This window comes from Nyctereutes procyonoides, unplaced genomic scaffold, assembly GCF_905146905.1.
Source record: "Nyctereutes procyonoides isolate TBG_1078 unplaced genomic scaffold, NYPRO_anot_genome, whole genome shotgun sequence".
Classification (NCBI taxonomy): domain Eukaryota; kingdom Metazoa; phylum Chordata; class Mammalia; order Carnivora; family Canidae; genus Nyctereutes; species Nyctereutes procyonoides.
In genome coordinates, this window is record NW_026575146.1 from 67851374 (window position 1) to 67923462 (window position 72089).

Here is a 72089-nt window from a genome sequence, read left to right on the forward strand (position 1 = left end):
TATGGTTTCACTCATACATGGAATATAAGAAATAGTGAAAGGGATTATAAGGGAAATGAGAGAAACTGAGTGGGAAAAATTAGAGAGGGAGATAAAGGCAAATTGAATTTAAATTTTAAAAATATAAAAAAAAACTAAACTTCATTCAGACAGGCTAAGTGGATTTAATATCTTTCAGATAACAATTCTCAAAACTGCAAGATCTTCAGACTGATCTGGTTTGCATTTAAAGTATGTATTTCTGTAGAATGAGTTCCAGAAATCTGTATTTGTGATAAGCTTCTAGGTAATTTTTACATTCACCCAAGCTTGAGAGCCTAGCACCTTTAAAAGATGCCTCTTTACTGTGGAGATTAATTTATAAATCAAGTTACATCCAAACTATGTTAAGAAGTCCAGGGAGATGTGCTTGTCTCAACACTAATAAGTAAGTCATTTCTCAACAAATAAAAAATAATAAATAATAAAAAATTTAAAACCCTATTATTTCTGAGTGTGTCTGTGGGGTGTTTCAAGAAAAGATTAGCATTTGAGTTGATGGAACAAGTAAACCAATGGCTCTCCCCAATATAGGGGGCATCAGCCAATGTGCAGGCAGCATTCAAATTTCCCAAATGTCAGTTTCTTGAATAAATCTTCTAATAAAACCTAGCTATTGCATTTGGCATATTTGTCTCCTAAATCTATTTATTTTTTATATGTATTTTTTTATTGGAGTTCGATTTGCCAACATATAGTATAACACCCAGTGCTCATCCCATCAAGTGCCCCGCTCAATGCCTGTAACCCAGTCACCCCATCCCCCCACCCACCACCCCTTCCACTACCCCTTGTTCATTTTCCAGAGTTAGGAGTTTCTCATGTTTTGTCACCCTCTCTGATTTTTCCCACTCGTTTTCTCTCCTTTCCCCTATAATATCTTTCACTATTTTTTATATTCCTCATGTGAGTCAAACCATATAATGATTGTCTTCCGATGGACTTACTTCACTCAGTATGATACCCTCCAGTTCCATCCACACCAAAGCAAATGGTGAGTATTAGTTCTAATGGCTGACTAATATTCCATTCGCATCTTCTTTATCCATTCACCTTTCAATGGACGCCGAGGCTCCTTCCACCATGTGACTATTGTGGACATTGCTTCTATAAACACTGGGGTGCAGGTGTCTCGGCTTTTCACTGCATCCTAAATTTATTTTAATCTATGAAGATTTCCCTCTAAAGTATTCCTCACATTTTGTTTGTTGAAGAAGTGAGAGTCACTTGCTATCTTGACAGCATAGTGCTTTAGGGCATAAGTTCTCAAATCAGGTAGCCTGGTTCTTTTTAAAAATTTTCCAATTGAAGTATAATTAACATACAGTGTTATATGCATGTCATAATATTATCCAGCCATAAAAAGAATAAGACCTTGCCATTTGCAACAACATGGATGGACCTAGTTATTTTTTTTTTAACAAACATTTTATTCAGGTGTTACCTACATACAGAAAAGTACATGAGTCATAATTGTGAAATGAACTAGGGGTGGTGGAAGGGGAGGAGGGCGGGGGGTGGGGGTGAATGGGTGATAGGCACTGAGGGGGGCACTTGACGGGATGAGCACTGGGTGTTATTCTGTATGTTGGTAAACTGAACACCAATAAAAAATAAATTTATTTAAAAAAAAATAATTGTGAAGCTTGATGAGTTTTCAGAAACAAACACACCCTTGCAACCAGCAAGCTCATTGGGAAACAAATATTATTGGCACCCTAGAAATTCCCTTACCTGCTACTAGACTCTACTATCCCACAGAGGTAACCACAGTTCTGCATTTATAACATCATTGGTCAATTTTGCCCATTTAAAAATTTTACAAAGTTTTGAAACATACAAAATGTCTTCTGGCTTCTTTTGCTCAAATTAGGCTTGTAGATTTATCCATATTGTTGCTCATGGCTGGTTTGTTCACTCTCGTTGCTGTATAGTATTCCATTGTATGGATATACCACAATTTATTTAGTATTCTGTTGTTGAGAATGGCAGTTTCTTATAAAGTCAACCATCCACCTACCCTGTGAACCAGACACTCCACTTCTTGTGGGGAGTGGGGTGATGGTACTAGTCTGTATCTCAAAAGGAATTTGTGTTACACAAGCACATGCTTGAAACTTACCAAAAATTATCTGGGCATTTTGCTGTAGGTAAATTTTACCCTGGCAAAAACCATATAAAGGATTCAAGAGACTTCATGACTGCAGACTTTAGATCTAATCAGGCTGAAATTAAAAATCAATTAAATGAGATGCAATCCAAACTGGAGGTCCTAATGACGAGGATTAATGAGGTAGAAGAAAGAGTGAGTGACATAGAAGACAAGTTGATGGCAAGGAAGGAAGCTGAGGAAAAAAGAGAAAAACAATTAAAAGACCACAAGGAAAGGTTAAGGGAAATAAATGACAGCCTCAGAAGGAAAAATCTACGTTTAATTGGGGTTCTAGAGGGCGCCGAAAGGGACAGAGGACCAGAAAGCATATTTGAACAAATCATAGCTGAGAACTTCCCTAACTTGGGGAGGGGAATAGGCATTCAGATCCAGGAGATAGAGAGTACCCCCCCTAAAATCAATAAAAACCACTCAACACCTTGACATTTAATAGTGAAACTTGCAAATTCCAAAGATAAAGAGAAGATCCTTAAAGCAGCAAGAAACAAGAGATCCCTAAACTTTATAGGGAGAAGTATTAGGTTAACAGAAGACCTCTCTACAAAGACATGGCAGGCCAGAAAGGGCTGGCAGGATATAGTCAGGGTCCTAAATGAGAAGAACCTGCAGCCAAGAATACTCTATCCAGCAAGGCTCTCATTCAGAATAGAAGGAGAGATAAAGAGCTTCCAAAATAGGCAGAAGCTGAAAGAATATATGACCACCAAGCCGGCTCTGAAAGAAAGATTAAGGGAGACTCTGTAAAAGAAAGAGGAAGCCCAAGGAAACAATCCACAAAAACAGGGACTGAATAGGTATCATGATGACACTAAATTCATCTTTCAATAGTAACTCTGAACGTGAATGGGCTTAATGACCCCATCAAAAGGTGCAGGGTTTCAGACTAGATAAAAAAGCAAGACCCATCTATTTGCTGTCTACAAGAGACTCATTTTAGACCTAAGGACACCTACAGCCTGAAAATAAAAGGTTGAAGAACCATGTACCATTCAAATGGTCCTCAAAAGAAAGCAGGGGTAGCCATCCTCATATCAGATTAATTAAGTTTATCCCAAAGACTGTAGTAAGAGATGAAGAGGGACACAATATCATACTTAAAGGATCTATCCAACAAGAGGACCTAACAATCATGAATATTTATGCCCCTAATGCGGGAGCTGCCAAGTATATCAATCAGTTAATAATCAAAGTAAAGACATACTTAGATAATAATACACTTATACTGGGAGACTTCAACACAGTGCTTTCTACAAATGACAGATCTTCTAAGCACACATCTCCAAAGAAACAAGGGCTTTAAATGATACACTGGACCAGATGGATTTCACAGATATTTACAGAACTTTACATCGAAACGCACTGAATACACATTCTTCTCAAGTGCACATGGAACTTTCTCCAGAATAGACCACATACTGGGTCACAAATCAGGTCTTAACTGATACCAAAAGATTTGGATCATACCCTGAATATTTTCAGACCATAATGCTTTGAAACTACAACCAAACCACAAGAAGAAGTTTGGAAGGATTTCAAACACATGGAGGTTAAGGACCATCCTGCTAAAAGATGAAAGAGTCAACCAGGAAATTAGAGAAGACTTAAAAAGATTCGTGGAAACTAATGAGAATGAAGATACAACTGTTCAAAATCTTTGGGATACAGCAAAAGCAGTCCTGAGGGGGAAATACATGCAATACAAGCATCCATCCAAAATCTGGAAAGAACTCAAATACAAATGCTAACCTTGCACCTAAAGGAGCTGGAGAAGGAACAGCAAATGAAACTTTCACCCAGCAAAAGAAGACAATTAATAAAGATTCAAGCAGAACTCAATGAAATAGAGACCAGAAGAACTGTGGAACAGATCAACAAAACCAGGAGTTGGTTCTTTGAAAGAATTAATAAGATAAACCATTAGCCAGCCTTATTAAAAAGAAGAGAGAAAAGACTCAAATTAATAAAATCATGAACGGGGATCCCTGGGTGGCGCAGCGGTTTGGCACCTGCCTTTGGCCCAGGGCGCGATCCTGGAGACCCGGGATCGAATCCCACGTCGGGGTCCCGGTGCATGGAGCCTGCTTCTCCCTCTGCCTGTGTCTCTGCCTCTCTCTCTCTCTCTCTCTCTCTCTCTCTCTCTCTCTCTGTGACTATCATAAATAAATAAAAAAATAAAAAAAAATAAAATCATGAACGAAAAAGGAGATATCACCACCAATACCAAGGAAATACAAACGATTTTAAAAACTTACTATGAGCAACTATACGCCAATAAATCAGGCAATCTAGAAGAAATGGACACATTTCTAGAAAACCACAAACTACCAAAACTGGAACAGGAAGAAACAGAAAACCCGAACAGGCCAATAACCAGGGAGAAAACTTAAAAAAAAATTTTTTTATTGGAGTTCAATTTGCCAACATATAGCATAACACCCAGTGCTCATCCTGCCAAGTGCCCTCCTCAGTGCCCATCACCCAGCCACCCTAACCCCCCACCTACCTCCCCTTTACTACCCCTTGCTCATTTCTCAATTAGATGTCTCTCATGTTTTCTCACCCTCACTAATATTTTCACTCATTTTCTCTCCTTTCCCTTTATTCACTTTCACTAATTTTTATATTCCCCAAATGAATGAGACCATATAATGTTTGTCCTTTTCCAATTGACTTATTTCACTTAGCATAATACCACCCCCCCAGTTCCATCCAGGTCGAAGCAAATGGTGGGTATTTGTCATTTCTAATGGCTGACTAATATTCCATGGTATACATAGACCACATCTTCTTTATCCATTCATCTTTAATGGACACTGAGGCTCCTTCCACAATTTAGCTATTGTGGACATTGCTGCTATAAACATTGGGGTGCAGGTGTCCTGGCAATTCATTGCATCTGCATCTTTGGGGTAAATCCCCAACAGTGCAATTGCTGGGTCGTAGAGCAGATCTATTTTTAACTCTTTGAGAAACCACACAGTTTTCCAGAATGGCCGTACCAGTTCACATTCCCACCAACAGTGCAAGAGGGCTCCCCTTTCTCCACATCCTCTCCAACATTTCTTGGTTCCTGTCTTGTTAATTTTCCCCATTCTCACTGGTGTGAGGTGGTATCTCATTGTGGTTTTGATTTGGATTTCCCTGATGGCCAGTGATGTGGAGCATTTTCTCATGTGCCTGTTGGCCATGTCTATGTCTTCCTCTGTGAAATTTCTGTTCATGTCTTTTGCCCATTTCATGATTGGATTGTTTGTTTCTTTGCTGTTGAGTTTAATAAGTTCGGTTTTTTCTAAATTTTTTTTTATTGGAGTTCAATCTGCCAACATATAGCATAACACCCAGTGCTCATCCCGCCAAGTGCCCCACTCTCTTGGATACTAGCCCTTTATCTGATAGGTCATTTGCAAATATCTTCTCCCATTCTGTAGGTTGTCTTTTAGTTTTGTTGACTGTTTCTTTGCTGTGCAGAGGCTTTTTATCTTGACGAAGTCCCAATAATTCATTTTTGCTTTTGTTTCTCTTGCCTTCATGGATGTATCTTGCAAGAAGTTGCTGTGGCCAAGTTCAAAAAGGGTGTTGCCTGTGTTCTCCTCTAAGATTTTGATGGATTCTTGTCTCACATTTAGATCTTTCATCCATTTTGAGTTTATCTTTGTGTATGGTGTAAGAGAATGGTCTAATTTCATTTTTCTGCATGTGGCTGTCCAATTTTCCCAGCATCACTTATTGAAGAGACTTGTTTTTTTTTTTCCAGTGGATAATCTTTCCTGCTTTGTCAAATATTAGTTGACCATAAAGTTGAGGGTCCACTTCTGGATTCTCTATTCTGTTCCATTGATCTATGTGTCTGTTTTTGTGCCAGTACCACACTGTCTTGATTATCACAGCTTTGTAGTACAACCTGAAATCTGGCATTGTGATGCCCCCTATTATTGTTTTCTTTTTAATATTTCCCTGGCTATTCAGAGTCTTTTCTGATTCCGCACAAATCTTAAGATGATTTGTTCCAACTCTCTGAAGAAAGTCCATGGTATTTTGATAGGGATTGCATTAAATGTGTAAATTGCCCCAGGTAACATTGACATTTTCACAATATTAATTCTTCCAATCCATGACCATGGAATATTTTCCATCTCTTTGTGTCTTCCTCAATTTCTTTCAGAAGTGTTCTATAGTTTTTAGGGTATAGATCCTTTACCTCTTTGGTTAGGTTTATCCCTAGGTATCTTATGCTTTTTGGTGCAATTGTAAATGGGATTGACTCCTTAATTTCTCTTTCTTCAGCCTCTTTGTCAGTGTATAGAAATGCCACTGATTTCTGGGCATTGATTTTGTATCCTGCCACACTGCCGAATTGCTGTATGAATTCTTTTTTTTTTATGATAGTCACGGGGGGGGGGGCAGAGACATAGGCAGAGGGAGAAGCAGGCTCCATGCACCGGGAGCCCGACGTGGGATTCGATCCCGGGTCTCCAGGATCGCGCCCTGGGCCAAAGGCAGGCGCTAAACCTCTGCGCCACCCAGGGATCCCTGCTGTATGAATTCTAGCAATTTTGGGGTGGAGTCTTTTGGGTTTTCTATGTAGAGTATCATGTCATCTGCAAAGAGGGAGAGTTTGACTTCTTCTTTGCCAATTTGAATGCCTTTTATTTCTTTTTGTTGTCTGATTGCTGAGGCTAGGACTTCTAGTACTATGTTGAATAGCAGTGGTGAGAGTGGACATCCCTGTGGTGTTCCTGATCTTAGGGGAAAGGTTCCCAGTGTTTCCCCATTGAGAATGATATTTGCTGTGGGCTTTCCATATGGCTTTTAAGATGCTAAGGAATGTTCCCTCTATCCCTACACTCTGAAGAGTTTTGATCAGGAATGGAGGCTGTATTTTGTCAAATGCTTTCTCTGCATCTATTGAGAGAATCATATGGTTCTTGTTTTTTTCTCTTGTTGATATGATCTATCACGTTGATTGCTTTATGAATGTTGAACCAGCCTTGCATCCCAGGGATAAATCCCACTTGGTCATGGTGAATAATCGTCTTCGTGTACTGTTGGATCCTATTAGCTAGTATCTTGTTGAGAATTTTTGCATCTGTGTTCATCAGGGACATTGGTCTATAATTCTTCTTTTAGGTGGGGCCTTTGTCTGGTTTTGGAATTAAGGTGATGCTGGCCTCATAGAAGGAGTTTGGTAGTACACCAAATCTTTCTATCTTTCTGAACAGCATTAGTACAACAGGTATGGTTTCTTCTTTAAACGTTTGATAGAATTCCCCTGGGAAGCCATCTGGCCCTGGACTTTTGTGTCTTGGAGGTTTTTGATGACTGCTTCAATTTCTCCCTGGAAGAAAGACTATCCAGTGGAAAAAAGACAGTCTCTTCAATAAATGGTGCTGTGAAAATTGGACAGCCACATGCAGAAAAATGAAATTAGACCATTCTCTTACACCATACACAAAGATAAACTCAAAATGGATGAAAGATCTAGATATGAGACAAGAATCCATCAAAAACCTAGAGGAGAGCACAGGCAACACCCTTTTTGAACTTGGCCACAGCAACTTCTTGCAAGATACATCCATGAAGGCAAGAGAAACAAAAGCAAAAATGAATTATTGGGACTTTGTCAAGATAAAAAGCCTCTGCACAGCAAAGAAACAGTCAACAAAACTAAAAGACAACCTACAGAATGGGAGAAGATATTTGCAAATGACCTATCAGATAAAGGGCTAGTATCCAAGAGAGTGGGGCACTTGGCGGGATGAGCACTGGGTGTTATGCTATATGTTGGCAGATTGAACTCCAATAAAAAAAAATTTAGAAAAAACCGAACTTATTAAACTCAACAGCAAAGAAACAAACAATCCAATCATGAAATGGGCAAAAGACATGAACAGAAATTTCACAGAGGAAGACATAGACATGGCCAACAGGCACATGAGAAAATGCTCCACATCACTGGCCATCAGGGAAATCCAAATCAAAACCACAATGAGATACCACCTCACACCAGTGAGAATGGGGAAAATTAACAAGACAGGAACCAAGAAATGTTGGAGAGGATGTGGAGAAAGGGGAGCCCTCTTGCACTGTTGGTGGGAATGTGAACTGGTGCAGCCACTCTGGAAAACTGTGTGGTTTCTCAAAGAGTTAAAAATAGATCTGCTCTACGACCCAGCAATTGCACTGCTAGGGATTTACCCCAAAGATACAGATGCAGGGAAACGCCAGAACACCTGCACCCCAATGTTTATAGCAGCAATGTCCACAATAGCCACAGTGTGGAAGGAGCCTTGGTGTCTATTGAAAGATGAATGGATAAAGAAGATATGGTATATGTATACCATGGAATATTAGTCAGCCATTAGAAATGACAAATACCCACCATTTGCTTTGATGTGGATGGACCTGGAGGGTATTATGCTGAGTGAAGTAAGTCAATCAGAGAAGGAAAAACATTATATGGTCTCATTCATTTGGGGAATATAAAAAATAGTGAAAGGGAATAAAGGGGAAAGGAGAAAAAATGAGTGGGAAATATCAGAAAGGGAGACAGAACATGAGAGACTCCTAACTCTGGGAAACGAACTAGGGGTGGTGGAACGGGAGGTGGGCGGGGGGTGGGGGTGGCTGGGTGATGGGCACTGAGTGATATGCTATATGTTGGCAAATTGAACTCCAATAAAAATAAATAAGTAAATAAATAAATAAAAATTATTGCTTCCATCAACAGATCTTTGTTGAGTGTCTACTGTATGCTAAGCTCTGTTCTGAGCACTGGGGATACTGTAGTGAACAAAACAGATCAAAGCCCTATCCTCATGAAACTTGCTTTCCGGTGGGAGAGTCACACAATGTACAAAATGCATGAAGTCCATGGCAACAAGAACAATGGAGAGCATGTTGGCTTTAGGCATGGCAGCTTCAATGATATCATACTAGCTGGAAAGGGAATAAAGAATGCCTGGGTGTTTTGCCTTCTGCCCATAGATCTATAAGGGGATTTGACCCCAAAGAATAAGGAATGGCGCAAGAGACTTGACTTTCATGTTGAGTAAAAGGACCCCAAGGAGTTAAATCTTGATACTTTGAAGGCAGAAAGCAATGGGAATTTTGAAAGTGTTGGAGCAAAAATGGAGAGAAGGGGGAATTCCTACAAAGAGTATGCAAATTTTAGAGGAACCTCAAATCCTGCTGATAGAGACATGGAGGCCTGGGCTTCCTTTGTTCCCAACAGACTCAGTTTCTGTTGCTTGTAACCAAAGACTTCTAACATACATACATCTGTTCTGTGCCAGGCTTTGTGCTGGGCACTGAGGACACTGAGATAAATCAGACACAGACCCTGTCCCCAAGGAACACCCAGCCTAAAGCAGGAGCTAGCTGGTGACATGTCAACCACAGCTCACAGAGCACCCACTATGTGCCAGTCCCAGTGACATGTTTCATGTATGTCACTTACTAATTCTCATCCTAAACTTTGCAGAAGGCATTCAGAATGAACCTAAATGAGATCATATCCCTTGCTGTGTTAAAATTCTTCCATCACTTCCCACTGTAACAGAAATAAAATCCTCCCAAATATAGACACTTTGCCATGGCTTCTAACCTTATCTCCTGCAAATGCCCTCCTTCCTCAGGATCCTGGAAAAATAACAAAATCATGATAATTATCATCACCACCACCATCATCATTTCCATCATCACCATCATCACCACCATTATCATCCTCATCATCACCATCATCATCTCCATCATCACCACCATTACCATCACCACCATCACCATCATCATCAACACCACCATAATCACCACCATTACTATCAGGATCATCACCACCATCACTATCATCATCTCCATCACCACCACCACCATTACCATTATCATCTCCACATCTTCTCCAGCATCTGTTATCTCTTCTTTTTTCCCCTTCTTTTTAATGACAAACATCATAGCACTTGTGATATGATTCCCATTGTGGGTTTGATTTACATCAGAGAAGGCATATTTTCATCTTAACCTATCTGCTTGCCCCCCAACATGGCTGTGTCAGTTTCTGCACCCACCAGAGGAGTAGAAGAGGACCCATTTGTTCATACCCTTGCCAACATCAAGTACTCTTGCAATGGAACTGGGTTTTTGTACCATAGAGAAGTATATGCCTCTTCAGCTATGTCACAGAGAGAGAGGATGGATAGAATGGAAGGGCCGTGTCCCCACTACTCATTGGTTGGCACATAGGATAGATAATGAGCCCTGATTCTGAGGTCTTCAGGGAGAATGACAGCCTCAAGGTCCCTGGCCAGAAGTTTATATCTTGTTGAGCCTGCCTTCAGCCAAGCTTCTGAGCTGTAGATGCACTGGTTGCTCAGAGTCTTCTTTGGGAATAGAGCCTCTTTTGGCTATTTTTTTTTAAAGATTTTATTTATTTAATCATGGAGACAGAGGCAGAGACACAGGCAGAGGGAGAAGCAGGCATCATACAGAGAGCCCTACGTGGGACTTGATTCAGGGCCTCCAGGATCACGCCCTGGGCTGCAGGCGGCGCTAAACCGCTGCGCCACCGGGGCTGCCCCTCTTTTGGCTATTCAGGGAGAAAAGCATGGTTCCCTGAGGATCTGACAAGGGGCAAGAGGTGTGGACACTCCCACTTTGCTTTCTGAGTTGGTGAAGTTCTTTGAGCTTTTGTTTCCTGCTTAATCCATGACCCTACAGAACAGGATGATGCCAGAAGCATGGGGGGTGGGGGGGGAAGGGGACCACCAGGTCATGTAGGCAGACTGACTGAGCTTCACCTTTTCTGGTCCAAAAATGAAGAGCATTGGCTGATCTTCTATAAAACTTTACATCCTACAATTGCAAAATAATTCCTCCCTTCTCCCTTTCTCCCTTCCTTCTTTCCTTCTTTCCTTCTTTCCTTCCTTCCTTCCGTCTCTCCTGCCCTGTTTCCTCCTTCATCCCTCCACCCCTCCTTACTCCTTCAATTCTTTTTCGCCATAACTCATTTAAAAAAGATAAAACAAGCCCAACACTTACCCACAAAGATGTCCATTGTGGAATTCTCTAGAGTTCTAAAAAAAAAAAAAAAAGAATACAACTTGATCACAGAGTAATGCTAAAAATAAGACAGCACACACATCAAATGCTTGCCATATGCTGGGACTTATTAAGACTTTTAATGCATTAACTCCATTCATTCCCACCACAAGCCTATGAGGTAAGTACTTTTACTCACTTCATTTGGTGACGAAAATTTCCTCATTTCATTTATGTAACTTAGACTTGTTTGAATATCATTTGCCAATACCAAATGACAAGATATTGCACATTAATTAAAATCATGATCATTTTTATTAATATGGAAAATATTCCATGAATGAAACATGCTAAAATGTAAAATGTGATGAAAAACTAATTTTGTTTTCAAAATGAAATCTATAAAAAAAAGAAATCTATGTATGTAATGCATCGAACAGGGATGATCTCTGTGGAATTGCAGATAAATTTTCAGAAGCCTATTTTTTTCTGATTCTAAAGTGTTAAATAAAATTGGGGTAGGAGTCAAATCATATAAAACATTTTATGTACATAAAAATCTGAATGTCTGAATGATACAAGTCCAAACTATAAATCCTGATTATCACTTTGAAGTAGGCATTGGTTTCTGCGGAATGTTCTGTTTGTTTGGTACATTCTCGTGTTATCTCAAATATATTTAAATTTTTTATTTTATTAAATTGTGGTAGAATACAAATAACATAAAATTTACTATCTTAACCATTTTAAGTGTACACTTCAGTAGAGTTAAATACGTTCACATCGTTGTGCAACCAACTTCCAGAACTTTTTCATCTTGCAAATTAAAATTCTGTACCCATAATGAACACCCCATTTCTCCTTCCCTGCAGCCCCTAGCACCCACCATTATCCTTTTGGCCTCCATGAATTTGACTCCCCTATATACTTCATATGAGTGGATCAAATGTTTTTATAGCAAGTATGGCTTTCATTCTTTCTTCAGTGTCTAAAATTTCTGCAGAAGCAAAATACACACCCATGGTTAAAAGTAAACATGTTCCAAGGATGAATGATGACAAATATATCTTGCCTCTCTGACCTCCAGTGAAACTCTCCAGAGGCAGCCACTGTTAACAGAATCTTATATGTCTTTCCAGAAACATCCATTGCATATACATATGCAACTGCATGTTGTGGATACATGTATAGATAATACATATATAGAAATGATAGCGTATTCTCTACATGTTATGCCCCGTGCTTCTCACATATTAATACCATTATTGCAGGAGGAGCTGTAGACTTTTGCACTATAAGAATACAACACAATGCATTTCCCCAGTCCCATCAATGAACATTAGGTGTGTTCCAATCTTCTATTTTTAGAAATAATGCTCAGCTCTAACTAACCTCACACACAGACCTTTGAGTGCACATGCACATCTGTCAGTAGGACAAATTCCTAGAAGTAGAATTGCAGGGGCAAGAGATTTCTTGAGTGTTCATGTGGGCAGATATTGCCACAATGCCCTCCAAAGAATTTGTTTCAGTTTATGCTCCTGTCAACCATGTATGTGAATGCTGGTGGGAAGATCTTTGTAATCATTCTTAAAGTCTAGGGATGGAGGGGCTGCCATGAGAGGTGATAAGCTCCCTGTCATGAAAGGTATGTAAGCAGGGGCTTAACAACTACTTAGTGGGGATGTTGTCTTGATCATGGCTCCAGAATCACAGGAGAGAAGTGAGCGAGGTCACTTGAAGAACTAAAGATTCTGTAATTAGTGACTGCATCCATAGTCTAGGAAGTGTAGTTTACAACCCATCAAATGTTTACTGAGTTATCATCCTCAACATCTTTGTGCATAAAAGACCAGAGATAAGGTTCCATGCCTCTCACTGATTCCCCAGTGTTGAGAAAAATGGTAGGACTCATGTCTGACATGTGCCCAGATATCCCCAGGAAATAAATTTGCCCTCATAACATGGAGGGTTAGATCTTCTTAACTCCAACTTGCTTGTGTGGAAGCAGAGGCTCCGTGAGGGAACAGAACTGTCCCAAGGCCACACAGCTAGGAAGGGGCATCTAGGATTATCATTTGCAATAGTAACAACAATAACTATTATTGAGCTTTTACTAGGCATTGTATTGAGTAATCTCAGTTAAAACTACCATCATGAAGAAGGTATAATTATTGTCCCATTTCACAGGAGATGAAACTGAGTAATATATGAATAGTATAGGAACACATTTTCCTTGAAAAATATTAATTTTTTATAGTAAAACTAACATCTCATTTATCTACACTCACATGTGTCTTCTCTGTCACCCCCTGGCATTGTGTTCTTCTAGGCTAGGTTTCCCAGTGGTTATTGTTCAAAGTTTCTGACATGCAATTTCATTGGATTCTCATGGCCCTGAGATGGGTCTTTTTTCAACAATTTTTTTCTCCCAGTTTCTTTACTAGGGAATGGAAGTTCAGAGAGACAATGGAAGTTCAGACCATGATCACATGGTCAGGAAAAAGTAGAGCCTGGATTTGAACCCTGCTTTGTTTGAGCTCTGCTCACGATCTCATGGTTCCAAGGGAGTGGAGGACATAATTCTTACTGGGTGAGTGCAAATGGGACTACTACTCCATGGATAATTCCATCCTCCATGACTGAGAGAGGCAAGAGGAGGGGGCGTTCTGTGTGGACTTGGGGTATATAGGACAAACATGTGGGAGGAAATTAATGTGTTACTTTATAAACTATTATCTGCTATGTGTAGAGGCTGCATAGGATAGAGCTTATCCTGAAGCTGGACACTATGGGTTCAGATCAATGCTTTTCCATTTACTTGGGCAAACTTACTTAACATCTCTGGCCTCAGTTTCCCCATATGAGAAACAAGGAAGATACAATAACAAAACTTCACACAGTTGTAGTGAGTGCCCAGGTAAGGTGAGCAATTCTTATGCCATCCTCCTCTTACAGAGGAGAATATGGAAATTTGGAGAAGTTAACTCAACGTCTCTCTAAGTAAGCTCATTTGATCCATGACTTTGGAAATTCTCTCTGTCCTTACAACTCCCAAAAGTTTATCCCCGTGATGAAGCTCCCATCTAAACCCCAGGACTGCAAACCCAGTGGTCTCCATGACAACCCAACTATGATCTCTCACAGGGCTTCACACTCATGTCATGCACTGGGGTGTGGACCAGGTAGTTGGAAATGCTTGAGTGTGAATATCTGGTCCACTGCTTACCAGCTGTGTGACTTTGGAGAAGTTATTCAATGTAAGAGTGCTGGTTTCCTCTTGACTTTGAGCAAGACACATTCTCTGGACTTAGTTTTCTCCCTGCCCCCAATTTTGTTTTATTTAATTTTTTTCAGGTTTATTAAGATACAATTGATAAATAAGTTTGCATATATTTAAAGTGTACAAGGTGATAATTTGATATAGGTATATATTGTGAAATGATTTCCACAATTACCATCATCACCCACAGTTAAATTTCTGAGTGTGCAGTGTAAGGACACTTAAAGATTACTGTCTTAGCAAATTCCAAATAGACAATACAGTGTTATTAACTATAGTCACCATGCTGCACTTTAGATCCTCAGAAATTATTCATATCTAAGAGGAAATTTGTACCCTTGGCTGATACCTCTTTTATGCATGCTCCCACACCCTGACACCCACCATTCCACTCTGTTCCTATGAATTCACTTTTTTGAAAAAAAGATTCCATATCTAAGTGGGGTCATACAGTATTTGTATTCCTCTAACTTATGCACTCCAGCTTCATACATGTTGCTACAAATAGCAGATTTTCCAGCTTTTTATGGCTGAATAATATTGTATTGTATGATATATATATTCTATATATCACATTGTATATGTATATGTTATTTTATATATAATGTAGATTTTATACATGTAATTATATATATTTTTCTTTGTCCACTTATAAATCAGTAGATACTTAGGTTGCTTCCATGTCTTTGCCAGTGTGAATAATGCTGCAGTACTGGGCATTTTATGAGGGTATAGATGACTTTGAGATAGTGATCTCACTTACTTTGGGATACTTATATTCTCTGGGCTTAATTTTCCTCACCCAGAGTTCTGAGACATAGGTTTTTGACTAAGAAATCTACCTATAGACGAGATGAGGCTCAAGTCATCCTGCTGGAATTGCAAGGTTAATAAATGGCACATGTGGAGCTTCAACACGTACTCCCTAACTCCAGCTCCTTACCGTGCCATTTAGCCAGATGCCAGGTGGTCCAAGGTTGGCATGATTTTAGGGCCAGGTGGAGAAGTGTGGGTATAGCCAGAATGAGGTGGGAATGCCTGTGCAATGGGTGAGCACCTGGGGAAATTATAAGAATGTGTTTAAGTGGAGGGTGTGGTGAGTACTGAGAAGAGATTCTCTCCTTAGCTAATCAACAAATATTTTTGAGCTACTTCTGTTTGTAGCTCACTTATCTAGATTAGGATGTAGACACTAATCTAGGTCCTAGGGAGCTTCAACATGTGGAGATAGATGTCCTGCCATTCAATAAATATTTACTGAGCACCTACTATGAGCCAGGCTTTGTATTAGGTGCTGGGGAGAAAATCATGGGTAGACAGAGGTTCATGTGCACAATCAATTTTGATGGAATATCTAATGCAAGCTAGACATGACACCAAATGTTGAGATGCCAGTATAGAAAAGCTTTGCCCTGCTTCTGAGGAAGTTATCCTCTGTTCCCTCAAGGCAGCATGATGTCAGGGAACAGGTCTGATTCTCTTATTCACCCCCAAATCCCAGCCTGTCACGGCACCTAGTACAGTGAATTCTAATAAAAAAAAAAGGGGCCAAAAAAAAGGGGGCCATGCCTCAAGGGGCTTTGAATGCCATGATAACATATTTAAGCTTCATCTTGTATATAACAAGAGTGTAGAAACAACTTCATGATGCGGATTCACTTAACAAACACGGATGCCCCTGGACTTACTACGTGACGGCCCCAGTGCTCATAACTTGGGCGTATTGTCATTTATTCTTCACACACACACACACACACACACACACACACAAACCTCTTGTGAGAGAGGAGTTAGAGTACTGTATAATGGAGAGTAAGTTGAGCTGGGCATTAAATGGAAAGGTGTCTACTCCCATGATGCTCATAGTCCATAGAAGGAAACAGACAATTTAATTCCAAACTGAGTATAGTGGAAACTGTGGCTGGTTACATTCTCTCTGGCCATCAGGGGAGGAGATCCTGAAAAGGTGATATCTGAGTGGAGGCCTGGAGTATGGGAAAGGTCCAAACACACCCACAGGTAGGGGCATGCAATTGTGCAAGTGCAAAGCCCTGGAGAAAGAAGGAGGTCTCTGAAGCTGGACTTGGTAAGTGAGAAGAACAGAAGAAGATGGGGATGGAGACATAGCCAAGAACCAATCCTCACAGACCTTGGAAAGGGAACCAGGGACACAAACAGACAGGGAACAGCATCTCAAAGGACAGACATGGCAAACACAAAGGCCCTGAGGCAGGATCAGGCATGGTGGATGCAGCTCCATGGAGGAGAGATCAGAAGGTGGGTGGGCCAGGCCAGTCCGGGTTTGTGAACCTTGTAAGCCCCGGGATCTCCTACCAGGCTCATGGGGGCCCTCAGGGAGGGCCCTACACATGGCACGAGCTTATCTGCTCGGCGCAGCACCCACTGGGGAGACAGAGCCCCGGCAGGTGCAGCTCTGCTCTCCATAGCCTCAGCTCAACCCGTCCCCTCCCGCAGGCTTCCTGCCCGCCACGCCCCCGCCCCCGGGCCATGCCGACCGCCTGGGCCACCCCGGGCGCCCCCGAAGCCCCCCCCTGCGCCAACCAGAGCTGCGCTCCCAGTGAGCTGGTCCTGCTGGGCTTCGCGCACGTGCCCGCGCTGCGGCCGCTGCTCGCCACGCTCTTCCTGGCCATGTTCCTGCTCACGCTGCTGGGCAACGCGCTCATCGTGCTGCTGACCGCCCTGGACCCGGCCCTGCGCGCGCCCATGTACCTGTTCCTGCGCCACCTGGCCCTGGTGGAGATGTGCTTCTCGCTGGACATCGTGCCGCGGCTGCTTCTGACCCTGCTGCGGCCCGGGCGGGGCGTGTCTCCCGCCGGCTGCGCCCTGCAGCTGCTGCTGGTGTTGTCCTGCGTCACGTCCGAGTGCTTCCTCCTGACGACCATGGCCTGGGACCGCTACGTGGCCATCTGCAGGCCTCTGCGCTATGGCGCCATCGTGAGCCCGCGGCTCTGCCACCTGCTGGCTGCCACGTGCTGGCTGGCTGGCGTCCCTGTGTCTCTGGTCTTCACCATCTGGCTGTTCCGCTTCCCCTTCTGCGGGCCCCGAGGCATCCGCCACTTCTTCTGTGACATCGCGCCTCTGCTGAGCCTGGTGTGTGCAGACACCAGAGTCTTCGAGGCCCACGTGTTGGCGGCCACGGTGCTGGTTATCATGGTTCCCTTCTGCCTGATAGCCGCGTCCTACACCAAGATTCTGGCCACCGTGCTGCGGATGCCATCCGCCAGGGGGCGCCACAAGGCCCTGTCCACGTGCGCCTCTCACTTCGTCGTGGTGCTTCTGTTTTATGGCACCACGGGGGTCATCCACTTGCGACCCAAGGCCAGCTACTCCCCGGAGAGCAAGCAGGTGGTGTCCTTGTCCTACACCCTGGTAACCCCCATGCTCAACCCCCTCATCTACAGCCTTCGAAACAAGGAGGTGAGGGCTGCCCTGGGACGCGTGTGTTGCCATGGCCAGGAATCTGGACCCCATGAATGACTTCTTCAGGAATTGTTGATGGATGTTTGACACGGATCTATGTGCAGATATATCATACAGTGCTCTGACTTTTTTCTGGAAAACTCTATTGTTTTCCTCTTCCGGTCATGGTGGTGCTGGTTCCACCTTCCTGTCCAAGAAAAGGCTCATGGCAGAGCATTCAATCCCTGATTACTATTATTTGGTAGTGGTGGATAAATGAACCTAATTGGGCCAACTAGAGTGTATTAGTAAGTGCCACAAGAATGCTGCATGGAAAACCATCCTAGAATGTACTGTATTAAAACATGTCACTTATTGCTGTTAATCGTCAGTCAGCTGAGGGTTAGCTAATTTGGGTTGGTGTCATCTGGGTGGTTCTTCTGATCTTGGCTAGGGTTGCTCATGCCCATGAGTGCTCACCATCATAGGCTTGGTTTAGCTAGAAGACCCTCTGGTCCACACATTTCCCATTTTTCTCCTGGGAACAGAGCTCAGGCATGGTTTTTCTCATTACAATAGCTGAATGAGAAGGCTCCCTTGTTCAAATGATTTTCAAAGCTATGGTCATGTGCCACCCAATAAGATACCATTAGTCAATGCAAGTCACATGGCCATATCCAAAGTCATGGGGTAAGGAAATACACTCTGTGTCTTTGTAGGAGGAACTCAAAGATTATAAGACAAACGCTATCGATAAAGGGAGGACTAAGTAGTTAGGGGCTTTAGATCTTAACTTTGGAGAGCCAGACACTGAGATTTTTGTTCAAACTTCTCTTTGTTCATAGCTGTTAAGGATGTAAGCTTGTAGAGGCAATCAGCTATCTGGTCTTTAACAGAGGAGTTCCTGCTTGATAATGGAGTCACTGCAAAGAAAATCAGAACCAATGGTGGTGGGTGGGGGGAAAGATGTGGTTCTGATTTTGTCGAGTTCCTGGATCCAGCCATGCCCAAAGTGTGTCTTGCCCTTAGGAATTCCTCTTAGGTGAACGAATAAATTTGTCTTTTATTTAAGCCAATTTGGGTTGATGTCCTATCCTTCTCAGTGCCCTGATTTACTGATCTCTAATAACTAGCCTGGTACACGAATTACGTTATTTCTTCTCTAAAGCTCAGTAAGAATATTTTTTTGAATATGGGTAAATGCATCAGAGGAGAAGTTTTTTCCCTTCAGATTATGGGCTACCTTTGAAGGGATCTAGTTTTTCTAGAAGACAAACCTGGATCTGAATTGTCTCTCTTTATTTCTTGGTTGTACAAACTAGGATTTGACTTTCCTGAGCCTCAGTCTTCTCATCCGTGAAGTGGGAATAGTAGCCATACTTCCTACACTGAGTTGTTACCATTAAACAAAGAGATGTATGGAAGCATCTAGCACAGTGCTTGGAACACAGTTGGTGCTCAGTTAATGGTCTCCATTCATTATTCACATAGCTATCCTCATAGATTACAAACCCAGAAGCTCCACCCTTGGAAGGTAATGTACTATAGTACTCCCAGGATGCTGGATTTGGTGTTAAGGGACTTGGAGTTGGATGGACTAAAACCCTTCAATGTGGGTTGTTGAACTAGTCTCTCTGAGGCTCAGTTTCACCCTGTATAAACAGGAAAGGGTGTGAGGAATAACCCCTGCCCTGCCACCACTCAGGAATACGGTGGTAATCTAATATGACAAACAGTATAAAATTACAACTACTGCACCAGACTGAATGAGTTTCTGTTCTTTGTCATCAGACCAGTTCTGCCAATGCTTTCATCTTCCCAGGTGTCTTCTCCTTAATTTGGCATCAAACAACAAACAAGTCAGGCACTTCTCGAGGCTCTCAGGACACTGTGGTGAATAATGCAACATAGTCTGTGCCCTCATGACCTTTCAGGAATGCACAGCATTTTTTAAAGATGTGGTTCAGAAACACCTGGGGTGGTCGTTCAGCATGGAGATGTCAAACCCAGGCTGGGCCCCACCCCAATCTATCAAATCAGAAACTTTGTGCTCACAGTCCAGGAATATGTATTCATGAAAACATAAGTCCTGGGTGATTCCAATAGAAGGATATGGATCTACTAGTTTAGCAGATCCCTTGTTAGAAGGGAGAGGGCAAAGAAGGCCAACACATCAACCCCAATGCAAATACTAAAGGGAAAGTGGTCTACAATCTAACCAAACTCTTTTTCCTACTTTGAAACTCTGAGTCTTCACCACTGAAATCTGCTTGACCTACTTCTTTGGACAATTGTGACCAAGACTAGGAACTTCAGTACTACTATCCTTTGAAATATAGAAGTGGTCATGTTGTGCCCAAGATTGCGAATCCGGGAAACCACCAAGGAGCCGACACCGATGCAAACACACGAGGGTTTATTTACAAGCTCGAGCTTGGGTCCAAGTATACCCGACACAGCGGAGCAGGGACTTGGACCCCGAGGTGGGTTTCAGCTTAGTTTTAAGGGCTGGTCTAGGGGACCTCCAGAAGGGGTGGAGGAATTTCTCAAGTTCTGTTTACATTCTGATATGGGGCCTTCCAGGGCACTGGGCTCTGTTCTCATTCTAATATGGGGCTTCTTGCCCTTGGCTTGGGCTCTGTTCTTATTCTAATATGAGGCTTTCTAGGGCGTTAAGCTGTAAGCTGTTTTCTTCCTGGAACTGAGGTAATGTAAATTTCAGCTCTTATTCACAGGGGCCTGGGATGGCTGTACTTGTGCTAACGCTGAACTTAAAGTGGAATGGCCTTAAAATTTTCTCGGCCTCCACAGTCATTGAACCATCAACCCCATACCCAGTGCAGTTGTGGAGAGGAAGAGGTAAGAGGCTGAGCCTCCTGGCATCCGATAAGCCACCACTTTCCTCAGCCATAGGGCATCTCTCATGAGATCCGTTGATTCTCCTGCTGTGTACTCATTCCCCCTTCCTGATAACTGTATGTGGATTTGTCTTTGGGAAACTATATGGACCATATTCCCTACAGTCTTTTGTCTTTGGCAGTTTGATCAAAGTACTTCCCTCAAAAACAACAACAACAACAACAAAGACCCAAAGTGCTTCCCTCTGCCCTCACCGTATACAGGGTGTTGATTTGGTATCCCTAAACTAAACCATTCCAGCACTTTCTCCCTGGAATTGGATTACTGAGTGAAACAAGCACAGAATATGGAACTGACTTTTCTCTATGGTGGCCTAGTACTTCTTATCTGGTTTGCCAAAACTCTCCTGGTCCATGATCCTGGCAAAATATGGTTCTTCATCAACCCTGCAGTATCCAACCACTTTCTTGGCTTAAGTGATCCCGTTAGCTTCTTTTTTTAGCAACCAAAGGACTTAAAATGATACAGCTCGGGCTGTTTCCCTGCCTGACACTGCAGTTCTGTGTTTGGCCTGGACCCAGTGGTTGCCAAAGTCACTTTAAAAAGCTCTTTTCAAGGGATGCCTGGGTGGCTCAGTGGTGAGCATCTGTCTTCTGCTCAGGTTATGACCCTGGGGTCCTAGGATCGAGTCCCGCATCGAGCTCCCCAAAGGGAGCTTGCTTCTCCCTCTGCCTATGTCTCTCATGAATAAATTTTTAAAAATCTTTAAAACACTCTTCTCAAGGATGTGGAGAAAGGGGAAACCTCTTGCACTGTTGGTGGGGAATGTGAACTGGTGCAGCCACTCTGGAAAACTGTGTGGAAGTTCCTCAAAGAGTTAAAAATAGAGCTACCCTATGACCCAGCAATTGCACTGCTGGGGATTAACCCCAAAGATACAGATGCACTGAAATGCCGGAGCACCTGCACCCCGATGTTTATAGCAGCAATGTCCACAATAGGCACACTGTGGAAGAAGCCTCGGTGTCCATTGAAAGATGAATCGATAAAGAAGATGTGGTCTATGTATACAATGGAATATTACTCAGCCATTGGAAACGACAAATACTCACCATTTGTTTCAATGTGGATAGAACTGGAGGGTATTATGTGAGTGAAATAAGTCAATCGGAGAAGGACAAACATTATATGGTCTCATTCATTTGGGGAATATAAAAAAATAGTGAAAGGGAATAAAGGGGAAAGGAGAGAAAATGAGTGGGAAATATCAGAGAGGGTGACAGAACATGAGAGACTCCTAAATCTGGGAAACGAACAAGAGGTAGTAGAAGGGGAGGTGGGTGGGATGATGGAGTGACTGGGTGAAGGGCACTGAGGGGGGCACTTGACGGGATGAGCACTGAGTGTTACATTGTATGTAGGCAAATCGAACTCCAATAAAAAAATAGACAAACCCCCCCCCCACTCTTCTCAAGATGTTCTTGGGTTTTTTTGTCCTTCTCACCAATGTTTCATGTTCTTCCTGAAACATGACCCAGGGGCAATTGCATAGTTGAGTTGATTGGGCATCTGCCTTCAGCTCAGGTCATGATCTCAGGGTCTTGGGATCGAGCCCCACATTGGGCTTCCTGCTCAGCGGGGAGTCTGCTTCTCCCTCTCCCACTGCCCCTCTGCTCATGCTCTTTCTTTCTCTCAAATAAATAAATAAAATCTTAAAGAAAGAAAACATGACGCAATTGGTACTGGATTTAAGAGCCTCATGGCCTCATACACCCTGACTTTTGAGTTCTAGTCTCCAACTAAGACCCTCCAACAACCAAAGAGCACAAAAAACTTTTGGGACACTTGGTTCCAGGCCACCATTCTCCCAGATCCCTCCTCTTACCTCCTGTTTCCTCCATCCCTGGATGTATCATGAGAAAGCCTTCTGAAGTCAAGAATGAGACCCAGAACTTTCTAGGACGTGGAAAGCAGACCTCTAATTTTCTCCTACCCCGTCCCCATCATCAAACATCCCTGGAGTATGCACTGAGTTAAGACCTGTGCTTGCCTCTGTGGACACAGAAAGAAAAGGCAAATTTCTTCTTTTGAAATAACTCCTTGAGGACACATAAGATAAAAAGTTATAATTTAGTGTGAAGGACGTTGAAGTAGCAATGCACTAAGTCATTATTTTGAGCATTGGGATGGAGATGAACTAGTATGTATTGAATATCTACTAAGTGTCAATCACCACACTGGACATGTGACGCATATTTGCTAATATAATTTTCCAAAAGATGTTTTGGTTTAATACCTGTCTCATGGTATGAGCACTGGATGTTATTCTATATGTTGGCAAATTGAACACCAATAAGAAATAAATTTATAAAAAATAAAAAATAAAAAAATACCTGTCTCATGGCAATAACAAGAATATTGCTTCCAAATGTGGGGTATTTAATTTGCACTGAGCTCGGAGACTTATATGCATTAAATAATTTTATCCTCTCAATGACCCTGGGAAGAAGGAAGGGTTATCTTATAGGGAGATTCAGAATGGGAGTAAATCATGAAAATCCTGCAGCTATGAGATTTGAGTCAAGAACTAAATATCATCTGTCAGGCTTCAACTCTACAGAACATTTCCACAACCTCATTTGGAGGGTGTTTAACCAACACTGACCCATCACCCACGTGGTCCCAGAAGTGATTACATCACACCATCCTGTTTTATCAGAGAAGGGAACTAATTCTATGTGGCTAGAGACGAGAGAAGGTTAATATTTTTCAAAGACTGAAGTTTCATGTGAAATTTAAAGGGTTGAATTGAATTTCATTGTGAGAAAAGGTAATCTCTTGTCAGAAAGAATAGTTTGGGCAAAGTTCCTCAGGAGTCAATGTACTTTGGATCTCTGGATGTTTGTGTGAGCAAGGATAAAGGTGTGGAAAGAGTCACACAAATATCTTAAGGGCGGGTATAAAGGTTATAGTGATTCTAATTGTGGAAAGATGTATATAACATAAAATTTGCCCTTGTTAACCATCTTTAGGTGTATAGTTCTCTGGCATTAAGCACATTCACTCTCTTGTGCAACCATCACTGCAACCCATCTCCAGAACACTTCATCTGGGAAAATGGGAGCTCTGTAGCCATTGTACACTAACTCCCCATTTCTCTCTCCTCTGGCCCCTGGAATCCACCATTCTACTCTCTTTTTCTAGGAATTTGACTCCTCTAGGCACCTCATATAAGTGACATCACACAATATCTGTCCTTTTGTGACTGGCTTATTTCACTTAGCATAGTCTTCAAGATTCATCTGTGTAGTAGCAGCATGTGTCAGAATTTCCTTCCTTTTTATGGATAGTTGAATTCCATTCTCTGTATATATTACATTTTGCTTATCATTGCCTCCATCCATGTACACTTGGATTGTTTCCATCTTTTGGCTTTTGTGAGTATGCTGCTATGAACACAGAGATGCAGATACCCATTCCTGCCATTACTTTCAATGGGCAGCATTGTCTTAGCCTCCAATTTCTACTGGAGAGTCTTCTCCTGTAGTCCTCAGATGCATTAGCTCTTCTCAGAACAAGTTATGAACATGTGTTTCCATAACCAAACTTATCAACCAAAGGCAGGAACAATTTACCACTTATCTTTATACCCCAGGACCAAAACACAAGACAAGGCATTTGGGAAGGAATCAGCCTGAACTGAGAGTGGCTCCGAGGCTCCTCCTCCCCTTAAGCCTCCACAGAGTGTCAGTAGAAGTGTTTTTCTTCTTCTTCTTTTTAAAGATTTTATTCATCCATTCATGAAAGACACACACACACACACACACAGAGAGAGAGAGAGAGAGAAAGAGAGAGAGAGAGAGAGGCAGAGACACAGGCAGAGGGAGAAGCAGGCTCCATGCAGGGAGCCTTACGTGGGACTCAACCCCGGGTCTCCAGGATCATGCCCTGGGCCAAAGGCAGGCGTCAAACCGCTGAGCCACCCGGGCTGCCCAGAAGTGTTTTTCCCATCAACTATTCTCCAAGTCTGCAGAGACCAGGGGAGGTCTCTGAGGTCCAGAGCTCCAATTTAAGCTGGCATCCCTGCTTCCTTTTCACCATGAGGAGAGTCAACTCAGCCACTTAGAGCATTCAGAACTACGAAGAAGGTGAAACAAGGGTGGGGAAGTGGATGCCTCATTCAGGACCAGCAACAGCTTTCCAATGCAGACTGAAAAGTGACTCTACTCTTCAACATCTCCTCCTCCAGGTAGGAGCTGAATGCACCTGAGCATCTGAGCCTCTTCCAGGGGCAGCATCAGCAAGAACGGATCTGAAGCTGCTGTCCTTTGACCATCATATGGGGAGACCAAATGTTATTCTTTGGCGGTGAGGACAAGGAACAGCAGAAAGAAACTTTCTTTTATAGAATATCCAAAGTATACCAGGTACTGACTTTGAATGCTTTAGAAAAGTATTCAGTTACTTTTAACTGATGTAACCCCCAATTAGTACTTATCCATAATCGTGCATTAATTTATGAGGCAGATTTAAACAGATTGAGTGACTTTCTTGCTTGGAAGTTCTTGAACACTTTGAGGCTAATACCAGGTTGGTTCATGCCCATATAGCCATCACTTTTGGTGTAATGCTTCTTTGCACAAAGCCCCTTACTTAATAAATAACTATCGTTAAACACTTTACCAGCCAAGGGGCTGTCTTCTCATGAGAGGAATTCTGAGTTTCATTTAGAACAACAGATTGAAACCCACTTCTGTATAACTTTGAGCTCAAGCTTCAGCCACAACATTATGTTGTCTCTCTTTTGACAGTGAGGAAATGAAATAGCTCAGGAGGGAGATGGTTATCTATATTTTTAAGTAACACACAACAGAAATTAAGTAGAACGCTCAAGGAGCCAGATAGAGAAAGCTCCATGGCCCAGATTGCTGTGGGGACCAGGAATGTTCTCTTACTGACCACCATATCTCCTTCGAACCTAGCACACACAGTCTTAGCAAAGAATTCCTGGATAACAACTATTTTTGAGATGGTATATCTAGATATTTTTGAATATCTAGTTTTGGGATTTGGGATGCTAATGTGCCTTCAGGGGTGCACTCACTGGTTTTGCTGCAGGTTATCCAGGGATCTCTTGGTTCATCTGAAGTCCTAAGTTAGGAAAGGCAACTCAGAAAAGGATCTTTGGAGGAGGTATGTATTGAGTGGATACGGATAAGAGGATAATGAAGAACAGACGCAGAGCCAAAGAGAGGGGGAGCAAGAAATCTCAGTTGGGGGGAAGGACTGGGATGGAATGGGAAATGAAAGGTGAGTGGACTCCAATCCAGGGAGTGTTTACTGGGGTGCAAGTTCTGCTTGACAGCTCTAAAGCGAGTCCGTGCAGTCACACCCCTGATCCTTGGCTGCCCACCTACATTCGTGCAGTAATATACACAACACATGTATGTCCTCAGGGCGAAATTATCCTATGATCCTCATGCCTTTGCACAGAACCTTAGGATCTACAAATCCGGCCTCTGATGCTCTGAGTCTTACAGGTCTCTGCTAACATAATTTGAGAGACTCTCAGGTTACCTTTCATCCCTAACGTTGCTGTGTGCAGGGTAAACATCTTTCTTATGAACATTTGGCAGATACTGACCTCTGTCATTAGTTTATCCTCAATTACTTCTGCTTATGTAGCCGTGAACTGCTATCTAAGGGCCCCCTGTAACTTGGAATTGTTTTTGGTGGTGGTGGTGATGGTGGTGGTTTGTGTGTTCATCGACTCTTTCTCATAGGAAGTCAGTGGCCATAGACCCGGACTATCTTCTTTACCCATGCATTCCCAATAGCTAGCATACAAAGGGAGGTTCAATGAATGCCATTGAATGAATTCTGTGAATGATAGATAGCCTTATAGTCAGAAGAATTCTCCAGCTGGATCACTTGTCGGCTCTTTACTTCCCATGTCCCAGGTGCAGACTTTTCAGGCTTGACTGTAAAGATGAAATGGAATGGGACTAGACAGCATAAACGTCTGCCCAGCTGTGTTACCTTCTTTGTGTTATGTCCTGGCAGTGTGGTCTTGGGCAAGTGAATGTATCTGTTTGGGTTCCATACCTGTCTTATGGCATAAAACCAATGTATCTAAGTAGGATTGATGGCAAGTAAATAATGCATACAAGGCACTCAATGAGTTGTGGAAGTATCAATTATGAGATCATATATCCTCTTGTGTCTTAACAATTTGTTTTCCTGTCAGCTTCGATTTTCTGAAATGTATCAGTGTGAAAATAACACCTATGTGTATTTGCAGTCCCTCACATTGATACAATGAGTGTTATTTGCGACCTTCTGCTGAAAGACATGTCAGTCTTTTGGGGGATTCCTCCCTCTTTGCTCTTCTTGAACACCATCATTGGTGACCTACAGCCTAATACAATTATCAAAATAAATTTGCATTGAGAAGAGGAACATTTTCAAACAAGGGAGCTGGCAGTCTTGCTCTACTCCAGATTTTTAAAAATACTCCCAAATTCCTATGCAAAGTATACAAAGAGGGGAAAAAAGAACTTTTTTTGGAACAGAAATAACAATCCTAATTTCTTATTTGCTATACCAATTCTCATCTACTGCCTTATTTATTGTAACAACCTCATCGGAGGCCGGTGATTTTCTCCCAATTTTCAGGCAGTCTGATTATATAAAGATTCAGACTTAGTAAGACCAATCAGAGTAATGACGGTGATCTCATGCTCAGAGTTTGTCTATTCTCCAAAGTCTATTCAGCGTTTGTCTGTAAAAGTCAATTTCCAACAGAAGCTGGGCTAGCCCAGTCCTAGGGTTTCACTCACTGTGAACATACTCCCTATTTTTTTTCTAACTAAGCGTCTTTGAAGAGACCAGAATGTCAATACACTTTATTTGTCTCTCTGCAGATGGAGAGTTCTCTGGAGTTGGGCAACATGACCAGAGTCCAGGAGTTTGTCTTGCTGGGTTTGTCCACCAGGCCGGGCATAAGGAATGCCCTGTTTGCTGTCTTCCTGACCCTCTACCTGCTGACCCTCCTGGAAAACACCCTCATTATCTACCTCATCTGCAGTCACAGCGAGCTCCACAAGCCCATGTACTTCTTCTTGGGTAACCTGAGCTGCCTAGAGATGTGCTATGTGTCAGTGACCATGCCCAGCCTGCTCCTGGGGCTTTGGACTGGACCCTGCCATGTACCCTTCACAGCCTGCATGACCCAGCTATTCTTCTTTATAGTCCTCATCTGCACGGAGTGCACCCTCCTGGCCTCCATGGCCTATGACCGCTACGTGGCCATCTGCCGCCCACTCCACTACCCACTGCTCATGAGGCCCCAGGTCTGCCTGGGCTTGGCCTTGTCTTCATGGATTGGGGGGCTGCTGGTCTCAGTGGTCAAGACATCTTGCATTGCCAGCCTGTCCTACTGTGGCCCCAATGTCCTCAACCAATTTTTCTGTGATGTCTCCCCTCTGCTCAACCTGTCTTGCACCCACGTGGCCCTGACGGAGCTGGTCGACTTCATCTCTGCCATTGTCATCTTCTGTGGAACACTGTTGGTAGCATTAGCCTCCTACTCAGCAATCGTGGTGGCCGTGCTCCTCATGCCATCAGCCGCTGCCCGACGCAAGGCCTTTTCCACCTGTGCCTCCCACCTGATTGTGGTGGGCATCTTCTACTCAGCAGCCCTCTTCATCTACTGCCGTCCCAGCCGTATCAAATCCATGGACCTCAACAAGGTGCTGTCAGTCATCTACACGGTAGTCACGCCCATGTGCAACCCCATCATCTACTGCCTGAGGAACAAAGAGGTCCATGTGGTGCTTCGGAAAACTCTCCACTGGCCTTGAACATGGTCTTGAATAATTGGACCTCTCATCTCCTGATTGAAAAACTTCTATGGCCACAGAATTCCAAACATAATACTGAAAGGCCAAAGAGAAATTGCAGGAATATGTTTCCCATCTCACAAACAATGAGTTAATTTCAATCAGTAACAAAATCTGAATTACCCGTGGAAGAAGTGAACAATGTCTATGAGAAAGCAAGTCATCGATGATGAATGATGAGTGACTGGTAACTCACATGACAAGATGGTCAACTTTATTAGTAAACCTCGAAATCCAAATTTAACAACCCCATCATTTTATTCTTAGAATGACAAATACTTAACAAATGTTTCTATATGGTTCCCACAAGTAGGGATAGATGATATATAGGAAGATAGTCACAGCATCTTTGTATTGAAAAAAAATCAGAAACAACCTAATATCCACCAAGTAGATGGATTAGGTACATTTTATTCATTCTGAGGTAAACATTGGGGTGACTAAATAAAAGGAAATAGATTTATGTCTTTGACATGGCAATATGGCATATATATAATTAAGATAGGGCTTTTATCTCAATCTTTTCCCCATTCGTTTGTACTAGCTATTACCCATCTATACTATTTTTTAAGGTTTTAATTAATTAATTAATTAATTAGAGAGAGGGAGAAGGCACATGTGTGCATGAGCATGCAGAGGGACAGAGGGAAAGAGAGAGAATCTCGAACAGACTCTGTGCTGATCATGGAACTGAGCCTCGGGACCTTGAGATCATGACCTGAGTGGAAATCAAGAGTTGGGTACTTAACCAACTGAGCCACCCAGACACCTGCCCTACCTATATTCATTTTTTAAAAGATTTTATTTATTTGATAGAGAAATAGTAAGAGAGAGCATGAGCAGTGGGTAGGTGGAGAGGAAGAAGTAGACTCCCCATTCAGCAGGAAGCCCAATGCAGGGCTCGATCCCAGGCTCCTGGGATCATGATCTGAGCTGAAGGCCGATGCTTGACCGACTGAGCCACCCAGGCACCCCAATAGTGCCTTTTCGTAAATAGAAGCTTCCAATTTTGGTGAAATCTAAATTATCAGTACTTAAATTTATACCTCTTACTTTTTTAAAGAAGATTTTATTTATCTATTCATAAGAGACAGAGGGAGGGAGAGACAGAGAGAGAGAGAGAGAGAGAGAGAGAGAGAGAGGCAGAGACACAGGCAGAGACAGAAAGAGGCTCCATGCAGGAAGCCTGACGCGGGACTTGATCCCGGGTTTCCAGGATCACACCCTGGGCTGAAGGCGGCGCTAAACCTCTGAGACGTCTGGGCTGCCCTATAGTTATTACTTTTGACAGCTTAATAAAATTTACCTATTTCCCTGTCACATAAAACCATTTCCTACATGGTTTATAAATTTAGCTTTCTAATTTGTGTGTATAATGCCACTCAAAAAATGTGTGTGTGCATGTGTGAGGTGTAAGTTGAACTTTACTTTTTCCGCACATAATCCAGTTTTACGAAAATGGTTGTTGGAGAGACTCTCCCATTAAACTGCATTGCATCTTTGTCAAAAATCAGATTGAGTAGGGACGCCTGGGTGGCTCAGTGGTTGAACGTCTGCCTGTGGTTCAGGTCGTGATCCCGGGGTCCTGGGATCGAGTCCTGCATCGGGCTTCTTGCAGGGAGCCTGCTCCTCCCTCTTCTTGTGCCTCTGCCGCTGTCCGCGTCTCTCATGCATAAATAAATAAATAAAATCTTTTTTTAAAAATCAGATTGAGTATAAGAATGTGGCTCTATTTCAAGACTCTGTTTTACTCTCTATCAATCTATTTTTCTGTTAGCTCACCAATATGAGCTTGTCTGGATTACTGGGATGTAATTGTATGAATTAACATCAGGAATTCTAAGTCCTCCCATTTTGTTCTTTTGCAAGATAGCGGTGGCTTTTCTAGGCTCTTTACCTTACCATATAAATTTTAGATTCAGCTATGCATTTTTATAAAAATTACCTTTGAGATTATAATTATGATTGCACTGAATCTAGAGATAATTTTGGGGGGGAATTGATATTTTCCACAATGCTGAGTCTTTCAAATCATAAATATAGTATACTTTTCCCTTTATTTGGCACTTAAAATCTTTCGGGGTGTAGCTGACCCATGTTACACTAGTTTCAGGTGCATAACACAGTGAATCCACAAATTCAAACATTTTGCTGTGCTCACCACAAGTGTAGCTGCCATCTGTCACTATGCAACATATTCCAATACCACTGGCCATATTCCTTGTGCTGTACCTTTCATCCCCATGACTTATCCATCCATAACTGGAAGCCTGCGCCCTTCACCAATTTACCCCACCCCCCACCACCTCCCCTCTGGTAACCATCCATTTGTTCTCTGTGTTTGCAAGTCTGATTCTGCTTTTTGTTTGTTTATTTATTCCTTTTCATTTTTTTAGAATCCTCACAGGGGTGAAATCGAGTGGTATTTTGTCTTCCTCTGTCTGACTCATTTCACTTAGCATAATCCCCTCCAGGTCCATCTATGTTGCCTCAAATAACATGATCTCATCTTCTTTTTCTTTTAATGTCTGCATAATATTCGAGTGAGCATGTATGTGTGCACACCCAGGTGTGTATACTTACACACCACACCTATTCTTATCCATTCACATATGGATGGACTCTTAGACTGCTCCAGTAGTTAGCACTTTAATCTTTAACCTTCCTGTCAGCAGTGTTTCAGACCATTTACTGTGGAGGGCATGTGTATCGTTTGTTAAATTTATTTCCATGTATTTAGTGTTTTCAATACTTTTGTATGTTTAATTGTAAATTTTACTTTCCAATTGCCACATGTAGTATTCAGAAACAAAATCGGTTTCTGTGCATTTGTCCTATATCCTACAATCTTCACAATCTCATATATTAGCTACAAAACCTTTGCACATTCCATAGGATTTTCAGTATAAATACTCATGCTATCTGCAAATAACAATAATTTTTCTTCTTTTCTTTTTCCAACCTGTGTCCCTTTTATTTCTCTCTTCCAGCATCATGTGTATTTTATTCACTCAGTCCTATGAGCTGCAGATCCATGAGTGCTGAGTGGGTTCCTGTGGGTCTTCTGCTGGTCCTGTTGAAACAAACACTGGGCATAGACTGGACATGGTGTACTCTCCAGTTGCCTTCTGTAGAGCTCATCAAAGCCTGTAACAGTGGCTGGAGTAAGGGGTGAGTCTAAGAGGATCGTAAAGGACAGCACAATGCAATCTGCTGCTGTTACAGACGCCCCAAATCTCTGCACCTCAACATGCTGAGATTTATTTCTCGCCAGCGCCTTAATTTGGTGCAGCTTGCCAAGGGGTGCTCTCCTTCCTGCAGTTGCCCAGGGACCTAGGGTCTTTCCTGATAACACCTGTTATCCTCCAGAGCCTTGGGACTCACCACTTAAAATTTTATTTGTAGACAAGCAGGGAAAGACAGAAGGAGAGGAAGTGAGAACCATCATCCAAGGTTTGAAGGGCCAGGTCTGGCATTTATATGCATCACTCCTGTCCACACGTCAGGATTTAGTCAGATGGTCATACCAAGATTTAGCCACATGGTCATACCAGGGTGCAAAGGATGCTGGGAGATGTAGTTTAGCAGCATGCTCCTGATTCAGCCGCATCACTGATAAGCACACAAATATGCATGGTAACTGTAGTGTCACTTTTCAGCTATGGGCTCTAAAACAAGGAGACAATTTAAGCAAATGAGTATAATTAAAGGGGTATAAAACAAGCATTCTCAGATATCTTTGATGGGAATGTAAATCCATGCAATATTTTTAGATGGTAGTTTTGTAATATGTATAAACATTTTAAATGTATGTTGACCAATAATTCTACTTCCTTATATGTGTCGTATGGATATATTTCTATACATGGGCAAAAATAAGCATGCCAGTATATCTATGGAAGCAATGTTTGCACTAGCAAAAACTGGACAACTATAAAAATATCCATCAATAAAGGGCTTATAAATCACATTATGGTCCATTACAGGCCAATCCCATCCCAGACTTTTCTTCCTTCCTCTACCACTTCCCTCTTACCAGTTATCCTTACATAGTCCACGATCAAGTATTCCAAAGTTAAAACAATTTTCATTAAAGAAAACCTTTGTCCAGGTCAGAGTCCAGGTATTAATTAGGCTTTTCCTCACAAAATCAACGAACATTTCATTGTGAAGAATACAGACATAAATGACAGAGTACCGTCCCTGAATGAGGTCCCAGTTTAGTGGTGCAAGAAAAAAGTAAAGAGGGACTCATAATAAAGTTAATAAGAACTATATTAGTGTCAGAGCTAAGCCGTTTTTACTCTCAAGGGAAAGAATTGACATTCACTGATTGCTGTGTCCACTACTATGCTAGATCTGTACACATCTCTGTTAATTTATATTTACATCAGCTCCGAGAAGTGTATTTGATCTCCATTTCACAGGTTTCAATAATAGCGATCAATAGCTACCACTTACTGAGCTCCTAGTAAGTACCGGGGATTGGAGTAAGTGCTTTACATGCATTGATTAGCATGTAGTCTTCGTGAGAACTCGTGTGGGTGAGTATGATCGTCACCATTTTGCCTATGGGCAATCCGTAGCCTAGAGACGAAAAGACGTGTTTTATGCATAGGATGCTTAATGTTAAATGCTAAATCAGAGGGGGGGGGCAATATGGCGGAGGAGTAGGGCCCCCAAGTCACCTGTCCCCACCAACTTACCTAGAAAACTTTCAAATCATCCTGAAAACCTACGAATTCGACGTGAGATCTAAAAAGAGAACAGCTGGAACGCTACAGAGAGAAGAGTTTGCGCTTCTAACAAGGTAGGAAGATGGAAAAATAAATAAATAAAAAAGAATCAAGTGGGGGAGGGGCCCCGCGAGGAGCCGGGCTAAGGCCCCGCGGCAAAAGCCCCCTGGGACAGGAAAGCCCGTCCCGGAGAAGCAGGAACTTTAAAAATCCACACCGGATTCTACCCGGACAGAAAGGCGCTTAGCAGGGAACTTGGGCAGAACCGCAGGAGGGGCACTGGAGCCTCCAGGTTCCCGGGGTCACTACCAGAGGACGTGCGCCCGGGGGAGCGCGCCACAGACCGCGGGCCGAGCTCGGTAAAGGGCTGGAGCGCGCGCGCCCGGCGGGGCCTCGGGAAAAGCTCAGCTGGCGGCTCCGGACAGAGGGGGCTGCGCCCTGCTGCCTTCGGGAGCCACGGCCGCGGGAGCACGATTCCAGCAGCACAGGCCCTGATCCCAGGGCGCCGGGGGACACAGCCCAGGATCCTGCGTTTCCTCGGGACAGATGGAAGCAGGGAGGGCCCCGGACAGCAAGGAGGCTCCAGCCGCCGGGCGTCCCCCCGCCCCCGGGGAGCATCCAGGCCAGTGCGGACTGGGAGACTGCGGTAGTTACTGCGGGAGCTGACTCCAGAGCTGGAGAGCTGGCCGAGGCCAGTGTTGTTGTCCCTCCTGGTGTCACCCTGTGCCTGGGGCGGAGCGGGGCCGCCAGGGAACAGGGGCCTCACAGGATAAACAGCTCCCACTGAGCCGTGCACCTGGCAGGGGGCAGGGCAACGCCCCCAGGTGCACACACCTGAGAATCAGCACAGCAGGTCCCTCCCCCAGAAGACCAGGTGGAAGGACAGGGGAAGAGCAAGTTCTTGACCGAGCAGCGCTGGAAAGCTCCAGGGGAAGTCGAGGGATTTACAGTATATAGAACGAGAGGATTCCCCTCCTTATTTTGTTTTTGTTTTTTCTTCCTTTTTCCAGTACAACTTGTTTTTAGTCACTCTGCACTGAGCAAAATGACTAGAAAGAAGAACTCACCACAAAAGAAAGATTCAGAAATGGTATTCTCTGCCACAGAGTTACAAAATTTGGATTACAATTTTATGTCAGAAAGCCAATTCAGAAGCACAATTATAAAGCTACTGGTGGCTCTGGAGAAAAGCATATAAAGGATTCAAGAGACTTTGTGACTGCAGACTTTAGATCTAATCAGGCCGAAATTAAAAATCAATTAAATGAGATGCAATCCAAACTGGAGGTCCTAACGGTGAGGGTTAAAGAGGTAGAAGAAAGAGTGAGTGACATAGAAGACAAGTTGATGGCAAGGAAGGAAGCTGAGGAAAAAAAGAGAAAAACAATTAAAAGACCACAAGGAAAGGTTAAGGGAAATAAATGACAGCCTCAGAAGGAAAAATCTAATTTTCCTTTAATTGGGGTTCCAGAGGGCACCAAAAGGGACAGAGGACCAGAAAGCATATTTGAACAAATCATAGCTGAGAACTTCCCTAACGTAGGGAGGGAAATAGGCATTCGGATCCAGGAGATAGAGAGATTCCTCCCCCCCCCCCCAAGATCAGTAAAAACCACTCAACACCTTGACATTTAATAGTGAAACTTGCAAATTCCAAAGATAAAGAGAAGATCCTTAAAGCGGCAAGAAAGAAGAGATCCCTAACCTTTATGGGGAGAAATATTAGGTTAACAGCAGACCTCTCCACAGAGACCTGGCAGGCCAGAAAGGGCTGGCAGGATATAGTCAGGGTCCTAAATGAGAAGAACCTGCAGCCAAGAATACTCTATCCAGCAAGGCTCTCATTCAGAATAGAAGGAGAGATAAAGAGCTTCCAAGATAGGCAGAAGCTGAAAGAATATATGACCACCAAGCCGGCTCTGAAAGAAAGATTAAGGGAGACTCTGTAAAAGAAAGAGGAAGCCCAAGGAAACAATCCACAAAAACAGGGACTGAATAGGTATCATGATGACACTCAATTCATCTTTCAATAGTAACTCTGAACGTGAATGGGCTTAATGACCCCATCAAAAGGTGCAGGGTTTCAGACTGGATAAAAAAGCAAGACCCATCTATTTGCTGTCTACAAGAGACTCATTTTAGACCTAAGGACGCCTACAGCCTGAAAATAAAAGGTTGAAGAACCATGTACCATTCAAATGGTCCTCAAAAGAAAGCAGGGGTAGCCATCCTCATATCAGATTAATTAAGTTTATCCCAAAGACTGTAGTAAGAGATGAAGAGGGACACAATATCATACTTAAAGGATCTATCCAACAAGAGGACCTAACAATCATGAATATTTATGCCCCTAATGCGGGAGCTGCCAAGTATATCAATCAGTTAATAACCAAAGTAAAGACATACTTAGATAATAATACACTTATACTGGGAGACTTCAACACAGTGCTTTCTGCAAATGACAGATCTTCTAAGCACACATCTCCAAAGAAACAAGGGCTTTAAATGATACACTGGACCAGATGGATTTCACAGATATTTACAGAACTTTACATCGAAACGCACTGAATACACATTCTTCTCAAGTGCACATGGAACTTTCTCCAGAATAGACCACATACTGGGTCACAAATCAGGTCTTAACTGATACCAAAAGATTTGGATCATACCCTGAATATTTTCAGACCATAATGCTTTGAAACTACAACCAAACCACAAGAAGAAGTTTGGAAGGATTTCAAACACATGGAGGTTAAGGACCATCCTGCTAAAAGATGAAAGGGTCAACCAGGAAATTAGAAAAGACTTAAAAAGATTCGTGGAGACTAATGAGAATGAAGATACAACCGTTCAAAATCTTTGGGATACAGCAAAAGCAGTCCTGAGAGGGGAAATACATCGCAATACACGCATCCCTAAAAAAAATGGAAAAAAGCCTCGTTGTCCATCGAAAGATGAATGGATAAAGAAGATGTGATTTATGTATACGATGGAATATTACTCAGCCATTAGAAATGACAAATACCCACCATTTGCTTCCACGTGGATGGAACTGGAGGGTATTATGCTGAGTGAAATAAGTCAATCGGAGAAGGACAAACATTATATGGTCTCATTCATTTGGGGAATATAAAAAAATAGTGAAAGGGAATAAAGGGGAAAGGAGAAAAAATGAGTGGGAAACATCAGAAAGGGAGACAGAACATGAGAGACTCCTAACTCTGGGAAACGAACTAGGGGTGGTGGAAGGGGAGGTGGGTGAGGGGTGGGGGTGACTGGGTGAAGGGCACTGAGGGGGACACTTAATGGGATGAGCACTGGGTGCTATTCTATATGTTGGCAAATTGAACACCAATAAAATATAAATTTATAAAAAAAATAAATCGAAAAAAATAAAATCATGTCATATGTTACACAAGTTACCTATCAATTAAAAACTACATTTTGCCTGGTTCAAAAAAGAAACTGGAAAAAACTCAAATACACAAGCTACCCTTGCACCTAAAGGAACTGGAGAAAGAACAGCAATTAAAACCTACACCCAGCAGAAGAAGAGAGTTAATAAAGGTTCGAGCAGAACTCAATGAAATAGAGACCGGAAGAACTGTAGAACAGATCAACAAAACCAGGAGTTGGTTCTTTGAAAGAATTAATAAGATAGATTAAACCATTAGCCAGCTTTATTAAAAACAAAAGAGAAAAGACTCCAATTAATAAAATCATGAATGAAAAAGGAGAGATCACAACCAATACCAAGGAAATACAAATGATTTTAAAAACATTATGAGAAGCTATATGCCAATAAATTAGGCAATCTAGAAGAAATGGATGCATTTCTGGAAAACCACAAACTACCAAAACTGGAACAGGAAGAAATAGAAAACCTGAACAGGCCAATAACCAGGGAGGAAATTGAAGCAGTCATCAAAAACCTCCCCAAAACACAAAAGTCCAGGGCTAGATGGCTTCCCACGGGAATTCTATCAGACGTTTAAAGAAGAAACAATACCTATTCTACTAACACTGTTCTGAAAGATAGAAAGGGATGAAATACTTCCAAACTCATTCTATGAGGCCAGCATCACCTTAATTGCAAAACCAGACAAAGGCCCCACCTAAAAGGAGAATTATAGACCAATATCCATGATGAACACAGATGCAAAAATTCTCAACCAGATAGTAGCTAATAGGATCCAACAGTACATGAAGAAGATTATTCACCATGACCAAGTGGGATTTATTCCCGGGATGCAAGGCTGGTTCAACACTCATAAAGCAATCAACGTGATAGATCATATCAACAAGAGAAAAAAACAAGAACCATATGATTCTCTCAACAGATGCAGAGAAAGCATTTGACAAAATACAGCATCCATTCCTGATCAAAACTCTTCAGAGCGTAGGGATAGAGGGAACATTCCCCAGCATCTTAAAAGCCACCTACAGAAAGCCCACAGCAAATATCGTTCTCAATGGGGAAACACCGGGAGCCTTTCCCCTAAGATCAGGAACACCACAGGGATGTCCACTCTCACCACTGCTATTCAACATAGTACTAGAAGTCCTAGCCTCAGCAATCAGGCAACAAAAAGAAATAAAAGGCATTCAAATTGGCAAAGAAGAAGCCAAACTCTCCCTCTTTGCAGATGACATGATACTGTAGATAGAAAACCCAAAAGACTCCACCTCAAGATTGCTAGAACTCATACAGCAATTCGGCAGTGTGGCAGGATACAAAATCAATGCCCAGAAATCAGTGGCATTTATATACACTGACAAAGAGGCTGAAGAAAGAGAAATTAATGAGTCAATGCCATTTACAATTGCACCCAAAAGCATAAGACACCTAGGAATAAAGAACTTTTGAAACTCAACAGCAAAGAAACAAACAATCCAATCATGAAATGGGCAAAAGACTTGAACAGAAATCTCACAGAGGAAGACATAGACATGGCCAACAGGCACATGAGAAAATGCTCCGCATCACTGGCCATCAGGGAAATACAAATCAAAACCACAATGAGATACCACCTCACACCAGTGAGAATGGGGAAAATTAACAAGACAGGAACCAAGAAATGTTGGAGAGGATGTGGAGAAAGGGGAGCCCTCTTGCACTGTTGGTGGGAATGTGAACTGGTGCAGCGACTCTGGAAAACTGTGAAGGTTCCTCAAAGAGTTAAAAATAGAGCTACCCTATGACCCAGCAATTGCACTGCTGGGGATTTACCCCAAAGATACAGATGCAGTGAAATGCCAGGATACCTTCACCCTGATGTTTAAAGCAGCAACATCCACAATAGCCACACTGTGGGAGGAGCCTCGGTGTCCATCGAAAGATGAATGGATAAAGAAGATGTGGTATATGTACACAATGGAGTATTCCTCAGCCATTAGAAATGACAAATACCCACCATTTTCTTCGACGTGGATAGAACTGGAGGGTATTATGCTGAGTGAAGTAAGTCAATCTGAGAAGGACAAACATGTGGTCTCATTCATTTGGGCAATATAAAAAATAGTGAAAGGGAATAAAGGGGAAAGGAGAGAAAATGAGTGGGAAATATCAGAGAGGGTGACAGAACATGAGAGACACCTAACTCTGAGAAACAAACAAGGAGGAGTAGTGGAAAGGGAGGCGGGCGGGGGGTTGGGGTGACTGGGTGATGGGCACTGAGGGGGGCACTTGACGGGATGAGCACTGGGTGTTATGCTATATGTTGGCAAATTGAACTCCGATAAAAAATATACCAAAAGAAAAAAAAAAGAAAAAAGCTAAATCAGGCAGCTTACATATCCAGCAGGCAGCAGGGAAAGGATATTTACATTTTATCTATGCCCTGGAATGATGTTCTATCTACCTGTTTCTTGTCTCATTTCAAGCAGAGGTGATCTTGTAACACTTATGAGATACCCAGCTCAGACATCCCTCGTGCAATGTATTCTCAAATCTCCCCTTCTCTGAACACCCACGGGTTGCTCATCTCTCACCATAATATATGTAAATGTCTATTTCAGGGTCAATGTCCCTAAGACTCCTGGGAGCAGCTTGAGAGCAGGAATTATGTATCCTTCAGGGTTGCAATGTCAACGTCCCACACCAAGCCTCACAGCTATTATGGCTCCAAACTGCATAAGAATGGAACCGTAGCATCGAGTCGCTTTCCAAGCCCCAGTACAATTCATGAAAAGTTTTTTTTTTAAGATTCATTTATTTATTCATGAGACACACACACACACACACAAACACACACACACACAGAGGCAGAGACACAGGCAGAGGGAAAAGCAGGCTCCCCGCAGGGAGCCAGATGTGCGACTGATCCTGGATCCTGGGATCTCACCCTGAGCCAAAGGCAGATGCTCAAATGCTGAGCTACCCAGGCGTCCCAGTGAAAAGTTTTTACTTCAACCTTTCCTCTAAATCCACAGAGATTGGGACAGCCCCCTAAGGTCCATCTCTTGGATTTAAGCAGCACTTCTCTTGGCAGCTCCGGGAACACAGTGGTGCTGAAATGAAGAGAGGCAGGTGAACCCACTGCTCAGGACAAAGACAGCTTCTTCCAAACATCTGTGACATCCTTGAATTGACTGGCAAACTCTCCCAGTCACTGGCATCTTCAGTCGTGTCCAGGAGCAGAAGCTGAATATTTTTGGCCCCCAGGGTCTCCTTTAGAAAAGAAAAGCAGGACCTGCATCACTTTCGCTGAGAGGTAAGAAAACAAGATCATTTGATTTGGGAAGGGTAGAAAGAGAAGACCAAAACGTTCTTTCTCCTACAAGTCACCTGTGGGATGCCAGACACTACCTGGGTGCCATGGAGACTACATGGGATTTAATCCCCATGGCAGGCTGAGAGCATGAGGGCTCATCTCCCTACTGTAGGTGAAGACATGAGGGTCAGAAAACCAGAGCCCTGGTCTAGGTCAGGGGCAGAGCTTGGGCTAGAACCAGTTTCTGTTTGATTACAAAGCCCTTCTTCTCTTAACCTGAATGACAGTATATTTTAAATTGAAGCTTATAAAATAAATGTACTAGATCAATACTAGCATTAAAATTCCCACGTCATAGGGGCAGGTGGCTGGCTCAGTCAGTCCAGGGTGAACTCCTGGTTTCAGAGATATGAGTTCAAGCCCCATGATGGGTGCAGAGATGCCTTGAAAAAAAGAATCTCTTTAAAAAACCCCATGGCACAGAACATGAGAGAAGATATCAAAGGGAATCCCATAGAATAAAAGTAAGTGTTTTTTGTTAGATTTCTGTTTTATTTGTGTATGTGCTCTGTGTGTGTGTGTGTGTGTTCTATTGTGTTGGGTAATAGTGTGAATGTATTTCTTACTTGGGGCAATGGTAAAAATGCTTAAGAGCTACTGCACTCTATATTCCTGCATCTAGATTGCCTGTACATAGAAAGCAGGCAAAAAAATGAAAGCCACCTTACCGAATATCCCCTTCATTCCTGATGGAAATATTGATACCATCTTCCTTAATAATGAACTCAAGTTTTTAGAGATAAAGAATCTTGCTCATGGGGATATTTGGGTGGCTCAGCGGTTGAGTGTCTGCCTTCCGCTCAGTGATCCTGTGGTCTGGGATCGAGTCCTGCATTGGGCTCCTTGTGGGGAGCCTGCTTCTCTCTCTGCCTATGTCTCTGCCTCTCTCATGAATAAATAAATAAAATCTTTAAAAGAAAAAGAATCGGGCAGCCCGGGTGGCTCAGCGGTTTAGCGCCGCCTTCAGCCCAGGGCCTGATCCTGGAGACCCGGGATCGAGTCCCGCGTCAGGCTCCTTGCATGGAGCCTGCTTCTCCCTCTGCCTGTGTGTGTGTGTGTGTGTGTGTGTGTGTGTGTGATGAATAAATAAATAAAATCTTTTAAACGTTTTAAAAAAAAGAAAAAAAAAGAAAAAGAATCTTGCTCATGGTTACAGAGCGAGCAAGTTGCTGGTCATAACCGTCTCTGCAGGGGTGAAAACCAAGTCAACCATAACGACATCTCAAGCTCTTGGTGCAATTGAGGTGTGAGAATTGTTTGTGCAATGGGCTTGAGATGTCTGAATCATCCCCAGAGAGTCCAGTACCTTTTCAGGTACACTTCTGAGTTCTTCAGCAGATTAAAGAAGGACATTCTGGAGCACCTAACGTTATCATAGAGGCAAGATCACCTCAAGAAGCCTTCATGAAGAGGTGAAGACAAAAAGAGGGGCAGCTAGAAGGGAGAGGAGGTCAAATGCAGGACCAGGGGTAGATGAGAGCAGAGACAGAAAGAAGTCCATCTGAAAGGAGGATGTGCATGGCAAGAGGTTGTGGCAGCAATTCATTTGTAGAACCAAGGACAGGACCCTGCCAGTCCTATTAGCGGCTCAGCCCTCGTTCAGGACCAAGAACAACCCAACAGGCCAGTTGGCTTTGTTCAGAGCTAAGAACATCACTCCATCAGAAGTTGGCCTGGAAAGAGTGTTAAGCACCAACTTCGAGCCTCCTTGTGCTCATCTGAAAAAAGAGGTTTATGCCAAAATATCAAGTGGAATTTTCCACCAAAAACATATCTGCCTTCCTGTGCAAAACCGTGTCCCCATAATTATAAAATAACATCAACAGTGACAACAGATAATTCATTGCGTTCGTATTATTCAACAGTTTTTCTTCTGTTACTCTAAGGGAAATATCTTAATGATCTCATCTATCTTTGCCTAAACCAACAGTTTTGGAAGGAATTCTCCTTTTTCCTTAATTCGGACATGTTAAGAATTAAGCACTTTCAGGGGGGAAATTTTTACTAAAATTGAGGGAGAAGCCATTTAAAGAATTGGAGTAAGAACATAATATTTAGGTTCAAAGGAAGATTAGTACTCACACTTGATGTGCAATGTTGGTCCTGTTTTAAAGTGGGGGGAGAGTGCATTTGTACATTAAGTGCAAGAATATGCCATCAATATTTCTGAAAGGACCCTCAAGAAACTGGTGACTGTTGTTTCCTCAGAGAACGAAATGGAAGCACAAAATTTTATTTTTTATTAAAATTTTACTTAAAAAATTCACATACATAAAATTGACTTTTTGGTGTGCATTTATATTAATTTTTAACACATGTAGAAGCTATTTCTATAAATGGCTTTTATAAATACTGAGCAGATGCAAAAAAAAGGCAACCCAGAAATATGTATAAAGACAATGATGCATTTGTCTTTCTCTGACAGACTTATTTCACTTAGCATTATACCCTCTAGCTCCATCCATGTCATTGCAAATGGCAAGATTTCATTCTTTTTATGGCTGCATAATATTATATTGTGCTGGATAATATTTTATACCACATCTCCCTTATTCCATTCATCTGTTGATGGACGGACACTGGGCTGCTTCCATAAATCACTGCATTGGACACCTGAAAGTAATATAACACTGCATGTTAACTATAATGGAATGAACATAAGAGATAAAATAACAAAATAAGATAAAGATACAATGAGTCTCTTATATTCATTAGCTATTTTAAAAACTTGATTATCTTTGAAGTCCCTGTATACTCTTCTTATACCACTCTTCACTGGTAAGAAGTATCCAAATGAATTTGGGGCCCTTTATTATCCTATTTTGCCACATAACTTTGTATCCCTAAACCATGTATTTCTTCAAACTTTTTGCACAGTGTGACTTTTAGATAAGTGGAATTATAACTGCACACATCCGTAACTTTTCTCTTTTGTTCAATATAACGTTTCTGAGATTGATTTATTCAGAACGTTAGATGTGGTCCTGATTCATTCATTTATTTGAAGAATAGTATTCCATTATATAAAGAGATCACAATTTATTTATCAGTTCTACGACTGGACACTTGGGATGTTTGCGGGTGTTTTGTTTTGTTTTGTTTCCCTTTTTTGCTAGTAAAACAGTGCCGCTTTGAACAGTACTTAATCCGGATATATACTTACACATAGAATTTCTGGGGCATAGTGACATCCTAAAAGTTAGTACATAATGCCAAATTGTTTTCTGAAGTCAGCATACAATTCAGACTCCCAGCAACTGTGTATAAAAGTTCTTATTATTAGACTTAATATTTTCAGACATTTATACTTGCCAATTCCATGAGTGTGAAATGGTATCTAATTTTGGTTTTAATTTCCATCTCCTTGGTTCCTAATATCTCCCAAAATAGCAAATTTCCTATGTTTCAAGTGATGAATTATTCTTTGGTGAGGTATACTTTCAGGCCTCCTCTGCAATTTTCTATGGAAAAAATTATTTTTCATATTAATTGGACAATTTCTTTGTATAGCCTACATAGGCTGCCCTTGTCACTCATATGTTTTGCAGGAATATTTTTCATTTGTGACTTTTAAATTTTTTTGTGGTGATCAGATTTTCTTTTGATGATTATAGTTTTTACATTTTATTTTTTAAAGTTTTTAAAAGTTTATTTATTTATTGAAGTAATCTCTATACCCAGCATGGGGCTCAAAAGAAAGGAATCCAACCTAAGTATGACCACTTAAAGTCAACAAAAGAAAAGAAAGTACAATCATAGCTCTTACCTCCATTCTACAGGCAAGATAACAGGCTTGTAAAGGCTGTCTTGCTAAAGATCACAGATTTGCTAACTACCGGTGGAAGCTTCTTGTTTCCAGGTTTGTGACTTTCTGGCTCACTGGTCCTCCTGACAGTAGTCAATCTATAGCACTTACGGTGGCTCTCAGGGCCCCTGATGCTCTTCCTCTTTTACCGTTTTACTCCTGCCTGGATCATAGTCTCCACTAACATTTCTTTCTTCACTCAGATGGAGAGGTCCCTGGAGTTGGGCAACATGACCAGAGTCCAGGAGTTTGTCTTGCTGGGTTTGTCCACCAGGCCGGGCATAAGGAATGCCCTGTTTGCTGTCTTCCTGACCCTCTACCTGCTGACCCTCCTGGAAAACACCCTCATCATCTACCTCATCTGCAGTCACAGCGAGCTCCACAAGCCCATGTACTTCTTCTTGGGTAACCTGAGCTGCCTAGAGATGTGCTATGTGTCAGTGACCATGCCCAGCCTGCTCCTGGGGCTTTGGACTGGACCCTGCCATGTACCCTTCACAGCCTGCATGACCCAGCTCTTCTTCTTCATCTCCCTCATCTGCATGGAGTGCACTCTCCTGGCCTCCATGGCTTATGATCGCTATGTGGCCATCTGCCACCCACTCCACTACCCACTGCTTATGAGGCCCCAGGTCTGCCTGGGCTTGGCCTTGTCCTCATGGCTTGGGGGGCTGCTAGTCTCAGTGGTCAAGACATCTTGCATTGCCAGCCTGTCCTACTGTGGCCCCAATGTCCTCAACCACTTCTTCTGTGACGTCTCCCCTCTGCTTAACTTGTCTTGCACCCACGTGGCTCTGACAGAGCTGGTGGACTTCATCTCTGCCATCATCATTCTCTGGGGTTCCCTCCTTGTGGCTATGGCATCCTATGTAGCCATCGGGAGGGCTGTGCTCTGCATGTCATCAGCTGTTGCCCGTCGCAAAGCCCTCTCCACCTGTGCCTCACACCTGGTGGTGGTCGGCATCTTCTATGCAGCCACTCTCTTCATCTATGCCCGTCCCAGCCGCATAGAAGCCATGGACCTCAACAAGGTGCTGTCAGTCATCTATACAGTGGTCACGCCCATGTGCAACCCCATCATCTACTGCCTGCGTAACAGGGAGGTCCAGGCAGCGTTCCACAGAACCCTACACTGGTCCCGTAGCTGACCACTTTAGTACAGCATTGAGGGGACCTCAAGCTATTAACAGTTTTCAATTTTTTACTGAGATATAAATCACATGCCGTACACTTTGCCCTTTAAAATGTGCAATTCAGGGATCCCTGGGTGGCGCAGCGGTTTAGCGCCTGCCTTTGGCCCAGGGCGTGATCCTGGAGACCCGGAATCGAATCCCACGTCGGGCTTCCAGTGCATGGAGCCTGCTTCTCCTTCTGCCTATGTCTCTGCCTCTCTCTCTCTCTCTTTCTCTCTCTCTCTCTCTCTCTCTCTCTGTGACTATCATAAATAAAAATTAAAATTAAAAAAATTAAAATTTGCAATTCAGTGGATTTTCGTATATTCACAAAGCTGTGCATCCATCACCACCATCTACTTCCAGAATGTTTCATCACTACCAAGAAAACTCCATGCACATTAGAAGTCACTCCCCAAACCCGTCCTGCCAGCCCTAAAAAACTGTAAATCTTCTTTGTCTCTATAGATTTGCCTGTTTTGGGCATTTTGTATAAATGAAATCATGTAATATGTGGCCTTTTGTATGACTTATTTCACTTAGTGTAATATTTTTGAGGCTTATGTATGATGTAGCATATATTAGTACTTCATTCATTTTTATAGCCAAATAATATTCCATTTGTAGATATATCATTTATTATTTACCCATTAATCAATTGATGGATATCTAGGTTGTTTTTCATCTTTTGATTATTAAGATTAATGTTGCTGTAAACATTTGTGTACAGCTTTTTGTGTGGACATATGTTTTTATTTTTCTTGAGTGTTTTGGGGGGGGGGCAACTGCTGAGTCATATGGTTAACTCTTTGTTTAACTTTATTCATACGTATGCCAGGGCAGGGATAGCAATTGTAAAGGCAATTTATATGTGAGATAAGGCAAATGATGAATGAATCTAAAAACATCCTTGGTATTCAACAAAAATGCTGATTGCAATAAACTATAACATCACTATATCCAGTCAGGAAAAATTTACATGATTTGTTACACCTAGAGCTGAGGTAGTCTTGGGGAGGTAGGTATTCTCTGTCACATATTGCTGGTGGTGACATAAATTGTTAGAACCTTCTTGATGAGAAACCTGGTATTATCTATTAAAATTTTAATTGCGCTTGCATTTTGACTCAGCATTTCCACTTTCATAAATACCTCATAGGTAAATCAAAGGTTTATAAAAATAAATAAATAAGGGGGCACTGAGTGGCTCAGTTATTGAGTGTCTGTCTTTGGCTCAGGGCATGATCCCAGGGTCCTGGGATGGAGTCCCACATCAAGCTCACCACAGGGAGGCTGCTTCTCTCTCTGCCTATGGCTCTGCCTCTCTGTTAGCCTTTCATGAATAAATAAATAAAATCTTTAAAAAGTACATAAATAAGGATTTTTAGAAGATTTTTATTTACTTATTTATTCACAAGAGACACACACACAGAGAGAGGGGCAGAGACATAGGCAGAGGGAGAAGCAGGCTCCATGCAGGGATCCTGATGTGGGACTCCATCCCAGGACTCCAGGATCATGCCCTGAACCAAAGGCAGATGCTCAACACCTGAGCCACCCAGGCATCCCAATAAGGATGTTTATTGTATTCTTGTTTTATGTGACCCAACTGGAAAGAATGTGAATATTCATCAATAAGATAAAGACTGAATATGTCATAGTGACTGCATATTATGAAATCTTATGAAACAATTTTTTAAACAGAATTAATTATATCTCTTTACATTGACATGGAGCCCTGACATATTTGTATATAAACGGTAAAATTTTGGAGCAAACTTTTAAATAAATCTTTACATTTTTTTAGGTATTTTTTTTTATTAGTAGGCTGTACTACACCCAACGTGGGGCTTGAACTCAAAACCAATCAATCAAGAGTTGCACGCTTTGCTGATGAGCCAGCCAGGTGCCCCAATAAATATTTAAATTTTTAAAATTTAAAAACAAAAATTCTGGAAGAGTAAAAACATTTTTTTTGCAAATTTCAAGATTAATAAAGTTATTAACTGAAATTGGTACAATGCTTCTGGAGGGCAATTAGGCAATATGTGTAAAAAAAAAACCCTGAATGTATGTGGGCTTTGGCAGCATACCAGTTAACAATCTTTTGCCAAGAAAATAAGTTAGGATGTTTTCAGCAATAAATTTTGTGCTTTTATTTTTTATTTTATTTTATTTTTAAGTAGGCTTCATGCCTAGCGTGGAGCCTGTGAGACTCACGACCCTGAGATCAAGACCTGAGCTGAGATCAAGAGTCAGATCAGACGCTCAACTGACTGAGCCACTAAAGCACCCCTTCTGTTTGTAATTGATAAATATTTGGAGAAAATTATATTTGACAAGGCAGGAGTAGTCAAAATAAACTCCAGCACAGCCACACAATGGAATCCTAAGGTGTTGTGAAAAATAACTCCTATAAGTCCATTTATTGCCATGAGAGATGTCAATTGTACATTGTGATGTGGAAAATGTGTTATAAAATGACATGTACAGCATAACTACATGTTAATGTTCAAATGTAGCATAGTGCAGTGTGTATATATATGTATATAGGAAAGAATTGAAAATCACTTTTATATATGGAAGATCTTGGGAGGTCTTTGCTTTCATTTTCATTTTGTTGTATTTTATCTTTTTTGTTGTTGTAAGTGTGCATTGCCTTTGTAATAAATATGTATTTTTCAGTTAAAAAAATCACTTTAATCTGTCTTTTGTGTCCTTGAGACAGAACTGAACCTTCTTAACTAGGAATTCATGATTCCGTTCTGTTCTGGTTTTAGCCACACTACACCCAACATTAGGGAGATATGTCAGGTCCATTACATCTGGTGTCTTTGCAAAAGCTGGTCTGTCTGAATGCTGGTATGTTCCCTGTCATCTCTGCACATGCAGACACCTTCAAGGTCTGGCTTCTGGGTCCCTTTGTTATGGAGCTTTCCCTAATTGCCCTGATACGAAGGCTTAACACAGCACCCCTCTTTCCATTTCTTCAGTGGCTTCCATTTCACACAATGTGAGACTTTACAGACCGAAGCAGTAGAGCTGCAGAAGCATGGACTCCATCACTCTTAGGCAGTGATGCCACTGCTCAGGACAACACCTGCTCAGTGAATTTGGTCGAATAAACAAGTGGACAATCCATTGAAGAAAGGTAAAGTCTTAACGATCTCCATATTTCCAAAGATTCATGACTCTTATAAGACCTGCTGCCTATAGAGAATTTGCTGAATTCCAGACCCTATGCAAAGCACTTTATATGGATTTTTTGCACTTTTTTGCTTTAAAATTCCATTGTTTATTCAAAGAACCTTCCTAGAAAGGTTAATGAGGATTTTATTTTATTTTTTTTAGTTTCCTGTTGGTTATTTATTTTATTTTATTTTTTATTGGTGTTCAATTTCCCAACATGTAGCATAACACCCAGGGCTCATCCCATCAAGTGTCCCCCTCAGTGCCTGTCCATCGAAAGATGAATGGATAAAGAAGATGAATGGATAAAGAAGATGAATGGATAAAGAAGATGAATGGATAAATATTTGTCACATTTTAAGCCTTACAGCCACCCTTTGAGGGAGATGCATGTGACAATGAGTGTTGTCCTTCCTTCTTCCTTTGGTAATAGATCCACCAGATTTCAGCTGGAAGCATAGCCATCCAGAAAAAAATGTCAGCTCTTCTCTTTCCCCTGCATAGGGCCATATGACACTCAGAAAACAATATTTGCCAACTCTTCTCTTGTCCCTACATAGGGTCATATGAGTATATACTGGACAGATGTCAATGGCAAAGTTTCAGGTTATGCTTTTTAGGGGAAAGACACTTTCCTGTACATCCTTTGCTACCCTTCCATCTCTTATGGCTGGAATAAAGACATGATGACTGGAACTGGAGCAGCTGTCTTGGACTCTGATCTGGAAGCTTCATGTTGAGAATGGTGGAACAAAATAGGGGCTTGGGTCCTTTGACACATTGGATTGTCTTGTCGACCCCAAATCAATGATGCTACATTTGTGGGAAATTATTTCCATCCTGTTTAAGCAACTATTTTTGGCTGAACCCATAACCTAACCATTATGATGCTATATGTAGCTATTGCTACACTACTGCTACGTAACAAGCAATCAAAAATTGTTTTCAGTGACTTCAATAGCACAAATTTCCCCCCTGCCTGGTGGATCTATGGCTGAGTGGTGGTGTTCTGCTTCTGGCTGCAGATCAGGTTTAGGTCTGTTCCCCTTGTTTCTTATCCCAGAACCAGGATATGTTCTTATCAAGCCAAATAGCAAGAGGGCAGTAGAAAAAGTTAGTGCTTCTTTTTCTTTTTAATATATTTTTCAAAAAAATTATCTTAGAGAGTGAGCATGAGAGAGAGCATGAGAGCAGGGGGAGGGGCAGAGCAAGAGGGAGAGGGAGAATCCACAAACAGACCCCTTGCCAAATTCAGAGCCCCATGCAGGGCTGGATCCCAGGACCCTGAGATCATGACCCGAGCAGAAACCAAGAGTCAGCCACTTAACGACTAAACTACCCAGGTGCTCCTAGTTAGTGCTTCTTTTGGCATCAGCTCAGAACTCTCAATCTGATCCATATTCCACTAGCCACAGTGAATTATATGGTCAATCAAAAGTCAGTGGGCACAGCAAAGTGTATTTTATCCAAATTAAAGTCGTAAGGACAGTGAGTAGAGGAATTGTGAGCAAATAATACAATATACCTGAAATAATTCTTTTTATTTTATATAAGTAAACTAGGGTCAAGAGATTTTCAAAACCATTTTATTGAGGTATAATTGATATATGAAAAGCTGTACCCATTTAATGTACACAACTTTAATCTAGGATCTTGAAGAGAAATCTCCATTCCCATGTTCATTGCAGCATTATTCGCAGTAGCCAAATATAGAAACAACTAAATGTCCATTAACAGATGAACTATAAAGAAGAAGAAAATGTGACATATATATGGAATATTATTTAGTCCACCCCCAACCCTCCAAAAAGGAAATCTTGCCATTCACAACAACAACATGATGGACCTAGAGAACATTATGTTAAGTGAAATCAGACAGACACAGAAAGACACCAAATGGTATCCTTTTAGGGAGCAGAGATCTGGTGCCCATCTCTAGCTAAGGAGGCTCAAATGAGCATCCAGGAGCACAACATACCTAAGTCAGACGGCCGCAAAAGAAGTTGTGGTATTAGAGCTGCTGCCTGTGTGACCTTGAGCAACTTACCATACTTCTCTGAATGTCAACTTCCTCATCTCTAATTGGGAATAGTCATCTACCTAACCCTACACTGACTGATTTATCCTCTGACGTAAAATTTACAGGGTGGTTTGCACATAGCTAAAGGGAGGGAGGGAGATGTATCAACTGATGGACATATTTTTCCAAACTATTTGAACTAAATCGCTCATTTCTCCGATCATATGACTTGATGCACTACTTCTGTCACTTAGCAATGCCTGTGTGAGACTGGCATATAGAGAATTTCTATGGCCATCGTAAAGGTTCATAAAGGCATAGTACTCATAACAGATTCATCCATTTATCTATAGATAAATATAGGTAATTTTTAGTTTATGATTATTGCAAGAAATATTACAATAAACTCTTTGATTAGCTACTTTTTGTCCACGTGTCCAAATAGTTTTGTATTTTGCTGGGAAGGCTGGTTACTGCTATAACAATAATAACCCTGAAATCTTAGTGACTTCGTTTAGTAAATGTTTGTCAATTGCTCCTGTTCTGTGTCCACTGAAGGTTGGCAGGTAAGGATCTGCTAACCATGGTCCGGACCTCAAGTGGGAGAAGCAGCCACTACTTTGAACCTTGCCAGTCACCATGCAAGACAGAAGAGATGAGGGGGTCGCACACCAGGAATTCAATGCTTTGGCCTGTAAGTGACATAATTGCTTGTAGGCCAGAACCATTCATAGGACTTCACCCACCCACGTAACTCTACTCACCCACAAAGAGCCCAGAAAGTGCAATCCTACATGTGCCTAGCAGGTAGGGGTCTGGAATCATTGATGAAGAATATAAATGATTATCTCAACATCTATAACACAAAGATAAAATGGCAGTTGCTGTATCAAAGTAATATGAATGTAAACTTTGATTAATATCAGCAGATGGTTTTACAAAAACACTGCCTCAATCCGCATTCCCACAGCATCTGAGAGAGTGCCTCTTCCCACCCCACTCTTTGCCACATCAACTAACACTGGGTATTCTCAAATAATTTCTTTTTTTAAAAAAAATTTGCTCTTGAGGAGCACCTGGGGGCTCAGTGGTTGAGCATCTGCCTTTGGCTCAGGTTGTGATCCCAGGGTCCTGGGATTGAGTCCCGCATCAGGCTCCCCACAGGGAGCCTGCTTCTCTCTCTGTCTATGTCTCTGCCTCTCTCTGTCTGAGTAACTAAATAAAATCTTTTAAAAAATAAAAAATAAATAAAATTTGCTATGTGGAAGTGTATCCTATTACTTTGGTTTTCATGTCTCTAGTAGTGGTGAAGGCTGAGCATCATTCCGTAGGTTTATTGGCCATTCCTATTACTTAAAAAAATAAACTCTTAGATTACTTGTCCTTGTGAAAATAGTCCTGAGTGGGTATCTTTGTAGCTCAGCTTTTGCTCATTTCTTTCATTTTTAGCTTCAAGTTAAATTCTCAAAGTGGAATTGCTGGATGCAAAGGCATTCAGATTCTCAAGACTTTTTGTATTAACAAACTTCCCTCCTAAAATGCACCAGTCTATAATGTAACAAAAACACCTGAACATGCTAATTACCCTTGAGTTATTGTCAACATGAATTTTATTTTATTAATTAAAATAAAAATTAAAAGTATGCACAATATATAAATGAATCAAATCAACACATTGTACACCTTAAATTTACACAATGTTATATGCCAATTATATCTCATTAAAGCTGGAAAAAATTAAAAAAATAAATTAAAATGTGCTAGTGTGATAAGTAAATCATCCCATAGAAGGTCATTCTTTGAATTTGCTTTCTCCTATAATACATTTATTTATTCATTTATGAAGGTCAAATAACCTTATTGCTAAATATTCAAACATATAAAATGGAAAATATGAGTTTCCTGTGCTTTCACACCTAAAAACTGTTCAATATATACCCTTTCTGATTCATTTCTAGGTGTGAACAAACATGAATAATTATTGCAATTAGCATCTTTATCATTACTGTTTCACAAAACGTTGACATATTCATGTATTGTTTCTTTCATCTTTAACTCAACAACAGACCACATCCCCACAACAATATCTAGTAGATACCAGTGATCTAGTTTAATCTCTTCAATGGTGGATGTTATTTCATAGTATGGATACAATGCAATATATTTAAATAATATGTTGTCAATGGGCATTTGCGTTATTTCCAATAATTACCAATAAAATAACGTTTATTCCAAATTTCACAATTTTACAATAAACATTCTTGTTTGATAGTATTCTTCATAATATTTTTCAGGAGGCATGGAGTAAATTGCTGTCTTCAGATTCAACTTATATATCTTGGGTTACTAGAGAGGTTGCACATTTTTTGGTAGGCCATCAGCCATATATTTTCCCTTAAATAACCTGCCTGTCCATGATCATTTTTCTTTGCTTTTGTCTTAGAGTATTCCTATTTCTCTCATTTATTTTAAGAATGTCTTTATACATTATGTTGCTAATATTTTCCTCCCAGCCTCCCAGTTTCCACTTACCTTTGATCCTGTGTGTGTGTGTGTGTGCACGCGCGCGTTTGGCCATGATAGTTTTATTTTATTATTTTTTAGGCTTTTATTTAATTTTCACTTAGCTGACATGCAGTGTAATATTATTTTCAGGTGTGTAATATAGTGATTCAACACTTCCATACATCACCTGGTGCTCATCACGACAAGTGCACTCCTTCATTCCATTCACCTCACTCATCTACCCAGTGGTGACCATCAGTTTCTTCTCTTAAATTCAAGAGTGGGCAAGGTCAGTTCTCACTGAAGAGACCCAGCACAAGTGGAGACTTTTCTGCAGCGTGACGTGGACCTCTCTGTTCCGCAGGCAGTAGATGATAGGGCTGCACATGGGTGTGACCACCGTATAGATGACTGACAGCACCTTGCTGAGCCCTGTGGAATTGATGTGGCTGGGGTGGGAATATATGAAGAGGACCACTGCGTAGAACATGCCCACCACCAACAGGTGTGAGGCACAGGTGGAGAGGGCTTTGCGACGGGTGGCTGCCGATGGCATGTGGAGCACAGTGTTCCCAATGGCTACATAGGAGGCCAAAGCAACTAGTAATGACCCACAGAAGATAATGATGGCAGAGATGAAGTCCACCAGCTCTGTCAGAGCCACGTGGGTGCAAGACAGGTTGAGCAGAGGGGAGATGTCACAAAAGAAGTGGTTGAGGACATTGGGGCCACAGTAGGACAGGCTACCAATGAAGGATGTCTTGACCACTGAGACCAGCAGCCCCCCAAGCCATGAAGACAAGGCCAAGCCCAGGCAGACCTGGGGCCTCATAAGCAGTGGGTAGTGGAGTGGGTGGCAGATGGCCACATAGCGATCATAAGCCATGGAGGCAAGGAGGGTGCACTTGGTACTAATGAAAGCTATGAATAAAAAAAGCTGAATTATGCAGGCTGTGAAGGGTACGTGGCAGGGTCCAGTCCAAAGCCCCAGGAGCAGGCTGGGCATGGTCACTGACACATAGCACATCTCTAGGCAGCTCAGGTTACCCAAGAAGAAGTACATGGGCTTGTGGAGCTCGCTGTGACTGCAGATGAGGTAGATGATGAGGGTGTTTTCCAGGAGGGTCAGCAGGTAGAGGGTCAGGAAGACAGCAAACAGGGCATTCCTTATGCCCGGCCTGGTGGACAAACCCAGCAAGACAAACTCCTGGACTCTGGTCATGTTGCCCAACTCCAGGGACCTCTCCATCTGAGTGAAGAAAGAAATGTTAGTGGAGACTTTGATCCAGGCAGGAGTAAAACGGTAAAAGAGGAAGAGCATCAGGGGCCCTGAGAGCCACCGTAAGTGCTATAGATTGACTACTGTCAGGAGGACCAGTGAGCCAGAAAGTCGCAAACCTGGAAACAAGAAGCTTCCACCGGTAGTTAGCAAATCTGTGATCTTTAGCAAGACAGCTTTTACAAGCCTGTTATCTTGCCTGTAGAATGGAGGTAAGAGCTATGATTGTACTTTCTTTTCTTTTGTTGACTTTAAGTGGTCATACTTAGGTTGGATTCCTTTCTTTTGAGCCCCATGCTGGGTATAGAGATTACTTCAATAAATAAATAAACTTTTAAAAACTTTTAAAAATAAAATGTAAAAACTATAATCATCAAAAGAAAATCTGATCACCACAAAAAAATTTAAAAGTCACAAATGAAAAATATTCCTGCAAAACATATGAGTGACAAGGGCAGCCTATGTAGGCTATACAAAGAAATTGTCCAATTAATATGAAAAATAATTTTTTCCATAGAAAATTGCAGAGGAGGCCTGAAAGTATACCTCACCAAAGAATAATTCATCACTTGAAACATAGGAAATTTGCTATTTTGGGAGATATTAGGAACCAAGGAGATGGAAATTAAAACCAAAATTAGATACCATTTCACACTCATGGAATTGGCAAGTATAAATGTCTGAAAATATTAAGTCTAATAATAAGAACTTTTATACACAGTTGCTGGGAGTCTGAATTGTATGCTGACTTCAGAAAACAATTTGGCATTATGTACTAACTTTTAGGATGTCACTATGCCCCAGAAATTCTATGTGTAAGTATATATCCGGATTAAGTACTGTTCAAAGCGGCACTGTTTTACTAGCAAAAAAGGGAAACAAAACAAAACAAAACACCCGCAAACATCCCAAGTGTCCAGTCGTAGAACTGATAAATAAATTGTGATCTCTTTATATAATGGAATACTATTCTTCAAATAAATGAATGAATCAGGACCACATCTAACGTTCTGAATAAATCAATCTCAGAAACGTTATATTGAACAAAAGAGAAAAGTTACGGATGTGTGCAGTTATAATTCCACTTATCTAAAAGTCACACTGTGCAAAAAGTTTGAAGAAATACATTGTTTAGGGATACAAAGTTATGTGGCAAAATAGGATAATAAAGGGCCCCAAATTCATTTGGATACTTCTTACCAGTGAAGAGTGGTATAAGAAGAGTATACAGGGACTTCAAAGATAATCAAGTTTTTAAAATAGCTAATGAATATAAGAGACTCATTGTATCTTTATCTTATTTTGTTATTTTATCTCTTATGTTCATTCCATTATAGTTAACATGCAGTGTTATATTACTTTCAGGTGTCCAATGCAGTGATTTATGGAAGCAGCCCAGTGTCCGTCCATCAACAGATGAATGGAATAAGGGAGATGTGGTATAAAATATTATCCAGCACAATATAATATTATGCAGCCATAAAAAGAATGAAATCTTGCCATTTGCAATGACATGGATGGAGCTAGAGGGTATAATGCTAAGTGAAATAAGTCTGTCAGAGAAAGACAAATGCATCATTGTCTTTATACATATTTCTGGGTTGCCTTTTTTTTGCATCTGCTCAGTATTTATAAAAGCCATTTATAGAAATAGCTTCTACATGTGTTAAAAATTAATATAAATGCACACCAAAAAGTCAATTTTATGTATGTGAATTTTTTAAGTAAAATTTTAATAAAAAATAAAATTTTGTGCTTCCATTTCGTTCTCTGAGGAAACAACAGTCACCAGTTTCTTGAGGGTCCTTTCAGAAATATTGATGGCATATTCTTGCACTTAATGTACAAATGCACTCTCCCCCCACTTTAAAACAGGACCAACATTGCACATCAAGTGTGAGTACTAATCTTCCTTTGAACCTAAATATTATGTTCTTACTCCAATTCTTTAAATGGCTTCTCCCTCAATTTTAGTAAAAATTTCCCCCCTGAAAGTGCTTAATTCTTAACATGTCCGAATTAAGGAAAAAGGAGAATTCCTTCCAAAACTGTTGGTTTAGGCAAAGATAGATGAGATCATTAAGATATTTCCCTTAGAGTAACAGAAGAAAAACTGTTGAATAATATGAACGCAATGAATTATCTGTTGTCACTGTTGATGTTATTTTATAATTATGGGGACACGGTTTTGCACAGGAAGGCAGATATGTTTTTGGTGGAAAATTCCACTTGATATTTTGGCATAAACCTCTTTTTTCAGATGAGCACAAGGAGGCTCGAAGTTGGTGCTTAACACTCTTTCCAGGCCAACTTCTGATGGAGTGATGTTCTTAGCTCTGAACAAAGCCAACTGGCCTGTTGGGTTGTTCTTGGTCCTGAACGAGGGCTGAGCCGCTAATAGGACTGGCAGGGTCCTGTCCTTGGTTCTACAAATGAATTGCTGCCACAACCTCTTGCCATGCACATCCTCCTTTCAGATGGACTTCTTTCTGTCTCTGCTCTCATCTACCCCTGGTCCTGCATTTGACCTCCTCTCCCTTCTAGCTGCCCCTCTTTTTGTCTTCACCTCTTCATGAAGGCTTCTTGAGGTGATCTTGCCTCTATGATAACGTTAGGTGCTCCAGAATGTCCTTCTTTAATCTGCTGAAGAACTCAGAAGTGTACCTGAAAAGGTACTGGACTCTCTGGGGATGATTCAGACATCTCAAGCCCATTGCACAAACAATTCTCACACCTCAATTGCACCAAGAGCTTGAGATGTCGTTATGGTTGACTTGGTTTTCACCCCTGCAGAGACGGTTATGACCAGCAACTTGCTCGCTCTGTAACCATGAGCAAGATTCTTTTTCTTTTTTTTTCTTTTTTTTAAAACGTTTAAAAGATTTTATTTATTTATTCATCACACACACACACACACACACACACACACACACAGGCAGAGGGAGAAGCAGGCTCCATGCAAGGAGCCTGACGCGGGACTCGATCCCGGGTCTCCAGGATCAGGCCCTGGGCTGAAGGCGGCGCTAAACCGCTGAGCCACCCGGGCTGCCCGATTCTTTTTCTTTTAAAGATTTTATTTATTTATTCATGAGAGAGGCAGAGACATAGGCAGAGAGAGAAGCAGGCTCCCCACAAGGAGCCCAATGCAGGACTCGATCCCAGACCACAGGATCACTGAGCGGAAGGCAGACACTCAACCGCTGAGCCACCCAAATATCCCCATGAGCAAGATTCTTTATCTCTAAAAACTTGAGTTCATTATTAAGGAAGATGGTATCAATATTTCCATCAGGAATGAAGGGGATATTCGGTAAGGTGGCTTTCATTTTTTTGCCTGCTTTCTATGTACAGGCAATCTAGATGCAGGAATATAGAGTGCAGTAGCTCTTAAGCATTTTTACCATTGCCCCAAGTAAGAAATACATTCACACTATTACCCAACACAATAGAACACACACACACACACACAGAGCACATACACAAATAAAACAGAAATCTAACAAAAAACACTTACTTTTATTCTATGGGATTCCCTTTGATATCTTCTCTCATGTTCTGTGCCATGGGGTTTTTTAAAGAGATTCTTTTTTTCAAGGCATCTCTGCACCCATCATGGGGCTTGAACTCATATCTCTGAAACCAGGAGTTCACCCTGGACTGACTGAGCCAGCCACCTGCCCCTATGACGTGGGAATTTTAATGCTAGTATTGATCTAGTACATTTATTTTATAAGCTTCAATTTAAAATATACTGTCATTCAGGTTAAGAGAAGAAGGGCTTTGTAATCAAACAGAAACTGGTTCTAGCCCAAGCTCTGCCCCTGACCTAGACCAGGGCTCTGGTTTTCTGACCCTCATGTCTTCACCTACAGTAGGGAGATGAGCCCTCATGCTCTCAGCCTGCCATGGGGATTAAATCCCATGTAGTCTCCATGGCACCCAGGTAGTGTCTGGCATCCCACAGGTGACTTGTAGGAGAAAGAACGTTTTGGTCTTCTCTTTCTACCCTTCCCAAATCAAATGATCTTGTTTTCTTACCTCTCAGCGAAAGTGATGCAGGTCCTGCTTTTCTTTTCTAAAGGAGACCCTGGGGGCCAAAAATATTCAGCTTCTGCTCCTGGACACGACTGAAGATGCCAGTGACTGGGAGAGTTTGCCAGTCAATTCAAGGATGTCACAGATGTTTGGAAGAAGCTGTCTTTGTCCTGAGCAGTGGGTTCACCTGCCTCTCTTCATTTCAGCACCACTGTGTTCCCGGAGCTGCCAAGAGAAGTGCTGCTTAAATCCAAGAGATGGACCTTAGGGGGCTGTCCCAATCTCTGTGGATTTAGAGGAAAGGTTGAAGTAAAAACTTTTCACTGGGACGCCTGGGTAGCTCAGCATTTGAGCATCTGCCTTTGGCTCAGGGTGAGATCCCAGGATCCAGGATCAGTCGCACATCTGGCTCCCTGCGGGGAGCCTGCTTTTCCCTCTGCCTGTGTCTCTGCCTCTGTGTGTGTGTGTGTGTTTGTGTGTGTGTGTGTGTGTCTCATGAATAAATAAATGAATCTTAAAAAAAAAACTTTTCATGAATTGTACTGGGGCTTGGAAAGCGACTCGATGCTACGGTTCCATTCTTATGCAGTTTGGAGCCATAATAGCTGTGAGGCTTGGTGTGGGACGTTGACATTGCAACCCTGAAGGATACATAATTCCTGCTCTCAAGCTGCTCCCAGGAGTCTTAGGGACATTGACCCTGAAATAGACATTTACATATATTATGGTGAGAGATGAGCAACCCGTGGGTGTTCAGAGAAGGGGAGATTTGAGAATACATTGCACGAGGGATGTCTGAGCTGGGTATCTCATAAGTGTTACAAGATCACCTCTGCTTGAAATGAGACAAGAAACAGGTAGATAGAACATCATTCCAGGGCATAGATAAAATGTAAATATCCTTTCCCTGCTGCCTGCTGGATATGTAAGCTGCCTGATTTAGCTTTTTTCTTTTTTTTTTCTTTTGGTATATTTTTTATCGGAGTTCAATTTGCCAACATATAGCATAACACCCAGTGCTCATCCCGTCAAGTGCCCCCCTCAGTGCCCATCACCCAGTCACCCCAACCCCCCGCCCGCCTCCCTTTCCACTACTCCTCCTTGTTTGTTTCTCAGAGTTAGGTGTCTCTCATGTTCTGTCACCCTCTCTGATATTTCCCACTCATTTTCTCTCCTTTCCCCTTTATTCCCTTTCACTATTTTTTATATTGCCCAAATGAATGAGACCACATGTTTGTCCTTCTCAGATTGACTTACTTCACTCAGCATAATACCCTCCAGTTCTATCCACGTCGAAGAAAATGGTGGGTATTTGTCATTTCTAATGGCTGAGGAATACTCCATTGTGTACATATACCACATCTTCTTTATCCATTCATCTTTCGATGGACACCGAGGCTCCTCCCACAGTGTGGCTATTGTGGATGTTGCTGCTTTAAACATCAGGGTGAAGGTATCCTGGCATTTCACTGCATCTGTATCTTTGGGGTAAATCCCCAGCAGTGCAATTGCTGGGTCATAGGGTAGCTCTATTTTTAACTCTTTGAGGAACCTTCACAGTTTTCCAGAGTCGCTGCACCAGTTCACATTCCCACCAACAGTGCAAGAGGGCTCCCCTTTCTCCACATCCTCTCCAACATTTCTTGGTTCCTGTCTTGTTAATTTTCCCCATTCTCACTGGTGTGAGGTGGTATCTCATTGTGGTTTTGATTTGTATTTCCCTGATGGCCAGTGATGCGGAGCATTTTCTCATGTGCCTGTTGGCCATGTCTATGTCTTCCTCTGTGAGATTTCTGTTCAAGTCTTTTGCCCATTTCATGATTGGATTGTTTGTTTCTTTGCTGTTGAGTTTCAAAAGTTCTTTATTCCTAGGTGTCTTATGCTTTTGGGTGCAATTGTAAATGGCATTGACTCCTTAATTTCTCTTTCTTCAGCCTCTTTGTCAGTGTATATAAATGCCACTGATTTCTGGGCATTGATTTTGTATCCTGCCACACTGCCGAATTGCTGTATGAGTTCTAGCAATCTTGAGGTGGAGTCTTTTGGGTTTTCTATCTACAGTATCATGTCATCTGCAAAGAGGGAGAGTTTGGCTTCTTCTTTGCCAATTTGAATGCCTTTTATTTCTTTTTGTTGCCTGATTGCTGAGGCTAGGACTTCTAGTACTATGTTGAATAGCAGTGGTGAGAGTGGACATCCCTGTGGTGTTCCTGATCTTAGGGGAAAGGCTCCCGGTGTTTCCCCATTGAGAACGATATTTGCTGTGGGCTTTCTGTAGGTGGCTTTTAAGATGCTGGGGAATGTTCCCTCTATCCCTACGCTCTGAAGAGTTTTGATCAGGAATGGATGCTGTATTTTGTCAAATGCTTTCTCTGCATCTGTTGAGAGAATCATATGGTTCTTGTTTTTTTCTCTTGTTGATATGATCTATCACGTTGATTGCTTTATGAGTGTTGAACCAGCCTTGCATCCCGGGAATAAATCCCACTTGGTCATGGTGAATAATCTTCTTCATGTACTGTTGGATCCTATTAGCTACTATCTGGTTGAGAATTTTTGCATCTGTGTTCATCATGGATATTGGTCTATAATTCTCCTTTTAGGTGGGGCCTTTGTCTGGTTTTGCAATTAAGGTGATGCTGGCCTCATAGAATGAGTTTGGAAGTATTTCATCCCTTTCTATCTTTCGGAACAGTGTTAGTAGAATAGGTATTGTTTCTTCTTTAAACGTCTGATAGAATTCCCGTGGGAAGCCATCTAGCCCTGGACTTTTGTGTTTTGGGGAGGTTTTTGATGACTGCTTCAATTTCCTCCCTGGTTATTGGCCTGTTCAGGTTTTCTATTTCTTCCTGTTCCAGTTTTGGTAGTTTGTGGTTTTCCAGAAATGCATCCATTTCTTCTAGATTGCCTAATTTATTGGCATATAGCTTCTCATAATGTTTTTAAAATCATTTGTATTTCCTTGGTATTGGTTGTGATCTCTCCTTTTTCATTCATGATTTTATTAATTGGAGTCTTTTCTCTTTTGTTTTTAATAAAGCTGGCTAATGGTTTAATCTATCTTATTAATTCTTTCAAAGAACCAACTCCTGGTTTTGTTGATCTGTTCTACAGTTCTTCCGGTCTCTATTTCATTGAGTTCTGCTCGAACCTTTATTAACTCTCTTCTTCTGCTGGGTGTAGGTTTTAATTGCTGTTCTTTCTCCAGTTCCTTTAGGTGCAAGGGTAGCTTGTGTATTTGAGTTTTTTCCAGTTTCTTTTTTGAACCAGGCAAAATGTAGTTTTTAATTGATAGGTAACTTGTGTAACATATGACATGATTTTATTTTTTTCGATTTATTTTTTTTATAAATTTATATTTTATTGGTGTTCAATTTGCCAACATATAGAATAGCACCCAGTGCTCATCCCATTAAGTGTCCCCCTCAGTGCCCTTCACCCAGTCACCCCCACCCCTCACCCACCTCCCCTTCCACCACCCCTAGTTCGTTTCCCAGAGTTAGGAGTCTCTCATGTTCTGTCTCCCTTTCTGATGTTTCCCACTCATTTTTTCTCCTTTCCCCTTTATTCCCTTTCACTATTTTTTTATATTCCCCAAATGAATGAGACCATATAATGTTTGTCCTTCTCCGATTGACTTATTTCACTCAGCATAATACCCTCCAGTTCCATCCACGTGGAAGCAAATGGTGGGTATTTGTCATTTCTAATGGCTGAGTAATATTCCATCGTATACATAAATCACATCTTCTTTATCCATTCATCTTTCGATGGACAACGAGGCTTTTTTCCATTTTTTTTAGGGATGCGTGTATTGCGATGTATTTCCCCTCTCAGGACTGCTTTTGCTGTATCCCAAAGATTTTGAACGGTTGTATCTTCATTCTCATTAGTCTCCACGAATCTTTTTAAGTCTTTTCTAATTTCCTGGTTGACCCTTTCATCTTTTAGCAGGATGGTCCTTAACCTCCATGTGTTTGAAATCCTTCCAAACTTCTTCTTGTGGTTTGGTTGTAGTTTCAAAGCATTATGGTCTGAAAATATTCAGGGTATGATCCAAATCTTTTGGTATCAGTTAAGACCTGATTTGTGACCCAGTATGTGGTCTATTCTGGAGAAAGTTCCATGTGCACTTGAGAAGAATGTGTATTCAGTGCGTTTCGATGTAAAGTTCTGTAAATATCTGTGAAATCCATCTGGTCCAGTGTATCATTTAAAGCCCTTGTTTCTTTGGAGATGTGTGCTTAGAAGATCTGTCATTTGCAGAAAGCACTGTGTTGAAGTCTCCCAGTATAAGTGTATTATTATCTAAGTATGTCTTTACTTTGGTTATTAACTGATTGATATACTTGGCAGCTCCCGCATTAGGGGCATAAATATTCATGATTGTTAGGTCCTCTTGTTGGATAGATCCTTTAAGTATGATATTGTGTCCCTCTTCATCTCTTACTACAGTCTTTGGGATAAACTTAATTAATCTGATATGAGGATGGCTACCCCTGCTTTCTTTTGAGGACCATTTGAATGGTACATGGTTCTTCAACCTTTTATTTTCAGGCTGTAGGCGTCCTTAGGTCTAAAATGAGTCTCTTGTAGACAGCAAATAGATGGGTCTTGCTTTTTTATCCAGTCTGAAACCCTGCACCTTTTGATGGGGTCATTAAGCCCATTCACGTTCAGAGTTACTATTGAAAGATGAATTGAGTGTCATCATGATACCTATTCAGTCCCTGTTTTTGTGGATTGTTTCCTTGGGCTTCCTCTTTCTTTTACAGAGTCTCCCTTAATCTTTCTTTCAGAGCCGGCTTGGTGGTCATATATTCTTTCAGCTTCTGCCTATCTTGGAAGCTCTTTATCTCTCCTTCTATTCTGAATGAGAGCCTTGCTGGATAGAGTATTCTTGGCTGCAGGTTCTTCTCATTTAGGACCCTGACTATATCCTGCCAGCCCTTTCTGGCCTGCCAGGTCTCTGTGGAGAGGTCTGCTGTTAACCTAATATTTCTCCCCATAAAGGTTAGGGATCTCTTCTTTCTTGCCGCTTTAAGGATCTTCTCTTTATCTTTGGAATTTGCAAGTTTCACTATTAAATGTCAAGGTGTTGAGTGGTTTTTACTGATCTTGGGGGGGGGGGAGGAATCTCTCTATCTCCTGGATCCGAATGCCTATTTCCCTCCCTACGTTAGGGAAGTTCTCAGCTATGATTTGTTCAAATATGCTTTCTGGTCCTCTGTCCCTTTTGGTGCCCTCTGGAACCCCAATTAAAGGAAAATTAGATTTTTCCTTCTGAGGCTGTCATTTATTTCCCTTAACCTTTCCTTGTGGTCTTTTAATTGTTTTTCTCTTTTTTTCCTCAGCTTCCTTCCTTGCCATCAACTTGTCTTCTATGTCACTCACTCTTTCTTCTACCTCTTTAACCCTCACCGTTAGGACCTCCAGTTTGGATTGCATCTCATTTAATTGATTTTTAATTTCGGCCTGATTAGATCTAAAGTCTGCAGTCACAAAGTCTCTTGAATCCTTTATATGCTTTTCTCCAGAGCCACCAGTAGCTTTATAATTGTGCTTCTGAATTGGCTTTCTGACATAAAATTGTAATCCAAATTTTGTAACTCTGTGGCAGAGAATACCATTTCTGAATCTTTCTTTTGTGGTGAGTTCTTCTTTCTAGTCATTTTGCTCAGTGCAGAGTGACTAAAAACAAGTTGTACTGGAAAAAGGAAGAAAAAACAAAAACAAAATAAGGAGGGGAATCCTCTCGTTCTATATACTGTAAATCCCTCGACTTCCCCTGGAGCTTTCCAGCGCTGCTCGGTCAAGAACTTGCTCTTCCCCTGTCCTTCCACCTGGTCTTCTGGGGGAGGGACCTGCTGTGCTGATTCTCAGGTGTGTGCACCTGGGGGCGTTGCCCTGCCCCCTGCCAGGTGCACGGCTCAGTGGGAGCTGTTTATCCTGTGAGGCCCCTGTTCCCTGGCGGCCCCGCTCCGCCCCAGGCACAGGGTGACACCAGGAGGGACAACAACACTGGCCTCGGCCAGCTCTCCAGCTCTGGAGTCAGCTCCCGCAGTAACTACCGCAGTCTCCCAGTCCGCACTGGCCTGGATGCTCCCCGGGGGCGGGGGGACGCCCGGCGGCTGGAGCCTCCTTGCTGTCCGGGGCCCTCCCTGCTTCCATCTGTCCCGAGGAAACGCAGGATCCTGGGCTGTGTCCCCCGGCGCCCTGGGATCAGGGCCTGTGCTGCTGGAATCGTGCTCCCGCGGCCGTGGCTCCCGAAGGCAGCAGGGCGCAGCCCCCTCTGTCCGGAGCCGCCAGCTGAGCTTTTCCCGAGGCCCCGCCGGGCGCGCGCGCTCCAGCCCTTTACCGAGCTCGGCCCGCGGTCTGTGGCGCGCTCCCCCGGGCGCACGTCCTCTGGTAGTGACCCCGGGAACCTGGAGGCTCCAGTGCCCCTCCTGCGGTTCTGCCCAAGTTCCCTGCTAAGCGCCTTTCTGTCCGGGTAGAATCCGGTGTGGATTTTTAAAGTTCCTGCTTCTCCGGGACGGGCTTTCCTGTCCCAGGGGGCTTTTGCCGCGGGGCCTTAGCCCGGCTCCTCGCGGGGCCCCTCCCCCACTTGATTCTTTTTTATTTATTTATTTTTCCATCTTCCTACCTTGTTAGAAGCGCAAACTCTTCTCTCTGTAGCGTTCCAGCTGTTCTCTTTTTAGATCTCACGTCGAATTCGTAGGTTTTCAGGATGATTTGAAAGTTTTCTAGGTAAGTTGGTGGGGACAGGTGACTTGGGGGCCCTACTCCTCCGCCATATTGCCCCCCCCCTCTGATTTAGCATTTAACATTAAGCATCCTATGCATAAAACACGTCTTTTCGTCTCTAGGCTACGGATTGCCCATAGGCAAAATGGTGACGATCATACTCACCCACACGAGTTCTCACGAAGACTACATGCTAATCAATGCATGTAAAGCACTTACTCCAATCCCCGGTACTTACTAGGAGCTCAGTAAGTGGTAGCTATTGATCGCTATTATTGAAACCTGTGAAATGGAGATCAAATACACTTCTCGGAGCTGATGTAAATATAAATTAACAGAGATGTGTACAGATCTAGCATAGTAGTGGACACAGCAATCAGTGAATGTCAATTCTTTCCCTTGAGAGTAAAAACGGCTTAGCTCTGACACTAATATAGTTCTTATTAACTTTATTATGAGTCCCTCTTTACTTTTTTCTTGCACCACTAAACTGGGACCTCATTCAGGGACGGTACTCTGTCATTTATGTCTGTATTCTTCACAATGAAATGTTCGTTGATTTTGTGAGGAAAAGCCTAATTAATACCTGGACTCTGACCTGGACAAAGGTTTTCTTTAATGCAAATTGTTTTAACTTTGGAATACTTGATCGTGGACTATGTAAGGATAACTGGTAAGAGGGAAGTGGTAGAGGAAGGAAGAAAAGTCTGGGATGGGATTGGCCTGTAATGGACCATAATGTGATTTATAAGCCCTTTATTGATGGATATTTTTATAGTTGTCCAGTTTTTGCTAGTGCAAACATTGCTTCCATAGATATACTGGCATGCTTATTTTTGCCCATGTATAGAAATATATCCATACGACACATATAAGGAAGTAGAATTATTGGTCAACATACATTTAAAATGTTTATACATATTACAAAACTACCATCTAAAAATATTGCATGGATTTACATTCCCATCAAAGATATCTGAGAATGCTTGTTTTATACCCCTTTAATTATACTCATTTGCTTAAATTGTCTCCTTGTTTTAGAGCCCATAGCTGAAAAGTGACACTACAGTTACCATGCATATTTGTGTGCTTATCAGTGATGCGGCTGAATCAGGAGCATGCTGCTAAACTACATCTCCCAGCATCCTTTGCACCCTGGTATGACCATGTGGCTAAATCTTGGTATGACCATCTGACTAAATCCTGACGTGTGGACAGGAGTGATGCATATAAATGCCAGACCTGGCCCTTCAAACCTTGGATGATGGTTCTCACTTCCTCTCCTTCTGTCTTTCCCTGCTTGTCTACAAATAAAATTTTAAGTGGTGAGTCCCAAGGCTCTGGAGGATAACAGGTGTTATCAGGAAAGACCCTAGGTCCCTGGGCAACTGCAGGAAGGAGAGCACCCCTTGGCAAGCTGCACCAAATTAAGGCGCTGGCGAGAAATAAATCTCAGCATGTTGAGGTGCAGAGATTTGGGGCGTCTGTAACAGCAGCAGATTGCATTGTGCTGTCCTTTACGATCCTCTTAGACTCACCCCTTACTCCAGCCACTGTTACAGGCTTTGATGAGCTCTACAGAAGGCAACTGGAGAGTACACCATGTCCAGTCTATGCCCAGTGTTTGTTTCAACAGGACCAGCAGAAGACCCACAGGAACCCACTCAGCACTCATGGATCTGCAGCTCATAGGACTGAGTGAATAAAATACACATGATGCTGGAAGAGAGAAATAAAAGGGACACAGGTTGGAAAAAGAAAAGAAGAAAAATTATTGTTATTTGCAGATAGCATGAGTATTTATACTGAAAATCCTATGGAATGTGCAAAGGTTTTGTAGCTAATATATGAGATTGTGAAGATTGTAGGATATAGGACAAATGCACAGAAACCGATTTTGTTTCTGAATACTACATGTGGCAATTGGAAAGTAAAATTTACAATTAAACATACAAAAGTATTGAAAACACTAAATACATGGAAATAAATTTAACAAACGATACACATGCCCTCCACAGTAAATGGTCTGAAACACTGCTGACAGGAAGGTTAAAGATTAAAGTGCTAACTACTGGAGCAGTCTAAGAGTCCATCCATATGTGAATGGATAAGAATAGGTGTGGTGTGTAAGTATACACACCTGGGTGTGCACACATACATGCTCACTCGAATATTATGCAGACATTAAAAGAAAAAGAAGATGAGATCATGTTATTTGAGGCAACATAGATGGACCTGGAGGGGATTATGCTAAGTGAAATGAGTCAGACAGAGGAAGACAAAATACCACTCGATTTCACCCCTGTGAGGATTCTAAAAAAATGAAAAGGAATAAATAAACAAACAAAAAGCAGAATCAGACTTGCAAACACAGAGAACAAATGGATGGTTACCAGAGGGGAGGTGGTGGGGGGTGGGGTAAATTGGTGAAGGGCGCAGGCTTCCAGTTATGGATGGATAAGTCATGGGGATGAAAGGTACAGCACAAGGAATATGGCCAGTGGTATTGGAATATGTTGCATAGTGACAGATGGCAGCTACACTTGTGGTGAGCACAGCAAAATGTTTGAATTTGTGGATTCACTGTGTTATGCACCTGAAACTAGTGTAACATGGGTCAGCTACACCCCGAAAGATTTTAAGTGCCAAATAAAGGGAAAAGTATACTATATTTATGATTTGAAAGACTCAGCATTGTGGAAAATATCAATTCCCCCCCAAAATTATCTCTAGATTCAGTGCAATCATAATTATAATCTCAAAGGTAATTTTTATAAAAATGCATAGCTGAATCTAAAATTTATATGGTAAGGTAAAGAGCCTAGAAAAGCCACCGCTATCTTGCAAAAGAACAAAGTGGGAGGACTTAGAATTCCTGATGTTAATTCATACAATTACATCCCAGTAATCCAGACAAGCTCATATTGGTGAGCTAACAGAAAAATAGATTGATAGAGAGTAAAACAGAGTCTTGAAATAGAGCCACATTCTTATACTCAATCTGATTTTTAAAAAAAGATTTTATTTATTTATTTATGCATGAGAGACGCGGACAGCGGCAGAGGCACAAGAAGAGGGAGGAGCAGGCTCCCTGCAAGAAGCCCGATGCAGGACTCGATCCCAGGACCCCGGGATCACGACCTGAACCACAGGCAGACGTTCAACCACTGAGCCACCCAGGCGTCCCTACTCAATCTGATTTTTGACAAAGATGCAATGCAGTTTAATGGGAGAGTCTCTCCAACAACCATTTTCGTAAAACTGGATTATGTGCGGAAAAAGTAAAGTTCAACTTACACCTCACACATGCACACACACATTTTTTGAGTGGCATTATACACACAAATTAGAAAGCTAAATTTATAAACCATGTAGGAAATGGTTTTATGTGACAGGGAAATAGGTAAATTTTATTAAGCTGTCAAAAGTAATAACTATAGGGCAGCCCAGACGTCTCAGAGGTTTAGCGCCGCCTTCAGCCCAGGGTGTGATCCTGGAAACCCGGGATCAAGTCCCGCGTCAGGCTTCCTGCATGGAGCCTCTTTCTGTCTCTGCCTGTGTCTCTGCCTCTCTCTCTCTCTCTCTCTCTCTCTCTCTCTCTGTCTCTCCCTCCCTCTGTCTCTTATGAATAAATAAATAAAATCTTCTTTAAAAAAGTAAGAGGTATAAATTTAAGTACTGATAATTTAGATTTCACCAAAATTGGAAGCTTCTATTTACGAAAAGGCACTATTGGGGTGCCTGGGTGGCTCAGTCGGTCAAGCATCGGCCTTCAGCTCAGATCATGATCCCAGGAGCCTGGGATCGAGCCCTGCATTGGGCTTCCTGCTGAATGGGGAGTCTACTTCTCCCTCTCCACCTACCCACTGCTCATGCTCTCTCTTACTATTTCTCTATCAAATAAATAAAATCTTTTAAAAAATGAATATAGGTAGGGCAGGTGTCTGGGTGGCTCAGTTGGTTAAGTACCCAACTCTTGATTTCCACTCAGGTCATGATCTCAAGGTCCCGAGGCTCAGTTCCATGATCAGCACAGAGTCTGTTCGAGATTCTCTCTCTTTCCCTCTGTCCCTCTGCATGCTCATGCACACATGTGCCTTCTCCCTCTCTCTAATTAATTAATTAATTAATTAAAACCTTAAAAAATAGTATAGATGGGTAATAGCTAGTACAAACGAATGGGGAAAAGATTGAGATAAAAGCCCTATCTTAATTATATATATGCCATATTGCCATGTCAAAGACATAAATCTATTTCCTTTTATTTAGTCACCCCAATGTTTACCTCAGAATGAATAAAATGTACCTAATCCATCCACTTGGTGGATATTAGGTTGTTTCTGATTTTTTTTCAATACAAAGATGCTGTGACTATCTTCCTATATATCATCTATCCCTACTTGTGGGAACCATATAGAAACATTTGTTAAGTATTTGTCATTCTAAGAATAAAATGATGGGGTTGTTAAATTTGGATTTCGAGGTTTACTAATAAAGTTGACCATCTTGTCATGTGAGTTACCAGTCACTCATCATTCATCATCGATGACTTGCTTTCTCATAGACATTGTTCACTTCTTCCACGGGTAATTCAGATTTTGTTACTGATTGAAATTAACTCATTGTTTGTGAGATGGGAAACATATTCCTGCAATTTCTCTTTGGCCTTTCAGTATTATGTTTGGAATTCTGTGGCCATAGAAGTTTTTCAATCAGGAGATGAGAGGTCCAATTATTCAAGACCATGTTCAAGGCCAGTGGAGAGTTTTCCGAAGCACCACATGGACCTCTTTGTTCCTCAGGCAGTAGATGATGGGGTTGCACATGGGCGTGACTACCGTGTAGATGACTGACAGCACCTTGTTGAGGTCCATGGATTTGATACGGCTGGGACGGCAGTAGATGAAGAGGGCTGCTGAGTAGAAGATGCCCACCACAATCAGGTGGGAGGCACAGGTGGAAAAGGCCTTGCGTCGGGCAGCGGCTGATGGCATGAGGAGCACGGCCACCACGATTGCTGAGTAGGAGGCTAATGCTACCAACAGTGTTCCACAGAAGATGACAATGGCAGAGATGAAGTCGACCAGCTCCGTCAGGGCCACGTGGGTGCAAGACAGGTTGAGCAGAGGGGAGACATCACAGAAAAATTGGTTGAGGACATTGGGGCCACAGTAGGACAGGCTGGCAATGCAAGATGTCTTGACCACTGAGACCAGCAGCCCCCCAATCCATGAAGACAAGGCCAAGCCCAGGCAGACCTGGGGCCTCATGAGCAGTGGGTAGTGGAGTGGGCGGCAGATGGCCACGTAGCGGTCATAGGCCATGGAGGCCAGGAGGGTGCACTCCGTGCAGATGAGGACTATAAAGAAGAATAGCTGGGTCATGCAGGCTGTGAAGGGTACATGGCAGGGTCCAGTCCAAAGCCCCAGGAGCAGGCTGGGCATGGTCACTGACACATAGCACATCTCTAGGCAGCTCAGGTTACCCAAGAAGAAGTACATGGGCTTGTGGAGCTCGCTGTGACTGCAGATGAGGTAGATAATGAGGGTGTTTTCCAGGAGGGTCAGCAGGTAGAGGGTCAGGAAGACAGCAAACAGGGCATTCCTTATGCCCGGCCTGGTGGACAAACCCAGCAAGACAAACTCCTGGACTCTGGTCATGTTGCCCAACTCCAGAGAACTCTCCATCTGCAGAGAGACAAATAAAGTGTATTGACATTCTGGTCTCTTCAAAGACGCTTAGTTAGAAAAAAAATAGGGAGTATGTTCACAGTGAGTGAAACCCTAGGACTGGGCTAGCCCAGCTTCTGTTGGAAATTGACTTTTACAGACAAACGCTGAATAGACTTTGGAGAATAGACAAACTCTGAGCATGAGATCACCGTCATTACTCTGATTGGTCTTACTAAGTCTGAATCTTTATATAATCAGACTGCCTGAAAATTGGGAGAAAATCACCGGCCTCCGATGAGGTTGTTACAATAAATAAGGCAGTAGATGAGAATTGGTATAGCAAATAAGAAATTAGGATTGTTATTTCTGTTCCAAAAAAAGTTCTTTTTTCCCCTCTTTGTATACTTTGCATAGGAATTTGGGAGTATTTTTAAAAATCTGGAGTAGAGCAAGACTGCCAGCTCCCTTGTTTGAAAATGTTCCTCTTCTCAATGCAAATTTATTTTGATAATTGTATTAGGCTGTAGGTCACCAATGATGGTGTTCAAGAAGAGCAAAGAGGGAGGAATCCCCCAAAAGACTGACATGTCTTTCAGCAGAAGGTCGCAAATAACACTCATTGTATCAATGTGAGGGACTGCAAATACACATAGGTGTTATTTTCACACTGATACATTTCAGAAAATCGAAGCTGACAGGAAAACAAATTGTTAAGACACAAGAGGATATATGATCTCATAATTGATACTTCCACAACTCATTGAGTGCCTTGTATGCATTATTTACTTGCCATCAATCCTACTTAGATACATTGGTTTTATGCCATAAGACAGGTATGGAACCCAAACAGATACATTCACTTGCCCAAGACCACACTGCCAGGACATAACACAAAGAAGGTAACACAGCTGGGCAGACGTTTATGCTGTCTAGTCCCATTCCATTTCATCTTTACAGTCAAGCCTGAAAAGTCTGCACCTGGGACATGGGAAGTAAAGAGCCGACAAGTGATCCAGCTGGAGAATTCTTCTGACTATAAGGCTATCTATCATTCACAGAATTCATTCAATGGCATTCATTGAACCTCCCTTTGTATGCTAGCTATTGGGAATGCATGGGTAAAGAAGATAGTCCGGGTCTATGGCCACTGACTTCCTATGAGAAAGAGTCGATGAACACACAAACCACCACCATCACCACCACCACCAAAAACAATTCCAAGTTACAGGGGGCCCTTAGATAGCAGTTCACGGCTACATAAGCAGAAGTAATTGAGGATAAACTAATGACAGAGGTCAGTATCTGCCAAATGTTCATAAGAAAGATGTTTACCCTGCACACAGCAACGTTAGGGATGAAAGGTAACCTGAGAGCCTCTCAAATTATGTTAGCAGAGACCTGTAAGACTCAGAGCATCAGAGGCCGGATTTGTAGATCCTAAGGTTCTGTGCAAA

General features: G+C 42.0%; 5 protein-coding genes across 5 annotated transcripts; 3 read left to right on the forward strand and 2 right to left on the reverse strand.

The window, feature by feature from the left end:
• Window positions 1-16766: 16766 nt before the first annotated feature.
• On the forward strand, window positions 16767-18023 carry LOC129500052 (olfactory receptor 10A7-like). Its single transcript, XM_055310192.1, has one exon. The coding sequence runs from the start codon at window positions 16767-16769 to the stop codon at window positions 18021-18023; it is 1257 nt and encodes a 418-aa protein (XP_055166167.1).
• Window positions 18024-27727: 9704 nt separating this feature from the next.
• Window positions 27728-28666, forward strand: LOC129499679 (olfactory receptor 5-like). Its single transcript, XM_055309519.1, has one exon. It carries the CDS (start codon window positions 27728-27730, stop codon window positions 28664-28666), a length of 939 nt encoding a protein of 312 aa, XP_055165494.1.
• A 15556-nt stretch (window positions 28667-44222) lies between these two features.
• Window positions 44223-45167, forward strand: LOC129500053 (olfactory receptor 5). The gene has a single exon (XM_055310193.1). It carries the CDS (start codon window positions 44223-44225, stop codon window positions 45165-45167), a length of 945 nt encoding a protein of 314 aa, XP_055166168.1.
• An 8012-nt stretch (window positions 45168-53179) lies between these two features.
• Window positions 53180-54127, reverse strand: LOC129500054 (olfactory receptor 5-like). Its single transcript, XM_055310195.1, has one exon. It carries the CDS (start codon window positions 54125-54127, stop codon window positions 53180-53182), a length of 948 nt encoding a protein of 315 aa, XP_055166170.1.
• A 15584-nt stretch (window positions 54128-69711) lies between these two features.
• On the reverse strand, window positions 69712-70623 carry LOC129500055 (olfactory receptor 5-like). The gene has a single exon (XM_055310196.1). The coding sequence runs from the start codon at window positions 70621-70623 to the stop codon at window positions 69712-69714; it is 912 nt and encodes a 303-aa protein (XP_055166171.1).
• Between the last annotated feature and the right edge of the window lie 1466 nt (window positions 70624-72089).

Coding starts and splice junctions, on each gene's coding strand:
- LOC129500052 (XM_055310192.1), top strand. CDS start 16,767: ATGGTGGATGCAGCTCCATGGAGGAGAGATCAGAAGGTGGGTGGGCCA.
- LOC129499679 (XM_055309519.1), top strand. CDS start 27,728: ATGGAGAGTTCTCTGGAGTTGGGCAACATGACCAGAGTCCAGGAGTTT.
- LOC129500053 (XM_055310193.1), top strand. CDS start 44,223: ATGGAGAGGTCCCTGGAGTTGGGCAACATGACCAGAGTCCAGGAGTTT.
- LOC129500054 (XM_055310195.1), bottom strand. CDS start 54,127: ATGACCAGAGTCCAGGAGTTTGTCTTGCTGGGTTTGTCCACCAGGCCG.
- LOC129500055 (XM_055310196.1), bottom strand. CDS start 70,623: ATGACCAGAGTCCAGGAGTTTGTCTTGCTGGGTTTGTCCACCAGGCCG.